At 39.8% G+C, this 72089-nt stretch overlaps 1 long non-coding RNA gene across 1 annotated transcript; it reads right to left on the reverse strand.

The window, feature by feature from the left end:
* Positions 1-10934: 10934 nt before the first annotated feature.
* LOC134480013 (uncharacterized) lies at positions 10935-48281 on the reverse strand. Its single transcript, XR_010054115.1, has 2 exons — positions 47021-48281; positions 10935-16463 (listed from the first exon to the last, which is right to left on the reverse strand). It is a non-coding gene; the product is annotated as an uncharacterized LOC134480013 (long non-coding RNA).
* Positions 48282-72089: the final 23808 nt, after the last annotated feature.

Raw genomic sequence — 72089 nt, forward strand, 5'->3', positions numbered from 1 at the left:
ATATTGGCTCTGCTAGTAAATAGTTGATGTTGGCAGTGTGGGTGCTGAATTGGAGGCCAACATCACCTACGCAGAAAAGTAGATTGAGAAAAAAAATATATATTTAAATATATATATATATACATATATATTAGGATGGAAACGAGATGTTGGGATAATATGAGCATATGAGCTTTAGGCTGAATTTCTACAACCATAGAAATTGGGGACATTTTCATTTCAAAATGATCAAGAGTGTATAAAAGTATTTAAAAATGAGAAAGAGATGAATGAATGCAGGTTTTATATTAGCGAAGAACCTCTCAGAACTGGATTGTCAATGGGATTAGCCTGAACTAGATATGCAAAGAAGCAAGGCATCTACAGGGCATCCGGGTGTACATATGTCCTCTCTTCCTCCGCTTCCTGATCCTGCCGCACTCAGGTACCACTGGATATCTTTATCTGGCTATGGCAAAAAAATCACCTTGCCACACAGTAGCTGTCATACAAGTACCCAGAAGCAGGACACTTCCCCATCATCAGTGAAGAACAACATCTTAAGACAGGCAAGAAAGAAGTAGGTCATGAAATAGTGACATCTGAGAGGAAGGACAGCATGAGAAAGACAGACATTTCAACAAAAATTGACAGATGGAGATATGCTTAAAATAGTAGCACTGTAAGACAGGATTTACAGAATGAGGCATCCAGTACCAATTACAGCTCTTAAATCAGAAACAATGCTAAGAAACTGTGCAGTGTGGACCTTGTGTGGGTCGGATACATGAGTCAGAATGTGTAGTTGAGGAATTATCTACCACATGCATGATTAGGAGACATGGAAGGCAGATTCCAAAAGTTTAGTATATATTTAGCAGCAAATGGTGAAGGAGAAAAGCTAAGAAATTTCAAGACACCAAAGAATAAGGAAAGTCTTTATAGTTTACAGTAATAGTTTTAAAAGATAATCTACAATGAACTGAGAGGAAGGTAAGATTCATTGCTGATACCACTTACTTCAAGAAAACAATAGGGGTTATCTCTTAAGAAAAGTCACTTTGGAGTAACAAGGAGAACAAAAGAAGCCTTTCCTAGCTATGCTATCATTCCAAGTCTGAGAACTAAACAGAAATTCCTTCTGAAAGAAAGTCTCTAAAATTTCTCTGCTCTAAGTATGGATTATTGTCCAGGTGAATACAAAGTTCATGAGGGCACACAAAGATAGACCACAGGTTCCCTAAAGCTGTTGCTTTTTCTTCCCAAAGTCTTGACAAAAGGATAACAGAGGTGAGCCACAGAAGGGAAGAAAAGAGTAACTGATGTGTGAGCTGTATGTGGTGTAAATCAGATGGGCAATGGGGAAAACAGTTTTGAAGCTTAAGAAAACTAAATGACAAACAATCCAGAGGAAATCCAACAGCAAACACAATTTATACCAGTGCCGCCAAAAAGACTTAGTAATTGGTGACATCAAGCATGCTAGAAGCATGGTAGACGAGAAAGAGCTAAATTAATGAAGATTGGTTGAAAACCTATTTAAGACATTGTCAAATCCTCTCACTGGCTCAGGTTAACTTGCTGATAGGCTGTCCATCAACCTGACAGAGGCCTGAAGTTTATACTTTAGTAGAAGAGAACAGCAGCAGTCTGTACTTGTGGTTACCAATTCGGCTAGCACGGGAGTCAGTGTTTAAGTGCATTTATGGGGACTGAAATACTGACAACCCATGTTCTTTCCCTTTTATATATAATTAACTTTTTATGTAAGCATACACAGGAATGGGTTTTGATAAGTCATTTTCATACTAGTCATTATTCGTTTTTCCTGTTCATCTTACTTTATCCACTGCCTTGCCTTATTCAACGGTCTCCCTGTAACTGCTCTTTTCCAGTTTTAATTGTGTCTTAATTTACATATCAGATATGGAATAAAGATTTGATTCATGTATCACTGTGCAGTGACCAAAGAATCTAATTGAAATTTTTATGTCCATAAATATTTAAACAAATTTCTATCAATATGCAACATTTAAACATGTTTAGGAGATAATGGTTATAAGTAAATATATTTGTCTGCATACATACTGTATATAGTAACTGAATTAAAGTAATTCGATTTTCTTATCATTAATTTATGCCTAGAATCTTTGGTCTCCTTCTTCTAGTATGCATTGTTTTCATTTTGCTTTGGTTTTGTTTGATTGATTTCTGGCCTTGTTCTGTAGCCCAAGTTTGACACAAATTCACTTGTAACTTAGCTGGTTTGGAACTCATGGAGCTCTTGCCTCTCTCCCCTAAGTGCTGGATTATAGACATGAATTACCATATTTAGCTTCCAGTCTTCTGGGGATTTCTAAAATGTGTGGTAAGTCACTCTCCTATGCAACAGTACACTAGATCATATTACTTGTTTTGGATACCTATAATCTAATTCAGCTCTGACGTTCTCCCAGGACACCTAGGTGAGACACTCCTCTGCCTGCTGGAACTCCAGCAAATCAAATAGCTGTGGGCTCTACCCTGCCCTGTTGGAGCTCCATTTTCTTTCTGGTTCATACCTCCACCTGCTATCAAAGATCTCTACTCCAAACCCTATTCCACAGTTCTGCCTGCCCTTTTATAAGCTTGCAGCTATCTGGGACAACCAGTTTCAGAGGCTCACTACTCCCAGGGACTACCAGGCCAACCAACATGATAGAAAACCAGATGACAAAAGGCACACTCAAGAACATGATCAACAGAAGCCAGTGACATATGTGACTATCAGAACCAAGCTTTTCTATTACAGCATGCTTTGGCTATCCTAACATACCTGAAAAGCAAGACTATGACCTTAAAGCTCATCTCATAAAGATATTAAGGACCATTAGAGGACATAAATAAATTGCTTAAAGAGATAGAGGAAAATATAGTAAAAGAGATGAAGGAAATGGCCCAAGACTGAAAAATGGAAATAGAAATAATAAAGAAAACAGAAATAGAGGCAACCCTTGAGATGTAAAACTTAGGATAGAGAAAAGGGAACTACGGACGTAAACATCAGCAACAGAGTTCAAGAGATGTAAGACAGAGTACTAGGCATAGAAGATACCATAGGAAAAAAAATCAATATATAGGTTAAAGAAAAATTTCTACCTCAAAACATTCATGAAATTTGGTACATTATGAAAAATGAAACAATTAAGAAATAATAGGAATAGAAGTGGGAGAAGATTCTCAGTTCAAAGGGACAGAAAATGCCTTCAACAAACTAGTAGAAGAAAATTTCCCTAAAGAAAAAAATGGTCATAAATGTATAAGAAGCTTACAGAATACCAAATTAATTGGACCAGAAAAAATACTCCCATCACATAGTAACCAAAACATTAATGCATAAAAAAGAGAGAATATTAAAATCTGAAAGGAAAAAGTTCAAATAACATATAAAGGCAGATTTATCAGAATTATATCAGACTTTTCAACAGAGACACTAAAAAATAGGAGATAATGAACAGATGTCTTACAGACTCTAAGAGACCACAGATAGCAGTCAAGACTACTATACCCCCCCAAAAAACTGTCAATTACCATAGATGGAGAAACCAAGATATTCAAAGTTATTTAAATCCAAATTTCAACAATATGTTTCTACTAATAAAGCCCAACAGAGAATACTAGAAGGATAATTCCAACACAAGGATGGTAACTACACCCAAGATAACACAAGAAATTAATCATTTCATGCCAAATGCAAAGAAGAGAAACATAAACACAGTACCACCAGAAAAATCAAATCAAAGTAACTAACAGTCATTGGTGATTAATATCTCCCTAACATCAACGGTCTTAGTTCACTAATAAAAGACACAGACTAACAGACTCAATGGGTAAAGAGGTTCCATCATTTTCTGCATTTAAGAAACACACATAATCAACAAAGACAGAGCTCAGAATAAAGAGCTGTAAAAAGTTTTTTCTAAGTAAACAGAACAAAGACAAAAGCTGTAGTAGGAATTCTAATGTCTAATAAAATAAACTTTCAATCAAAAATAATCAAGAGCAATTGGGTAAGGAAGCTTCATACTCATCAAAAGAAAAATAGAACAAGAGAACATCTCAATTTGAAAAATCTGTGCTCCAAACACAAGGGTATCCACATTTGTAAAAAAAAAAATTATTGAAACTGAAATAATTCATTGAACCCCACAAGATAATAATGTGTTCTTCAACATCCCATTCTCACCCATGGACAGGTCATCAAAACAGGAGCTAAACAGAGAAATAACAAAACTAGCATATGCTATAAACCAAATGGTTCTAACAGATATCTATAGAAACTTTCACCCAAAACCAAAAGAATATATATTCTTCTCAGTACCTCATGGAACAGTTTCTAAAATTGACCACATAATTGGGCACAAATCAAGCCTCAACAAATCCAAGCAGCTTGAAATAACCCCCTTGCATTCTATCAGATCACCATGGATTAAGGGTGGACTTCACCTACAATAGAAACAACAGAAAGCCCACATACTAATGAAAGCTGAATAATTCTCTACTCATTGATCACCTGGTCATGGAAGAAATAAAGAAATTAAAGACTTTCTTTAATTCAATTATAACAAAGGCACGATACCCAAACTTATGGGACATGAAGAAAACAGTGGTAAGAGGATAGTTCATAGCACTAAGTGCCTTCATAAAGAAATTGGAAATATCTCTACTAGGAACTTAACAACACACCTGAAAGCTCTACAACAGAAAGAGGAAAAGTACCCAAAAGGAGTAGATGGCAGTAAATAGTCAAACTCAGGGCCACAGTCAATCAATTTGAAGCAAGAATTAACAAAACTAAGAGTTGATTCTTTGAGAAAATAAACAAGGATATACAAACTCTTAGCCAAACTAACTAAAATGCACAGAGACGGGATCCAAATTAACAAAGTCATAAATTAAATAGGAGACATAACAAGAAAAACTGAAGAAATTCAGAAAAATTATAGGTCTTACTTCAAAAACATGGACTCCATATTACTGGAAAATCTAAATAAAAAGGGTGATTTTCTAAAGAGATAACAATTACCAAAGTTAAATCAAGACCGGGTAACTATCTAAAGAGTCTTATATATACCCCGAGGAAATAGAGGAAGTAGAAGTAGTCTTTAAGAGTCAAAAAAAGAAAAGAAAAGAAAAGAAAGAAGTAAAGAAAGAAAGAGAGAGAGAGAAAGAGAGAGAGAGAGAGAGAGAGAGAGAGAGAGAGAGAGAGAGAGAGAGAGAGAAAGGAAGGAGAAATTAAAAAACAGAAACAAAAAACAGGGTCAGATATTTTTAATGCAGAATCCTACCATAATTTCAAAGCAGAGCTAATACCAATACTCCTCAAACTATTTCACAAGCTAGAAACAGAAGGAACACTTCCTAATTTATTCTATATGGCCACAGTCACTCTGACACCTAAACCACAAAGAGACACAATGAAAAAAAGAGAATTTCAGACCAATTTCACTTATAAATATCCACACAAAAGTACAAATAATATTGTCACAAACAGAATCCAAGAACTCATCAAAGCCGTTATTGACCACAATCAAATAGGCTTCATCCCAGTGATTGAAGGATAGATTAATATGTGAAAATCCATCAACATCATCCACCATAGAAATAAACTGAAAGAAAAATAACACCATTATCTCATTAGGTGCTGAAAAAAGCCTTTGACAAAAATCCAACACTTCTTCATATTAAAAGTCTTGGAGAGATAAAAGATCCAGAGAACATACCTAAACCTAATATAAAAGCAATACACAGCAAGCCAATAGCCAACATCAAATTAAATAAAGAAAAACTTAAAGCAATCCTTGTATATTCAAGAACAAGGATGCCCACTCTCTCCCTATCTATTCAATATAGTACTTGAAGTTCTAGTAGCAATAAGACAAAAAGATCAATATAATATAAATTGGAAGGAAGGAAGTCAAAGTATCACTATTCTCACATATGATAGTATACATAAGATATCCTTAAAATTCTACCAGAGAGGGGTTGGGGATTTAGCTCAGTGGTAGAGCGCTTGCCTAGCAAGCGCAAGGCATTGGGTTCGGTCCCCAGCTCCGAAAAAAAAAAAAAAAGAAAAAAAATTCTACCAGAGAACTTCTCAGCTCATATCCAACTTCAGCAAAGTGGCTGGATATAAAATTAGTACAAACAAATCAGTAGCCTTTCTTTACACAAGTGACAAATGGGCCGATAAATAAAGTAGGGAAACAACACCCTTCACAATAGCCACAAATAATATGAAATATATTGCTGTAACTCTAACCAAGCAAGTGAAAGGTCTGTCTGATGACAACTTCAAGTCCCTGAAGAAAGAGTTTGAAGGTCTCCCATGTTCATGGATTGGTAGGATTAATATAGTCAAAAATCATCATCTTACCAAAAGCGATCTACAGATTCAATGCAATTCCCATCAAAATTCTAACACCTTTTTTTAATAGACCTTTAACAGAAAGATCACTTCACAACTTCTTATGGAAAAACAAAGGAACCACGATAGCCAAAATGAACCTGGACAATAAAAGAACTTTAGGAAGAAAAGTCTAGAGCAATAGTGAAAAAAACTCCATGGTATTGGTACAGAAACAAACAGGTAGATAAGTGGAATAAAATTCAAGACCTAGAAACAACCCCACATGCCTATGGACACTTCATATTTAAGAAAAAGGCCAAACCCCCACAAGGGAAAAAAAGAAAGCAAGCATCTTCAAAATTTATGCTGGTGATCTAAACACATAAGAATTCAAATTAATCCATATTTATCACCCTGCACAAAACTTAAGTCCAAGAGGACAAAGGACCTCAGCATACAACTGGATGCACTAAATCTCATAGAAGAGAAAGTGAGAAATAGCCTTGAGTGCACTGGTACAGGAGACAGTCTCCTGAACAGAATGTCAATGACTCAGGCTCTAAAATTAACAATCCATAAATGAGACCTCCGGAAACTGAGACGCTTTTGTAAGGCAAAGTACACTGTCAATAGGACAAAAAAAGTAACTAATGGAATGGGAAAAGATATTCACTATCCCTACATCTGACAAAGGGCTAGTATACAAAATTTGTAAGGAACTCAAAAAGTTAGACTTCAACAAACCAAAAGATCCAGATTAAAAAAAGGGGATACAGAGCTAAACAGAGAAATCTCAACAAAGGTATATTGAATGACCTAGAAGAAACACTTAAAGAAATGGTCAACATCCTTAGTCATCAGGGAAATGTAAATCCAAATGACCCTTACACTATCAGAATGGCTATGATTAAAAGAAAAAAAAAAGAAAAAAAAAACTCAAGTGACAGCACATGTTGGTGAGGATGTGGAGCAAAGGGAGCACTCCTCCATTGCTGTTGGGAGTGCAAATTTGCACAACCATTCTGGAAATCAATATGATGGCTTCTCAGAAAATTGAAAATAATTCTAACTAAAGATCCAGCTATGCCACTCCTGGGCAAATACCCAAAAGAAGTTCCACCACACCACAAGGATACATGCTCCATTCTGATCAAGGCAGCTTTATTTATGATAGCCAGAAACTGAAAAGAACCCAGTTGTTTCTCAACCGGAGTGGATACAGAAAACGTAGTTCATGGGGGAAGGATGGGAGGGTAACACCCATACAGAAGGGGAGGGAGGGTTAGGGGGAAATTGGCCCGGAAACCAGGAAGGGGAATAACAATCGAAACGTAAATAAGAAATACTCAAGTTAATAAAGATGGAGAAAAAAAGAAAAAGAAAATGTAGTTCATTTTCACAATGAAATACAACTCAGTTATTAAAAATGAAAGGACATCATGAAGTTTGCAACCAAATGGATGGAACTAGAAAATATCATCCTGAGTGAGGTAACCTAGACCCAAAAGGACATGCAGGTATGTACTTACTGATAAGTGGATATTAGCCGTAAAGTGCAGGTTACCCATGATATACCCCACAGACCCAAAGAAGATTAAAAAAATTCTCAGAGACCAGGATGGAGAGGCTCCCAGGAGTCAATGTGGGTGACCTTAGCCGAGTTGCCTGACAGTGGGGACATGGAACCTGAAGAGGCTACCTCCCATAGCCAGTCAGGATCTTCAGTGGAGGCATAAGGACACCAACTTACCCACAAAAGTTTCAACCCCAAATGTGTCCTGTCTAAAACAAATGCAAAGACAATGATGGCTCAGAGACTGAGGAAATGCCCAACCAATAATGGCCAAACTTGAGACCCATCTCATTGACAAGCACCAATACCTGATACTATTAATGATACTCGGTTATGCTTGCAAACAAGAGCCTAGCATAACTGTCCTGTGAGAGGCTCTTCCCGGCAGCTTACTGAAACAGATGCAGATAATGATAACCAAACATTAGACAGGGCTCAGGGGCTCTGATGGAAAAGTTGGGGGAAAGATTGAAGGCCCTGAAGAGTATAGGAACTCCATAGAAAGACCAAAAGTGAACTCACCTGGACCCCTGGGACCTCTCAGAGAGTGAGCCACCAACCAAAGAGCATACACAGGATGAACTGAGGCCCCGGACACATATGTAGCAGATGTGCCATGCCATCTCCACATGGGTCCCACAACAATTGTAGCATGGTTCTCCATAAAGGTGTAGTCTGATTGTGGAATCCACTCCCCAACAGAGTTACCTTGTCTGGCCTCAGTGAGAGAGGATATGTCTAATCCTACAGAGACTTAATATATAATTGGGGGGACAAGGGTGAATACACAGGGGTCTCCACCCTCTCAGAAGAGAAGGGGAAGGAGAATGGTGGAGGGAATCTGTGAGGGGGAACCAGAAGTGGGGGTTAGAGTTTGAGATATAAACAAATAAATAAAATGGTAATTTATGGTTGAGGTTCACCACCAGGGTCTCTGCTGGTGAAAAGAATAACAAAACCCCCTGAAAACTAGTCCATTGGGAACCGATTCTATGACAGCTTCCTTGGCTTATGTCCAGTTTGCCTCAAAGAGTTGTGGATGGCCACAGCACCATATTTCTCTGTCTCTGCCACACTTAAACCTCTCCTATCTTTCACCATTTTCCACAGACTCATAATCCAGATGGCAAGAGACTTACTAAGTACTTAAAAGCCTTCCTCAATTCAAGCAGTTCATACTGAGTATTTCCTGATCATGATAGTGTTTTACACTGGACTATTATTAAGGTCTCTGTATACATGAGTTAGACTTTTCCTTCTTTTCCATTAAAAGGCAGGGCAGAAATTTGTCTTCTATCACTTCTACAATGTTCTCTTCCTCACTGTCCATTGGGAAGGCCCTGGCTGTGTGCTGAGTCCTGAATTTTTCTTTCTTCTCTGTTAAGATTGTACATGAAGGTGTCTTCTATCTCTTCTTCAATGTTTTCTTCCTTCTTACTCTGTTTCTTCCTATGGTCCCAACTTTTGGAATTCCAGCCAGGGCTTTTTAAGCACAGATCTAGTTTGTACCCCTTTTTTCTTTTCCCACTGCCAGCCATATGAAATGGCAAGCCATCCATCCATCTCATTCTCTCACTTATATAATTTACCTAACAAATCAGAGGACAACACAGAAGAGACCAGTCTCATCTTTTCCCAATCTAATTTCTCCCTTATATAGGCAAGTTCCCATCGACAGCCATCTCAGCTCAAATTGAATATCTGTGATCTATAGCAGTATCATGTTAGCTCCATGTGAGCCTACTGATATTCTCATCATGATATTCTCAGTGACTGGAAAATATGCTCAAAACCTTCAAACATTCTTGAGGAATCACTAGACTCATAAACTACAGACTTCAAACGACTATGCCAACCCATACCACACAGAGGAGGACTAGCAGCTTGTGATACCCACCACAACCATTTCACTTTTCAATGAAAAGCTCTGCAACTTACATATCTCGATATACATAGAGCATGACTCATGCAACCTATACCATGAAAAAAGACAGAACATGATCTACTAAATGAGAAAAGCCAACCATTATCCGAACTCCCTCCATAAATGCTCCATCCTCAGACTGTTCATTCTTAGTTACATGTAACACTACCTATGCAAAATACCTCGCTAAAATAGAACTTAATGGACTAGTGAGCCTAACAGGGTTACTTACAGGAGTATACATAAGAAATTACAAGCACATGGATTACTCAAAGGTAGATGCAAAAGTCCACCTAGCATGAGTGACAACTCATGGAATCTGCAGCCCTGGAGCTCTCTGCACAGCATGCAGGCAACATAGCCTGTCAGAATGGCTCTTCTCCCCAACAGGATTTAGTGCTTATATAATCTTGGGTCAGAACAGGGCCTTGAGAATCTGGAAAGATCCAGGATTTCCTGAGTTTTACTTCCTGAAACTCAAGGGGCCTCCCTTCAAAACATCCGGAATCTGAAAGAACCTCCCTCCAGGATAGGCTGATTTAATTGGAAAGAAAGTGCTTCACGAGACAGCGGGAACACACAGATGAGAAGGTTCTTTCCCTCCCTATAAAAAGGAAAGCAAAGAGGAAAAGTTCAGGGACAAGGTACAAGACCAAAGAACATACATACATCGAATGACCTTCTCCAGCTGGGCATCACTTGACAAAAAAAGCACCACCAGCTAGGACCGAGAGTTCAGCACACGAGCTCCTGGGAAGAATTTCCTATATGAACCACAGCAAAGGTTGTCTGAAAAGAGAGCTCTACCATCTCTTGGAATCTTGAAATTTACCGGGATAACATGAAATGATCCAGTTTGTACAGAATGCCAGGCATATGGTGAAGCATAAGATAAAGTTAGAGGTCTTGATGGCTGGTGGTTCTTAACATCAAGTAATTGATTCACCTGCCATCTGTAACAGCAAAAGGAAAGGATGTTGTAGTAGGCAATTAATCCTACTCAAAATCACCCTGGTACCAGCGTCCGCTCCTTGCTTCCCGGGCAATGTTCTAGATTCCTGAATTCCTGATTGAAACACACATACATACACACACACACACACACACACACACACACACACACACACACACACACACACACACCAAACACAGGAAGCCTTCTGTGTTAATATGTCTTAATCAACTCAATGACTGGGCCACTCCCAAACACCCACATGGCTAACACCTCCCCTCCTATATTCCTGGGTTATTACTTACTAAAATCTATAGTCATCGTTGTTGCCTTAGACCAGTAAGGCAGGGCTCTGGGGACAGGCTTCCCCACCTCTTACATGATTGTTATGCTCTCTCTTCTGCAACCCTCAGGCCTGGTTCTTCTCTCCCTGCATGGTGATTCTAAATCATCCTTCTTCTTTCAGACCCCCTGTCTGCCAATCCTTAAGTTCCACCTCTGTTCCCCTGCCCAGCCATTGGCCACTGGCAACTTAATTTACCAATCGAAACCAGCTAGGGGCAGGGACCCTTGCCATCTTACTTGTAGATTCTCGTGCAATTTTGGGAACCCAATTAACATAATACAAGCGTTAAACAAAATCCACAACTAGAAGAGGGAGCACAAATGTATGAAGTGGGAAATCTGAGCCTCATTAGCTCGGTGGCGGGATCCTTGCCTTTCTTCCTCTCTAGTTTTTACAATTCAGCCCAGCATCACTGCAGCCCCGATTTCGCAGATGATGAAAACGAAACTTCTAGAAGGAAGAAGCTTCACAAAGCTAGTAAATGACTGGCCAAGACTCGAACTGGCCCACCCAGGTAAGCGGTTTCCAATTCATATAGTCTCATCTTTATGGCACTAATGGAACCTTCCAAATCCAGCAGCAGACAGCACGATCCAAAATGAACCAAGCTGAACACTCTTCAGAAGCTGGGCAACAGAGGTATTCCACAGGCATTTATTTCCCCAGCTGTCTCCTGCTAAGGGACTATCAGATTACAGAATTTGGCCCGGAAGGCATTCAGTCCCCTCCCTTTTTCCATTTCTCCCTAAGTTAGTTTTCATTTCATAACAGTCATTAGAGGAGCTCTGGGAATGAAGTGTAAAAATCTCCCCTCACCTCTGAGCCCTGGCTGGCAGCAGCTCCTTGCAACTCCTGCAATCAGCACTCCATTTAAGCATCAAAACCTCATCAATTAGGCCTCAATGTACAGGGATCACGTGGTCTGCAGGTCACGCTGAGCCGGCTGCAGAGGAGTACCAGAGGCCTCATTACCAGCCTTAAGCTTTTGTAAAATTCCTGAATAAGCAGCCCATGGAGTGTCTGCAGAAGGGCTGCATTTTTTTTTTCAAAAAAAAAAAAAAGAAAGAAAGAAAGAAAGAAATCCCCGCTTTATCAGCCGCTTTTATGGACAATTTAACACTGTAGGTTGCCAGCTGTGTTAATGCTTGACCCCTCCTCCATGGTGTTGCGCCTTGGCGCCTCGTGAAATAGCGTGAAATAGCTGGCAGCTGTAGAGTCCAGCCCCCTTGTTCCCAAGAAAACCATGCCTCTCTTAACATCCTTGGCCCTGTGTGCACTTCTTGACTTCTGAGTCTTGTGGCCCATAGCCAAGGACAAAGATATTTTGCTATGAGCACAGACGTTCTGGCTGCTACTACCTGCTGATTCTGGGGTTCATCAGGTAGGTGAACTCTATGTCCTAAAAATAAGAACAGGTTAGAAATAGGGGGTGACAAGGGTTAATGCCCAGCGTCCCCTGCCTTGTAGTGTTGAGGGGCTAAAACAGGAAGAGAAGTGAGTTTTGGTATGCATATGTCGTAAAGTGGGATATTGTCCCATGTAAGAATGGCCACTGGATACATTCGAGAACCTGTTTCTTCAGGCCGGAGACCCAGTAACTGAAACTTCTGTTTGCTCATTGTCTGATTACAGTCTAAGGGCGTTAATCCACTGAGCAAGTTCTTGCACTTCGGGATCAACCAGACTGTTATTTTATAGTGAAAAGTGATATTCTCTGTGTCCCACAGTCTGTCTTTCTTCTTCCTTATCCTCTCTATTCTGCCTATTACTTGGGTTAAGTAAAAAAGCGAGAAAAAAAATAAAAAGTGGCTTGAAATCTACTTAAAAGTCAGTAGCCTATTCAGAAAATCGAACCTGCAATTCTGCCCAGAAAAATACATGGAACTAAGAATATCATTTGGACTTTTTAAAAGTATTTATGGGTGTAAAATATAATGTGAATATAGAAATATAGGATTTAAGAAGAAAAGACCTAAATATCATAAATAAGGAAATATCTTTTAAATCTTATTTAAATTCCGACTTAGCTGTGCATATGCATATTAAACTAAGATCCATGCTGTAGAAATATAGTTTGATCCTCCCACAAACCAATAGGCAAAGATCTCACTTTCCTCAAATATGTCAGACAAAATAATAGGGACAATACCTTTGTAGAAAGGCGAATTATTGGTATATTCGGTACTTTGTGAAGGTTTACCAGCAATGAGCAATCAAATAAAGGGAGACTTTATATTGCATGGGTTGTGGTTTCAAAGTTTAAAAGTTAGTGGATTCTATGTGTAGATGTACAATTTGAAGCTAGGACTTAAAAGTTTCTCTTGAAGAAGCTTGAAAAACACTTCAGTGGGGTCCTTAAAGGCCAAAATGGAGCCATTGGGGTTCCGTAGGAAGGCTAATTTCAATGAACATGAATTTAAAAAAATATTTGAATGAGTTCTTATAATGTACATTTATGATTCATGAATTTGTTATGTGTCTGAGTTTGTATATGTGTGTGTGCGTGTGTGTATGCATGTGCTTGCTCATGTGTACAGTGTGTGCATGTGTGTTCATGTGTGCATATGTGTGTGTGAGTGGGGGGGTGTTTAATCACCTATAAGTGAAATAAGGTTACAACTGATTCCAGGTCATAGTATGTATGAGGTTAGTGTGGGAGTGAAACAAACCAAGCATACACTTTGACTAGATAACGTGTTAACTAATGAAGAGAAGAAATCTATCTTCATTAAAGTGTTCAGAGTTTGCAATATAAATGAAAGGATAAAATGTCGCTATCTGCAGGCCCCAGTTAAAAGCTGGATCAATACATAGAGCATCAAATCCTGTGAGGATTATGGAAAAACAGAGGATCACACATCGTGTGGCCAGTGGGCTAGGGGAGAGGAACACATACCACCTGCCAAGGGGGTAGAGCAGAAACTTAATGCACTGCTGGGCCATGCAGACAACTTGTATAGCATTCAGAAGACAAAAGATGATGCTGACCATCACCAGGAGCAGGCAACCAGTAAGCTCTACTATGGGGATGGTTTTCACAAGTAGATGAACGTAAGGAAAAAAAAATCCACACTTTGATGCCTCTGCATGTACCTTTGGGTAGTTATGTAAAAATCTAAGAATGGGCTTCCTAAAGATCAAGATAACGACTCTACACCAAATGAGGGGTTTGTGCTTTATGCAGAGGAGCTGTGTGGAGCTAGAGCCCTATGAGTTTTATTAAACGTTTGTTTAGGGATGTCCCTATAGCAAGCTGTACATTTTGCATGGTCATCTGTATCTTTTTAAACTTTACAACAATAGCTTAAAATAAAGTCGTCATTGGGTTGGCAATAAAACAATGAAAGTACACAGAGTCTAAAATTGAAATAAAAAGGAGACTCAAAAGTGCCAAATAAGGGTTGAAGCCAGTTTCTGGTCCCAGGACGAATGCAGAATCTAGATGTGTTTAAGGGGTCTGTTGTTCAGACAGCATAGGTACCTGGTAAATTGGAACCTGGGCTCTCCATCAAGAGTGGATTAAAATATGACCTAAAGGAGAGCAGCTGTAACTTAGCCATCTGCAGGTTCCCACAGATAAAGTTCCAGAGAGCATGCCCAACTCCTGAGAAAACAAAGAACCAAAAGAGGAGGCAGCAGAGACGAGGGAGTGGCACCAGAAAGAAGCCTGCCTGCGGAGAGTCCAAACAATAGAACTCGAAGAAACTTGAAGGAATTAAGTGTGATTAGTGTGAATATAAGTACAGTATTGCACGACTGACAAGAGGAATGTTTTTTAAAACATATGATAAAATTTTAGTAATGAAAAATTATGTGGTTGGACAGAGGGGCATCCAAGTCACTCAAAGCATAATGAAACAGCTGGTGGCAGAACAATGCTCAGGCCAACCAGAGGGAAACTGGGGTGACATTTATGCAAACATTGTTGCAAAGGCATCCCAGGAACTAATCAGCTCCCCCTCCCCCTCGTTGGAGAGGAAGAGTTTTGGAGAAGAGCAAATCTCAGGAAGAAGTAAACCATTAATATCATATAGCTGTTATTTTTCTCAATTTTATTTGCTAATTATGATGTCCTAGCAGAGGAAGGGTACTTCTAGGCATAGAAAATAGAGGTGCAGAAAATAATAAATAAAAGTCTGATTTGAGGTGCCTGATCCAGAAAGAAGGATGTGACCACTTTCTCTTCAAGATGCAAGGAATTCTGTAGCTACTGAAGGCAGAAATAGAAGCATATGGCGACCCATGAAGAGAACATTATAGGTGAGGCTCTAGCAGACATCCAGGCTGCCAATATGGAAAGCCTGGGGCAGAAATACACCATAGGCAGACAGCACAAAACAACAAACACTGTGGAAGATAGGGTGGAACGATTGTGAGAACCTGAGATCCACAGAGTTTGTGGTGAGGTTTTGTTTTCTAGTAAAATCCAAAGCTATACTCATAGGAGTTTTATCAACATGACTTTCCAAATGTAAAGTGAACAAGGATGACAGCAGTGAGCATTCCACAACAAATGGAGAGAAGCCTATGAGGCCTCGATCCTACACAAAAGTAGCTAAGGAAAGCTGGGAGTGGAAGGCATAGCCTTCCCCTGGGGAAAGAACACCAGTTTGTTGTCCAGTGACAAATGATCAACCTTGAAAATATGAATGCAGATAGCATAGACTGAGGAGGTTATATTTAAGAATATACATGCATACATATGTATGTATGTATACACACACACACACACACACACACACACACACACAAGTGTGTGTGTGTGTGATAACAATTAGTAACAACAGACCATGACTTTGAAGAAGACCAAGAGAGGTACATAGGAGGGTTTACGGGTAGGAGAAGGAAGAGAGACATGTTATAATTAAAACACAATCTTAAAAACTAGAATAGTAGAAAGGAAAAACAACAAAACTATCAACAGAGCAACATTCTGTGACCCAGGCCATCTTCAAAATTCACTATGTAACTGAAGCTAGCTTTAAACTTTTATTAGAAAATTCTGCAGTGTCTGCCTCTGAGTGCTAAGATTACAACTATGAACCACTACATCCCCAAACAAAACCACTTTGAAGAGTTTAAAAACTGTACGAAAAATTAAATAATTCTAATAGCATTAAAAAGACTAAAGGGGTTTTATGGATCTAAGGTACTATAAGATTTATACACTATCAATTGTCAAATGATTTTGTCTAAATTTTACTGACCTTCAGGAAACCATGTTGCCATCTCTACACTTACCATTGAAAATTAAAGAGCCACATGAAAACCAAACCAAGGAAAGCTGTAGAACGCATACATCTGATTCAGTGAAAAGCATGGAAAATAAAAGCACAGTACCAAAATAAAATGAATCACAAAATTTTTATGATTTATTTTAACTTAACAACATTAGCAATTTCATGAAATGTAAATTAGACTACATTCAGTTCAAAGACCAAGCTTCATCTAGAGTATACATTCTTTTCAAGTCTACTTAGAAACTAATCAAAATCTGGGTGATGACTCTCTTAATGAATTCCAAACCAATGATCATGCAAATAATAATGCTGTATCCATCCTAATTTTTCTTATCTAACTTCCTCCCTCACCACAATTTATTCCTTCCAGGTCCATAATACACTTTTAATCCTTTCTATCAGTGTATTATACCTTTCCTATCTTGCAAAGCTCCACTCACGCCCCCCCCCGCCCCAATAAATTTCCTAACTTCAATGGCTATTCCAAATGAACCAAACCTATCTAAAGTTTCAAGCTAACATCCACAAACAAGAGGTAATGTGGAACATTTATCTTTCTAGGTCTGGATTACCTCACAGTAATAATTTTCATTTTCAGCCATTTACCTGCAAATACCTTTTTTTCTTAATAACTGAAAGATATTTGTAAAAATGTACCACATTTTCATTGTTCATACATCAGTTGATGGGCATCTAGGCTCTTTCCATTTATGGGCTATTGTGACTAGAACAATGAACATGAATGAGAAAGTGCAACATGATATAGAATCTTTGGACCATGTGCCCACCCAAGAGTGGTTAAACCAGAATACTATATACTTGAGCCATAGAATGAGGAGAAATCTACCTGGTACTCTTTTGAAAGATTTATCCCTCCTTGATATCTTGCCGAAGGTGCTATGCGTGCTCCCAGAAGAGAAACACAATCATGATTTTTACTCAGCTGTGAATACTATGGGCTACAACAATGAATGACCTATAGTGTGAGCAACATATCAGGTCAATACTCTTAGAAAGAATATGGTGCTTCCCCCAACATCTAAGAATTGCTAATAATTTCTTCACTAGAGGTGTAAATTTATGCCCAACACCCTTCTACATTTAGGATTTACTCTTGCTTGGGCTTCCACCAGCCTTAAGTATGCTGTCAAACTACTGGGAGTTCGTAAGTGCAGCTGCCCTGCTGTATCCAAAAGACTGTGTTTCCTTGTAGTCATCTATCATCTCTAGGTTGTACACTCTTCTGCCCCTTATGTATGACAGTCTCTGAGCCTTTAGAGATGAGTATGTGGTATATATGTTCCATTTAGAGCTGAACATTCTGCAGTCTCTTCTCTTATTCTTTGTGTCTTGACCAGTTGTGGGCCTCAGTGTTAATAATCATCTACTGCAAACAGAAGTTTCTCTTATGAGAGTTGAGAGATACCTTAATCTATATGTATAATGAGAAATCATTTGGATCTGGTCTAATACAAGCTTCATTTAGTAATATAATAGTAGTACATTTTCACCCAGGGTCTGTGACCTGTATAATAATGGAGACAGGTATGCATTCTTAAATTGTAGTGTAGTTGAACAGGAAGTGGTTGGTTACTCCAATGAAATTCATGCCACTACTACATCAGTGGGCATGTCTTTCGAGAAGAGGATATATGTTTTATGCTGAAAAAAGAGGGGTGTAACTCACGTACAAAATGATTATTTAAATAAAGACTTCATTAGGACTAGTGACTTCATAAACACCTTTTAAATTATTTAAGGAAGAATCCTTACCAAAGTGTCAAAAATTATACCATAGAATACAAAGAGAGACCTATTTCATAATTCATTTTAAAAATCAAGTGATTACTGGATCGCAAATCCAGACAAAAACAATATAAGAAAAATTAATGCTAAACTCTTTCATGAAGATGGTTGCAAAACTAAATGATAAAATGTTGACTCCATTTTAATAAAAATAGACTCCAGTGATATTTGCTAAGTCATATATCAAATAGACTTAAATCTAGGTTTGCAACATTGGCTGAACACCAAAAACAAGTATTATAACTCAATGTACAGAAAGAAACTTAGTCATTTTACTGAAGTAGAAAGGAACTCGAAAACCTCTGTTTCCATCAATTATTAAAAGAACACTTTAAATTAATAGAAGAAGGAAACATCCTTTTCCGATAAATGATACATTTTAACAGTGCTAAAAGCAAATATCATTTCCTCCGTAGAACGTTGAGATGCTCCCTCCCTGGAACTTGAAGGAAACAATAGTTCATTTTGCTAGTTACTCAGCACTGAACTGTGGGTCCTGGAAAATGCAATAATAAAAATGGAAAAGGAAATGGATATTGGAATGGAGAAATAAAACTGTAAAGATATGATGTGATTGTAAGTTTTTAAAGACCTATGTGTAATCTACTATAATTAATAATAAATTTAGTAGACAAAAATATCTGGAAAAGATAAACAAACAAAAATCTATCTTATTTTTAGTATAATTATTAACCAAAATAAATACAGCATAAAACATTACTGATTGATATTAAGGAAGACTTGCATGAAAGGAAAATTAAAACATGTTCAAGAAATACAAAAATTTCCATATAAATGGTTAGCGCAGTAAGAGGGTCATATAAAAAAACCAAAAATCTTTGACTCAATATCTCACTGTGTACTTACCTTACCATACTACAAGAATATTTTTTAAAAAGTAGAGCTTCTAGAATACAGCATAAGAGGATGTCTTCGAGACACTAATAGGCAAAGACTTCTCTAATGACTTCTGTAATTACCAACCACAGGAAATACAATTGCTGTATCACATCACATTAACACTAGGAACTTTAGCCAGAAACCGTGTCACCCAGCTACAGTCTCAGAAAATAAATAGTTAATACTGGAGAGATGGGCACTAGTTAAAACCACTTAATGCTTTTTTTAAAAATAAGGAATAGCTATTTATTTTTTAAATTTTTTATTGTTTTTTATTTACATTTTATATGTTATCCCCTTTCCCAGTTTCCCCTCCAAAATCCCATTATACCATCACCCTGCCTGCTTCTATGAGGGTGCTCCCCCACCACCCACCCACTCCCTTCCATCTCCCCACTCTGACATTCTCCTATACTCTGAATCAAGCCTTAAAAGGACCAAGAACCTCCTATTGATGTCCTACAAGGCCATCCTCTGCTATATATGCAGATGGAGCCATAGGTCCATCCCTGTATAGCTGTCTCCTGAGAAGCTCTGCTAGAGCTTTAGGAATACACAGGCAGATGCTTGCATCACTTACTGCTTTTACAGAGGACCTGAGCTCAGTTCCTTGAACCCATATTAGCCAAATCACAACTGCCTGAAACTCTAGCTGCAAGAGATATAACACTCTTCTCTGGCCTCCAGAGGCGCACACACACACACACACACACACACACACACACACACACACAAACATATAGATGTACATACATACATACATATAATTAAATTTAAAAATCTTAATAAAGAAAATAAGCATACATTTATTTCATTAAAAATGTTTTTAAGCTAGGAAATATTCACCAAAACTCACTACTGAGGCCCCAAGTTTTATCTTCAGCAACATTCTCTCTCCCTCTCCGTCTCCCTCTTGCCCTCCCCCCTCCCCCTGTCCCTATCCCTGTCCCTGTCCCTGTCCCTCTGCCTCTCCCTCTCCCTCTCCCTCTCCAAGAGAGGGAAAGAGATACACATACAGGTAAAATCACGTACATGTTCTACATACACACACTCACACACACATACTACACACAGTACACTCTGAATGTGTTGAAAGCTAAGTCACGGAGTGGGAAAGATACCTGTATGACTTTTATCAATAATATTTCAAAGATTTCTATATGACAATATAAAATTTGGGACAACTGAAAAAGAAATTGGAGCCAAAATTCAATAGACCTTTCCTTACAGAGTAATTAGACAGGTCTTGGAAATATGAAAGTTGTTTAACCCTCTTATTCAAGGCAATGGCACTTAAACCACAATATGACTATAGAGCGTCTAAAACAAGATAGTCAGCAATTTCAAATTCAAGAATATATGCCAATTATATCTTCTGTATCTGATGATAGAAAATATCATTGGTTTTAGGGATTGAAAAATGTCGGGATTACATATTAGAACTGAATATATTAAAATGTAGGAGCCAGCATGCATAGCTGCAAGGAAGCACATACGTTCATCTTGAGAATATACCGAAAAAAGTTCATAGCAACATCTCTATAATAGACAGGTTGTCTAACAGATAATGAACTACCTATTTATTGGTAGACAAGTAAAAAACTAATGAAATGTTCTACATGCATGAAAATGAAAAAAATATTCATATGAAACAATATGGTAAGTCTCACAATTGAATATTTGAAGAAAAGAACTCTGGCATTTAAACCTTATCAACCATAAAATTCTATTGTGGAGAGTTCACACATGTCAAAGCTACTCTATGGTATTAGAATGGAGGATGATTGTTAATTTTAGGGTGTTAATGTAGATGGGGGATATAATGGGAGACACTGGGAAGCTAGTCTATGGTATCAGAGTTGAGAGCTATTGTTAATTTTAGGGTGTTAATTTAGATGAAGTGTATAAAGGGAGACTCCAGACTGCTGTCACATAATTATATCACACAAATGTGCTCACTACTTATATTTTCTTGAAAGTGTGCAATTCTGATTCTTCCAGTTTATGTAGGCTTAGCATGTTGTAATAAAATTTTAAAGCTACCTTGAAATAAAAATATTTTGAGATAAGCCAAACTGAGAGTATATGCAGAAAAGATATACAGGTATTCCTAAAGGTTTTGGTTTAAAAGAAGTAAATTTACACAGATAGAGGATTTGAAGTGAAATACCTCACTCTTGCTTCAGGATGGGCTCCCTGGACTCACAGCTTTCTGGTTCCACAGTGCTTGGCAAAGAAATACTACAATACTTTAATTTTGATTAATTTTGATTAATACAATACTTTAGTGTTTAAAACCATCAGACTTTTAAAAGATGGCATCATAATATAAAACTGGAAGAAAATTTCAGTTAAGAGTGGCCAAAGATTACTTTAAAATCCTTGTGCAAATTTAAGAGTTATAAATTTTATGATTTTAATTATGTGCGACACAATTAATCAGGTAAATAATAAAAAAGTATCAATAATTTATACAGTTGCTAAACTAGTTGATGAGGTTAAAATAACATAAAAGGATATGTGTATTTATTTCAATACATGTATACATACATAGATACATATATATATATATATATTCATCTGTTATCAGTTATTTATAGTTAGTAAACCCCCAAAATTTAAGCTAGAAACAACAAATGTTTAGTATTTTATACTCTGTAGATCATGAGTTCAGAAGTAGCTTTGTTGTGTGAGTCTGGCCACAGTGTCTTGTGAGGTTGCAATTAAGAAGACTGGGTTATAGCTATTAAAGGCTTGGCTTCCTAGGATCTGCTCCTAGGAAATGCCTGCTTGCTCAGATGCTTACTGGAGTTTAAAACAGAGACTCAGTTTCCTGACCAGAAGACAACTTTCAATGTGACAGTTGTCATCTGCAAAATGGAAGTGTTAAAAATGAAATGATTCAAGCATCCCAATTAAAAAGTTAGAAAAGGAAAAGCACATCAAAGCAAAGTGGGCGTGGGGAGATGAACTATGTATGAAAACCTGAGTTCAGTTCCACAGTACCTATGGATCCTGGAGATATGCGCATAAAATCTGAGTGCAGGACAGACAGAAAATCCTGGAGCTCATCCACTCTAACCAATTGGTGAACTCCAAGATCAGTAATAGGTATGTGTGTGTGTGTGTAGCTGCCAGAACTCCGGGTAGGCTAGAGCCCGTGGACTCCTCCCCACTCTCCATTCCTGCCACCTCTACCCCCAATAATCCCTCCCATTCTCATCACTGGCCTATAACTAGAGCAGACACACCCTGCTCAACCAGTGGCCACCAGTATCCCAGGTAAGCTGCCTGCCATAGAACATCCCCAACTCTCTGGGTTCATGTCTACCCTGTCACCAACCCAAGAAGAGTAGATGGCAGGAATAACCAAACTGAGGGCTTAAATTAATAAAATAGAAACAAAGATAACAATACAAACAATCAAGGAAACAAAGAGTTGGCTATTTGAGAAAAAAATCAACAAGATAGACCAACTCTTATCCAAACAAACAAAATGATGGAGAGAGAATACTCAAATTGGCAAAATCAGAAACACAAAAGGGGAAATATAACAACAGACACCAAGGAAATCCAAAGGATCATTAGGTCATACTTTAAAAAGCTAGGCACCACAAAATGGAAAATCTAAAAGAAATGGATAATTTTCTCAATAGAAAACACTTACTGAAGTTAAATCAAGATCAGATAGGCCTATAACCCCTATAACCCCTGAGGAAAAAGAAGCAATCCTGAAACATCTCTTAACCAAAATCACCCGAGGTTGGACAGTGCTACCAAAGAGCTCTACCAGACTTTCAAAGAAGAGCTAATGCCAATATTCCTCAAAATTTTCCACAAAATAGAAACATTGCCAATTTTATTTTGTAAGGCCACAGTCACTGAGAGCCACATCATACAAATATTCAATACTCAAAGAAATCAGTAACCCTTCTATAAACAAATAACAAATTAAGAAAGAGTAACTACAAAGAAAGAAAATAATAGGCCAATATCCCTTATGAACATAGATGAAAAATACTCAACATACTTGCAAAGCAAATCCAATAAGAGATCCAGAAGGATATCCACCATTGTCAAGTAGGCTTTATCTCAGAGATGCAGGAATGGTTGAACATATGAAAATTAATCAATGCAATCCACCCTATAACCAAACTGAAAGAAAATAAAAAAAAAAATGCACAGTCATCTTACTAAATGTAGGAAAGGGCCTTTGACAAAAACCAACACTACTTAATGATAAAAGACTTAGAGAAAGTAGGGAAACGAGGAACATACCTCAAAATAATAAAGACAATCTATATCAAGCCTGTAGCCATGAAAAGAAACTCAAGGAAACTCCACTAAAACCACGGACAAGATCAGACCGGCCACTCTCACCATATATATTGAATATAGCAATTGCAACTTTAGCTAGAGGAATTAAACAACTGAATGAGATCAAAGACATACAAAGAAATAAAAATATAGCTCTTGGCAGATGATATGAAAGTATACATAAGCTACCCCAAAACTTCTACCAGGAAGCTCAGATAGCACAAAAACACTTGCAGCAAAGTGACTGAGTACAATTTTAACTCAAAGAAATAAGTAGCCTTTCTATAACCAAATGATAAACTGAGAAAGAGTAGCTAAAAATAATAGGAAATATCTTGGGGTGACTCTAACCAAGGCAGTGAAAGACTTTTACAATAAAACTCCAAGTATTAATGCTAAGACCAACATAGTAAAAACAACCATCCTACCCAAAACAGTCTACAGATTTAACACAAATCCCCTTCAAAACTCCCAATAAAATTTTTTACAGACTTGGAAAGGAAAATATCCAACTACATATGGAAAGAAAAACAAAAAATAAATTAAAACAAATCAGGATAGCTAAAACAATCCTGAACAGGAAAGGAACTTCCAGATGTATCACCATCCTTTATTTCAAGTTGTATTACAGAGCTAAAGTAATGAGAACTACATACCATTGGAATAGAATCAAATTAATGAGTCCGGTACAGATCTACACACCTATGGACAGCTGATTTTTATAACAAAGCCAGAAAGACACAATGGAAAAAGGAAAGCATCTTCAACAAATGGTGCTGCTCAGATTAGATGCCTGCAGGTAGAAGATCCATAGTCACATACTCAAGTCCTAGTGGATCAAAGATCTCAGCACAAAACCAGATAAACTGGACCTAATGGAAGGGAAAGGTTCAAATACCCTTGAACACACTGGCATAGAAGGCAACTTCCTGAACAGAACACAAATAACACAGGTACTAAGATCAGCAATTAATAAATTGAATTTCATGAAACTGAAAAGCTTGTATAAGGCAAAGAGCACTATCAATACACCGAAACAGCAGCCTACAGACTGGGAAAAGATTGTAACCAGCTCTACATCCAATGGAAGGCTAAGATCCAAAATATATAGAAGTCAAGAAATAATACATCACCAAACAAAATAATAAAGCTTAAAATTGGATATAAGTTAATTTTGTAATTTAAGTAAAATAATTTATATAAGTTAATTTTGTAATTTAAATAAAATAGAAGGCACCTTTAAAGAAATACATAATTCACTAAATAAGAAGAATAATGACCATGAATATGTCTAAAAGAATTTGTATAATTAAAAATAAACAGAATTTTCAACAGAGGAATCACGAATGACTGAGAAAAAACTAAGAAATGTTCAACAATCTTAGCATCAGAGACATGCAAATTAAAAATATACTGAGATTTCATCTTATACCTGTCAGAGTGGCTAAGATCAAAAACACAAGTTATAACTCATGCTGAGAAGGATATGGAGCAAGGGGAAGAGCCCTTCTCCATAACTGAAGAGAATGCAAAAGTATATAAGTACTATGAAAACAATATTGTAGTTCCTCAGAAAGTTGGCAATTGATCTTCCTCAAGACCCAGCTATATCACTCTTAGGCATATACCCAAAGAATGCTCCCTCCTACCACAAGAACACCTGCACAACTCTATTCATTGGGGATTTATTCATAATAGCCAGAAACTGGAAACAACACAGATGTTCCATCAACCGAACAATGGAAAAAGAAAATGTGGTACATTTACACAGTGGAGTAGTATTGAGAAGTTAAAAGGTCATGACATCATGAAATTTGTAGGCAAATGGATGGAACCAGAAAAAATAAATCATTTTCTTTTTTTTTTATTAACTTGAGTATTTCTTATATACATTTCGAGTGTTATTCCCTTTCCCGGTTTCCGGGCAAACATCCCCCTCGCCCCTCCCCTTCCTTATGGCTGTTCCCCTCCCCACCCTCCCCCCATTGCCGCCCTCCCCCTAACAGTCTAGTTCACTGAGGGTTCAGTCTTAGCAGGACCCAGGACTTCCCCTTCCACTGGTGCTCTTACTAGGATATTCATTGCTACCTATGAGGTCAGAGTCCAGGGTCAGTCCATGTATAGTCTTTAGGTAGTGGCTTAGTCCCTGGAAGCTCTGGTTGCTTGGCATTGTTGTACATATGGGGTCTCGAGCCCCTTCAACCTCTTCCAGTTCTTTCTCTGATTCCTTCAATGGGGGTCCTATTCTCAGTTCAGTGGTTTGCTGCTGGCATTCGCCTCTGTATATGCTATATTCTGGCTGTGTCTCTCAGGAGCGATCTACATCCGGCTCCTGTCGGTCTGCACTTCTTTGCTTCATCCATCTTGTCTAATTGGGTGGCTGTATATGTATAGGCCACATGTGGGGCAGGCTCTGAAGGATGTTCCTTCAGTCTCTGTTTTAATCTTGGCCTCTCTCTTCCCTGCCAAGGGTATTCTTGTTCCCCTTTTAAAGAAGGAGTGAAGCATTCACATTTTGATCATCCGTCTTGAGTTTCATTTGTTCTAGGCATCTAGGGTAATTCAAGCATTTGGGCTAATAGCCACTTATCAATGAGTGCATACCATGTATGTCTTTCTGTGATTGGGTTAGCTCACTCAGGATGATATTTTCCAGTTCCAACCATTTGCCTACGAATTTCATAAAGTCATTGTTTTTGATAGCTGAGTAATATTCCATTGTGTAGATGTACCACATTTTCTGTATCCATTCCTCTGTTGAAGGGCATCTGGGTTCTTTCCAGCTTCTGGCTATTATAAATAAGGCTGCGATGAACATAGTGGAGCACGTGTCTTTTTTATATGTTGGGGCATCTTTTGGGTATATGCCCAAGAGAGGTATAGCTGGATCCTCAGGCAGTTCAATGTCCAATTTTCTGAGGAACCTCCAGACTGATTTCCAGAATGGTTGTACCAGTCTGCAACCCCACCAACAATGGAGGAGTGTTCCTCTTTCTCCGCATCCTCGCCAGCATTTGCTGTCACCTGAGTTTTTGATCTTAGCCATTCTCACTGGCATGAGGTGAAATCTCAGGGTTGTTTTGATTTGCATTTCCCTTATGACTAAAGATGTTGAACATTTCTTTAGGTGTTTCTCAGCCATTCGGCATTCCTCAGCTGTGAACTCTTTGTTTAGCTCTGAACCCATTTTTTAATAGGGTTATTTGTCTCCCTGTGGTCTAACTTCTTGAGTTCTTTGTATATTTTGGATATAAGCCCTCTGTCTGTTGTAGGATTGGTAAAGATCTTTTCCCAATCTGTTGGTTGCCGTTTTGTCTTAACCATAGTGTCCTTTGCCTTACAGAAGTTTTGCAGTTTTATGAGATCCCATTTGTCGATTCTTGATCTTAGAGCATAAGCCATAGGTGTTTTGTTCAGGAAATTTTCTCCAGTGCCCATGTGTTCCAGATGCTTCCCTAGTTTTTCTTCTATTAGTTTGAGTGTGTCTGCTTTGATGTGGAGGTCCTTGATCCACTTGGACTTAAGCTTTGTACAGGGTGATAAGCATGGATCGATCTGCATTCTTCTACATGTTGACCTCCAGTTGAACCAGCACCATTTGCTGAAAATGCTATCTTTTTTCCATTGGATGGTTTTGGCTCCTTTGTCAAAAATCAAGTGACCATAGGTGTGTGGGTTCATTTCTGGGTCTTCCATTCTATTCCATTGGTCTATCTGTCTGTCTCTGTACCAATACCATGCAGTTTTTATCACTATTGCTCTGTAATACTGCTTGAGTTCAGGGATAGTGATTCCCCCTGAAGTCCTTTTATTGTTGAGGATAGCTTTAGCTATCCTGGGTTTTTTGTTATTCCAGATGAATTTGCAAATTGTTCTGTCTAACTCTTTGAAGAATTGGATTGGTATTTTGATGGGGATTGCATTGAATCTGTAGATAGCTTTTGGTAAAATGGCCATTTTTACTATATTAATCCTGCCAATCCATGAGCATGGGAGATCTTTCCATCTTCTGAGGTCTTCTTCAATTTCTTTCTTCAGTGTCTTGAAGTTCTTATTGTACAAATCTTTTACTTGCTTGGTTAAAGTCACACCGAGGTACTTTATATTATTTGGGTCTATTATGAAGGGTGTCGTTTCCCTAATTTCTTTCTCGGCTAGTTTCTCTTTTGTGTAGAGGAAGGCTACTGATTTATTTGAGTTAATTTTATACCCAGCCACTTTGCTGAAGTTGTTTATCAGCTTTAGTAGTTCTCTGGTGGAACTTTTGGGATCACTTAAATATACTATCATATCATCTGCAAATAGTGATATTTTGACTTCTTCTTTTCCGATCTGTATCCCCTTGACCTCCTTTTGTTGTCTGATTGCTCTGGCTAGAACTTCAAGAACTATATTGAATAAGTAGGGAGAGAGTAGTCCCTGATTTTAGTGGGATTGCTTCAAGTTTCTCTCCATTTAGTTTAATGTTAGCAACTGGTTTGCTGTATATGGCTTTTACTATGTTTAGGTATGGGCCTTGAATTCCAATTCTTTCCAGGACTTTTATCATGAAGGGGTGTTGAATTTTGTCAAATGCTTTCTCAGCATCTAATGAAATGATCATGTGGTTTTGTTCTTTCAGTTTGTTTATATAATGGATCACGTTGATTGTTTTCCGTATATTAAACCATCCCTGCATGCCTGGGATGAAGCCTACTTGATCATGGTGGATGATTGTTTTGATGTGCTCTTGGATTCGGTTTGCCAGAATTTTATTGAGTATTTTTGCATTGATATTCATAAGAGAAATTGGTCTGAAATTCTCTTTCTTTGTTGGGTCTTTGTGTGGTTTAGAGTAATTGTGGCTTCATAGAAGGAATTCCGTAGTGCTCCATCTGTTTCAATTTTGTGGAATAGTTTGGATAATATTGGTATGAGGTCTTCTATGAAGGTCTGATATAATTCTGCACTAAACCCGTCTGGACCTGGGCTCTTTTTGGTTGGGAGACCTTTAATGACTGCTTCTATTTCCTTAGGAGTTATGTGGTTGTTTAACTGGTTTATCTGTTCCTGATTTAACTTTGGTACCTGGTATCTGTCTAGGAAATTGTCCATTTCCTGCAGATTTTCAAGTTTTGTTGAATATAGGCTTTTACAGTAAGATCTGATGATTTTTTGAATTTCCTCTGAATCTGTAGTTATATCTCCCTTTCCATTTCTGATTTTGTTAATTTGGACACACTCTGTGTCATCTCGTTAGTCTGGCTAAGGGTTTATCTATCTTGTTGATTTTCTCAAAGAACCAACTTTTGGTTCTGTTGATTCTTTCTATGGTCCTTTCTGTTTCTACTTGGTTGATTTCAGGTCTGAGTTTGATTATTTCCTGCCTTCTACTCCTCTTGGGTGTATTTGCTTCTTTTTTTTTTTTATAATAATGCATTTTTATTAAATGCTTCAAAATAAGCAATTATCAAGCTTTTTAAATTATTGGAAAGTATAACAAAATAAAAAGCACTTCTCTAATTGAATCAAACTCCTGAAAATCTTTAAGTTGTTGAATAAAATAATAAAATCTAAAATTCTAGTTCTGTAAAATTTAAATTATATATGATGCAATCTTATTTGATGTTACCAGTTGCAAATCCTTAGGTAACATTAGGAAATTAAAATTATTTTTTATATTTCATAGTTTCATCCTCCAATATTTATTTGTTCTATTGTACAGTAGTTTTCTTCTCATATACACAAGCATCTTTAGAGAAGACAACTGACTTTGATAAAATTAAACGTGGGAAATTTCTTTTTTTTTTTTTTTTTTTTATTAACTTGAGTATTTCTTATATACATTTCGAGTGTTATTCCCTTTCCCGGTTTCCGGGCAAACATCCCCATCCCCCCTCCCCTTCCTTATGGGTGTTCCCCTCCCAACCCTCCCCCCATTGCCGCCCTCCCCCCATAGACTAGTTCACTGGGGGTTCAGTCTTAGCAGGACCCAGGGCTTCCCCTTCCACTGGTGCTCTTACTAGGATATTCATTGCTACATATGGGGTCAGAGTCCAGCGTCAGTCCATGTATAGTCTTTAGGTAGTGGCTTAGTCCCTGGAAGCTCTGGTTGCTTGGCATTGTTGTACTTTTGGGGTCTCGAGCCCCTTCAAGCTCTTCCAGTTCTTTCTCTGATTCCTTCAATAGGGGACCTATTCTCAGTTCAGTGGTTTGCTGCTGGCATTCGCCTCTATATTTGCTGTATTCTGGCTGTCTCTCAGGAGCGATCTACATCCGGCTCCTGTCGGTCTGCACTTCTTTGCTTCATCCATCTTGTCTAATTGGGTGGCTGTATATGTATGGGCCACATGTGGGGCAGGCTCTGAATGGGTGTTCCTTCAGTCTCTGTTTTAATCTTTGCCTCTCCCTTCCCTGCCAAGGGTATTCTTTTTCCTCATTTAAAGAAGGAGTGAAGCATTCACATTTTGATCATCCGTCTTGAGTTTCGTTTGTTCTAGGGATCTAGGGTAATTCAAGCATTTGGGCTAATAGCCACTTATCAATGAGTGCATACCATGTATGTCTTTCTGTGATTGGGTTAGCTCACTCAGGATGATATTTTCCAGTTCCAACCATTTGCCTACGAATTTCATAAACTCGTTGTTTTTGATAGCTGAGTAATATTCCATTGTGTAGATGTACCACATTTTCTGTATCCATTCCTCTGTTGAAGGGCATCTGGGTTCTTTCCAGCTTCTGGCTATTATAAATAAGGCTGCGATGAACATAGTGGAGCACGTGTCTCTTTTATATGTTGAGGCATCTTTTGGGTATATGCCCAAGAGAGGTATAGCTGGATCCTCAGGCAGTTCAATGTCCAATTTTCTGAGGAACCTCCAGACTGATTTCCAGAATGGTTTTACCAGTCTGCAATCCCACCAACAATGGAGGAGTGTTCCTCTTTCTCCACATCCTCGCCAGCATCTGCTGTCACCTGAGTTTTTGATCTTAGCCAATCGCACTGGTGTGAGGTGAAATCTCAGGGTTGTTTTGATTTGCATTTCCCTTATGACTAAAGATGTTGAACATTTCTTTAGGTGTTTCTCAGCCATTCGGCATTCCTCAGCTGTGAATTCTTTGTTTAGCTCTGAACCCCATTTTTTAATAGGGTTATTTGTTTCCCTGTGGTCTAACTTCTTGAGTTCTTTGTATATTTTGGAAATAAGGCCTCTATCTGTTGTAGGATTGGTAAAGATCTTTTCCCAATCTGTTGGTTGCCGTTTTGTCCTAACCACAGTGTCCTTTGCCTTACAGAAGCTTTGCAGTTTTATGAGATCCCATTTGTCGATTCTTGATCTTAGGCATAAGCCATAGGTGTTTTGTTCAGGAAATTTTTTCCAGTGCCCATGTGTTCCAGATGCTTCCCTAGTTTTTCTTCTATTAGTTTGAGTGTGTCTGGTTTGATGTGGAGGTCCTTGATCCACTTGGACTTAAGCTTTGTACAGGGTGATAAGGATGGATCGATCTGCATTCTTCTACATGTTGCCCTCCAGTTGAACCAGCACCATTTGCTGAAAATACTATCTTTTTTCCATTGGATGGTTTTGGCTCCTTTGTCAAAAATCAAGTGACCATAGGTGTGTGGGTTCATTTCTGGGTCTTCAATTCTATTCCATTGGTCTATCTGTCTGTCTCTGTACCAATACCATGCAGTTTTTATCACTATTGCTCTGTAATACTGCTTGAGTTCAGGGATAGTGATTCCCCCTGAAGTCCTTTTATTGTTGAGGATAGCTTTAGCTATCCTGGGTTTTTTGTTATTCCAGATGAATTTGCAAATTGTTCTGTCTAACTCTTTGAAGAATTGGATTGGTATTTTGATGGGGATTGCATTGAATCTGTAGATTGCTTTTGGTAAAATGGCCATTTTTACCATATTAATCCTGCCAATCCATGAGCATGGGAGATCTTTCCATCTTCTGAGGTCTTCTTCAATTTCTTTCCTCAGTGTCTTGAAGTTCTTATTGTACAGATCTTTTACTTGCTTGGTTAAAGTCACACCGAGGTACTTTATATTATTTGGGTCTATTATGAAGGGTGTCGTTTCCCTAATTTCTTTCTCGGCTTGTTTCTCTTTTGTATAGAGGAAGGCAACTGATTTATTTGAGTTAATTTTATACCCAGCCACTTTGCTGAAGTTGTTTATCAGCTTTAGTAGTTCTCTGGTGGAACTTTTGGGATCACTTAAATATACTATCATGTCATCTGCAAATAGTGATATTTTGACCTCTTCTTTTCCGATCTGTATCCCTTTGATCTCCTTTTGTTGTCTGATTGCTCTGGCTAGAACTTCAAGAACTATATTGAATAAGTAGGGAGAGAGTGGGCAGCCTTGTCTAGTCCCTGATTTTAGTGGGATTGCTTCAAGTTTCTCTCCATTTAGTTTAATGTTAGCAACTGGTTTGCTGTATATGGCTTTTACTATGTTTAGGTATGGGCCTTGAATTCCTATTCTTTCCAGGACTTTTATCATGAAGGGGTGTTGAATTTTGTCAAATGCTTTCTCAGCATCTAATGAAATGATCATGTGGTTCTGTTCTTTCAGTTTGTTTATATAATGGATCACGTTGATGGTTTTCCGTATATTAAACCATCCCTGCATGCCTGGGATGAAGCCTACTTGATCATGGTGGATGATTGTTTTGATGTGCTCTTGAATTCGGTTTGCCAGAATTTTATTGAGTATTTTGCGTCGATATTCATAAGGGAAATTGGTCTGAAGTTCTCTTTCTTTGTTGTGTCTTTGTGTGGTTTAGGTATAAGAGTAATTGTGGCTTCATAGAAGGAATTCGGTAGGGCTCCATCTGTTTCAATTTTGTGGAATAGTTTGGATAATATTGGTATGAGGTCTTCTATGAAGGTTTGATAGAATTCTGCACTAAACCCGTCTGGACCTGGGCTCTTTTTGGTTGGGAGACCTTTAATGACTGCTTCTATTTCCTTAGGAGTTATGGGGTTGTTTAACTGTTTTATCTGTTCCTGATTTAACTTCGATACCTGGTATCTGTCTAGGAAATTGTCCATTTCCTGAAGATTTTCAAATTTTGTTGAATATAGGTTTTTATAGTAAGATCTGATGATTTTTTGAATTTCCTCCGAATCTGTAGTTATGTCTCCCTTTTCATTTCTGATTTTGTTAATTTGGACACACTCTCTGTGTCCTCTCGTTAGTCTGGCTAAGGGTTTATCTATCTTGTTGATTTTCTCAAAGAACCAACTTTTGGTTCTGTTGATTCTTTCTATGGTCCTTTTTGTTTCTACTTGGTTGATTTCAGCTCTGAGTTTGATTATTTCCTGCCTTCTACTCCTCCTGGGTGTATTTGCTTCTTTTTGTTCTAGAGCTTTTAGGTGTGCTGTCAAGCTGCTGACATATGCTCTTTCCTGTTTCTTTCTGCAGGCACTCAGCGCTATGAGTTTTCCTCTTAGCACAGCTTTCATTGTGTCCCATAAGTTTGAGTATGTTGTATCTTCATTTTCATTAAATTCTAAAAAGTTTTTAATTTCTTTCTTTATTTCTTCCTTGACCAGGTTATCATTGAGTAGAGCATTGTTCAATTTCCACGTATATGTGGGCATTCTTCCCTTATTGTTATTGAAGACCAGTTTTAGGCCGTGGTGGTCCGATAGCACGCATGGGATTATTTCTATCTTTCTGTACCTGTTGAGGCCCGTTTTTTGACCAATTATATGGTCAATTTTGGAGAAAGTACCATGAGGAGCTGAGAAGAAGGTATATCCTTTTGCTTTAGGATAGAATGTTCTATAAATATCCGTTAAGTCCATTTGGCTCATGACTTCTCTTAGTCTGTCTACATCACTGTTTAATTTCTGTTTCCATGATCTGTCCATTGATGAGAGTGGGGTGTTGAAATCTCCCACTATTATTGTGTGAGGTGCAATGTGTGTTTTGAGCTTTAGTAAGGTTTCTTTTACATATGTAGGTGCCCTTGTATTTGGGGCATAGATATTTAGGATTGAGAGTTCATCTTGGTTGATTTTTCCTTTGATGAATATGAAGTGTCCTTCCTTATCTTTTTTGATGACTTTTAGTTGGAAATTGATTTTATTTGATATTAGAATGGCTACTCCAGCTTGCTTCTTCTGACCATTTGCTTGGAAAGTTGTTTTCCAGCCTTTCACTCTGAGGTAGTGTCTGTCTTTGTCTCTGAGGTGTGTTTCCTGCAGGCAGCAGAATGCAGGGTCCTCGTTGCGTATCCAGTTTGTTAATCTATGTCTTTTTATTGGGGAGTTGAGGCCATTGAGATTGAGAGATATTAAGGAATAGTGATTATTGCTTCCCGTTATATTCATATTTGATGTGAGGTTATGTTTGTGTGCTTTCATTCTCTTTGTTTTGTTGCCAAGACGATTAGTTTCTTGCTTCTTCTAGGGTATAGCTTGCCTCCTTATGTTGGGCTTTACCATTTATTATCCTTTGTAGTGCTGGATTTGTAGAAAGATATTGTGTAAATTTGGTTTTGTCATGGAATATCTTGGTTTCTCCATCAATGTTAATTGAGAGTTTTGCTGGATACAGTAATCTGGGCTGGCATTTGTGTTCTCTTAGGGTCTGTATAACATCAGTCCAGGATCTTCTGGCCTTCATAGTTTCTGGCGAGAAGTCTGGTGTGATTCTGATAGGTCTCCCTTTATATGTTACTTGACCTTTTTCCCTTACTGCTTTTAATATTCTTTCTTTATTTTGTGCGTTTGGTGTTTTGACAATTATGTGACGGGAGGTGTTTCTTTTCTGGTCCAATCTATTTGGAGTTCTGTAGGCTTCCTGTATGTCTATGGGTATCTCTTTTTTTAGGTTAGGGAAGTTTTCTTCTATGATTTTGTTGAAGATATTTACTGGTCCTTTGAGCTGGGAGTCTTCACTCTCTTCTATACCTATTATCCTTAGGTTTGATCTTCTCATTGAGTCCTGGATTTCCTGTATGTTTTGGACCAGTAGCTTTTTCCGCTTTACATTATCTTTGACAGTTGAGTCAATGATTTCTATGGAATCTTCTGCTCCTGAGATTCTCTCTTCCATCTCTTGTATTCTGTTGGTGAAGCTTGTATCTACAGCTCCTTGTCTCTTCTTTTGGTTTTCTATATCCAGGGTTGTTTCCATGTGTTCTTTCTTGATTGCTTCTATTTCCATTTTTAATTCCTTCAACTGTTTGATTGTGTTTTCCTGGATTTCTTTCAGGGATTTTTGCGATTCCTCTCTGTAGGCTTTTACTTGTTTATTAATGTTTTCCTGTGCTTCCCTAAGTGTGTTCAGGTCTTTCCTGAAGTCCTCCAGCATCATGATCAAATATGATTTTGAAAATAGATCTTGCTTTTCTGGTGTGTTTGGATATTCCATGTTTGTTTTGGTGGGAGAATTGGGCTCCGATGATGGCATGTAGTCTTGGTTTCTGTTGCTTGGGTTCCTGCGCTTGCCTCTCGCCATCAGATTATCTCTAGTGTTACTTTGTTCTGCTATTTCTGACAGTGGCTAGACTGTCCTATAAGCCTGTGTGTCAGGAGTGCTGTAGACGTGTTTTCCTCTCTTTCAGTCAGTTATGGGGACAGAGTGTTCTGCTTTCGGGCGTGTAGTTTTTCCTCTCTACAGGTCTTCAGCTGTTCCTGTGGGCCTGTGTCTTGCGTTCACCAGGCAGCTTTCTTGCAGCAGAAAATTTGGTCTTACCTGTGGTCCCGAGGCTCAGGTTTGCTCGTGGGGTGCTGTCCAGGGGCTCTCTGCAGCGGCAGCAACCAGGAAGACCTGTGCCGCCCCTTCCGGGAGCTTCAATGCACCAGGGTTCCAGATGGTCTTTGGCTTTTTCCTCTGGCGTCCGAGATGTGTGTGCAGGGAGCAGTCTCTTCTGGTTTCCCAGGCCTGTCTGCCTCTCTGAAGGTTTAGCTCTCCCTCCCACGGGATTTGGGTGCAGAGAACTGTTTATCCGGTCTGTTTCCTTCAGGGTCCGGCGGTGTCTGTGGCAGGGGTCCTGCCGCTCCTGGGCCCTCCCCCACGGGAGCCCAGAGGCCTTATACAGTTTCCTCTTGGGCCAGGGATGTGGGCAGGGGTGAGCAGTGTTGGTGGTCTCTTCCGCTCTGCAGCCTCAGGAGTGCCCACCTGACCAGGCGGTTGGGTCTCTCTCTCACCGGGTCTGGGAGCAGAGAGCTGCTGCGGGCCGGGATCCGCGGGTGTGGGACTTCCGGTAAACACAGAACGTGCCCGGTTCTAGAGAAATTCTGCTTCCGTGTGTCCCAAGCTCACCAGGCAGCTTTCTTGCAGCAGAAAATTTGGTCTTACCTGTGGTCCCGAGGCTCAAGTTCGCTCATGGGGTGCTGCCCAGGGGCTCTCTGCAGCGGCAGCAACCAGGAAGACCTGTGCCACCCCTTCCGGGAGCTTCAGTGCACCAGGGTTCCAGATGGTCTTTGGCTTTTTCCTCTGGCGTCCGAGATGTGTGTGCAGGGAGCAGTCTCTTCTGGTTTCCCAGGCCTGTCTGCCTCTCTGAAGGTTTAGCTCTCCCTCCCACGGGATTTGGGTGCAGAGAACTGTTTATCCGGTCTGTTTCCTTCAGGGTCCGGCGGTGTCTCCGGCAGGGGTCCTGCCGCTCCTGGGCCCTTCCCCACGGGAGCCCAGAGGCCTTATACAGTTTCCTCTTGGGCCAGGGATGTGGGCAGGGGTGAGCAGTGTTGGTGGTCTCTTCCGCTCTGCAGCCTCAGGAGTGCCCACCTGACCAGGCGGTTGGGTCTCTCTCTCACCGGGTCTGGGAGCAGAGAGCTGCTGCCTGTATTTGCTTCTTTTTGTTCTAGAGATTTTAGGTGTGCTGTCAAGCTGCTGACATATGCTCTTTCCTGTTTCTTTCTGCAGGCACTCAGCGCTATGAGTTTTCCTCTTAGCACAGCTTTCATTGTGTCCCATAAGTTTGGGTATGGTGTACCTTCATTTTCATTAAATTCTAAAAAGTTTTTAATTTCTTTCTTTATTTCTTCCTTGACCAGGTTATCATTGAGTAGAGCATTGTTCAATTTCCACGTATATGTGGGCATTCTTCCCTTATTGTTATTGAAGACCAGTTTTAGGCCGTGGTGGTCTGATAGCAGGCATGGGATTATTTCTATCTTTCTGTACCTATTGAGGCCCGTTTTTTGACCAATTATATGGTCAATTTTGGAGAAAGTACCATGAGGAGCTGAGAAGAAGGTATATCCTTTTGCTTTAGGATAGAATGTTCTATAAATATCTGTTAAGTCCATTTGGCTCATGACTTCTCTTAATCTGTCTACCTCTGTTTAATTTCTGTTTCAATGATCTGTCCATTGATGAGAGTGGGGTGTTGAAATCTCCTACTATTATTGTGTGAGGTGCAATGTGTGTTTTGAGCTTTAGTAAGGTTTCTTTTACGTATGTAGGTACACTTGTATTTGGGGCATAGATATTTAGGATTGAGAGTTCATCTTGGTGGATTTTTCCTTTGATGAATATGAAGTGTCCTTCCTTATCTTTTTTGATGACTTTTAGTTGAAAATTGATTTTATTTGATATTCAAATGACTACTCCAGCTTGCTTCTTCCGACCATTTGCTTGGAAAGTTGTTTTCCAGCCTTTCACTCTGAGGTAGTGTCTGTCTTTGTCTCTGAGGTGTGTTTCCTGTAGGCAGCAGAATGCAGGGTCCTCGTTGCGTATCCAGTTTGTTAATGTATGTCTTTTTATTGGGGAGTTGAGGCCATTTATGTTGAGAGATATTAAGGAATAGTGATTATTGCTTCCTGTTATATTCATATTTGGATGTGAGGTTATGTTTGTGTGCTTTTCTTCTCATTGTTTTGTTGCCAAGACGATTAGTTTCTTGCTTCTTCTAGGGTATAGCTTGCCTCCTTATGTTGGGCTTTACCATTTATTATCCTTTGTAGTGCTGGATTTGTAGAAAGATATTGTGTAAATTTGGTTTTGTCATGGAATATCTTGGTTTCTCCATCTATGTTAATTGAGAGTTTTGCCGGATACAGTAACCTGGGCTGGCATTTGTGTTCTCTTAGGGTCTGTATGACATCAGTCCAGGATCTTCTGGCCTTCATAGTTTCTGGCGAAAATCTGGTGTGATTCTGATAGGTCTGCCTTTATATGTTACTTGACCTTTTTCCCTTACTGCTTTTAATACTCTTTCTTTATTTTGTGCGTTTGGTGTTTTGACCATTGTGTGACGGGAGGTGTTTCTTTTCTGGTCCAATCTATTTGGAGTTCTGAAGGCTTCTTGTATGCCTATGGGTATCTCTTTTTTTAGGTTAGGGAAGTTTTCTTCTATGATTTTGTTGAAGATATTTACTGGTCCTTTGAGCTGGGAGTCTTCACTCTCTTCTATACCTATTATCCTTAGGTTTGATCTTCTCATTGAGTCCTGGATTTCCTGTATGTTTTGGACCAGTAGCTTTTTCCGCTTTACATTATCTTTGACAGTTGAGTCAATGATTTCTATGGAATCTTCTGCTCCTGAGATTCTCTCTTCCATCTCTTGTATTCTGTTGGTGAAGCTTGTATCTACAGCTCCTTGTCTCTTCTTTTGGTTTTCTATATCCAGGGTTGTTTCCATGTGTTCTTTCTTGATTGCTTCTATTTCCATTTTTAATTCTTTCAGCTGTTTGATTGTGTTTTCCTGGAATTCTTTCAGGGATTTTTGTGACTCCTCTCTATGGGCTTCTACTTGTTCTCTAAGGGAGTTCTTCACGTCTTTCTTGAAGTCCTCCAGCATCATGATCAAATATGATTTTGAAACTAGATCTTGCTTTTCTGGTGTGTTTGGATATTCCATGTTTGTTTTGATGGGAGAATTGGGCTCCGATGGTGCCATGTAGTCTTGGTTTCTGTTGCTTGGGTTCCTGCGCTTGCCTCTCACCATCAGATTATCTCTAGTGTTGCTTTATTCTGCTATTTCTGACAGTGGCTAGACTGTCCTATAAGCCTGTGTGTCGGGAGTGCTGTAGACCTGTTTTCCTGTTTTCTTTCAGCCTGTTATGGGGACAGAGTGTTCTGCTTTCGGGCGTGTAGTTTTTCCTCTCTACAGGTCTTCAGCTGTTCCTGTGGGCCTGTGTCTTGAGTTCACCAGGCAGGTCACTTGCAGCAGAAAAGTTGGTCTTACCTGTGGTCCCAAGGCTCAAGTTTGCTCGTGGGGTGCTGCCCATGAGCTCTCTGCGGCGGCAGCAACCAGGAAGATCTGCGCTGCTGTTTCCGGGAGCTTCAGTGCACCAGGGTTCCAGATGGTGTTTGGTGTTTTCCTCTGGCGTCCGAGATGTGTGCAGAGTGCAGTCTCTTCTGGTTTCCCAGGCGTGTCTGCCTCTCTGAAGGTTTAGCTCTCCCTCCCAAGGGATTTGGGTGCAGAGAACTGTTTTTCCGGTCTGTTCCTTCAGGTCCCGGCGGTGTCTCAGGCGCAGGGGTTCTGTCGCTCCTGGGCCCTCCCCTACGGGAACCCAGAGGCCTTATACAGTTTCCTCTTGGGCCAGGGATGTGGGCAGGGGTGGGCAGTGTTGGTGGTCTCTTCCGCTCTGCAGCCTCAGGGGTGCCCACCTGACCAGGTGGTGAGGTCTCTCTCCCACGGGGTCTGGGAGCAGAGAGCTGCTGGGGGCCGGGATCCTTGGGTGTGGGACTCCCGGTAAACACAGGGAGTGCCCGGTCCTAGAGGAATTCTGCCTCTGTGTGTCCCGAGTTCACCAGGCAGGTCTCTTGCAGCAGAAAAGTTGGTCTTACCTGTGGTCCCAAGGCTCAAGTTTGCTCGCGGGGTGCTGCCCACGAGCTCTCTGCGGCAGCAACCAGGAAGATCTGTGCCGCCGTTTCCAGGAGCTTCAGTGCACCAGGGTTTCAGATGGCGTTTGGTGTTTTCCTCTGGAATCAGTAATGTGTGCAGCGTGCAGTCTCTTCTGGTTTCCCAGGCGTGTCTGCCTCTCTGAAGGTTTAGCTCTCCCTCCCACGGGATTTGGGTGCAGAGAACTGTTTATCCGGTCTGTTCCTTCAGGTTCCGGCGGTGTCTCCATAAATCATTTTCAGTGAGGTAAAACAGACTCAGAAAGGGAAACATGGTATTCATCTATAAGTGGATATTAGCTGTTAAATAAAAATTAATTGTGCTATAACCCATAGACCCAGAAAGGAAAGGTAACATGGAGGGCTCTAAGGAGGACCCATGGTCCTCCCTGGGAAAGGGATATTGAACAGATTTTTGCAAGTGGGCTAGGTTGGGTTGTGAGAATGAGAGGATGAAGTAATCAGGTGGGGTCAGGGGATGGAGGGAAAGAGTATGGGGAGAAACAACTGTAATTGGAGAGCATTTTGGGTTTGGGGATCAATGTAGAAACCTAGTGCAATAGAAACTACCAGGTTCCTATAAGGGTGACTTTATGGAGGACTCCTAGTAATGGAAGATACAGAGCCTGAACCAGCTATCTTCTGTAACCAGGCAACTTCTAGTGGTGGGACTGGGTCAGCAACCCAGCCACAAAACCATCAGCCTACAATCTATCCTGTCTGGAAAATTTCTGAGGGCAATGGAGGCACAGAACTTGTGGAGTGGCCTACCAATGTCTGTGTTAATTTAAGACCCACGCCATGAAAGGAAACCCGTGCCTGACACTGCCTAGATGACCAGGAATGGAAGCTAAATACCCCAGAGACTTAGGATAGGAAAAATAAGTCTTCTATAATATGATGGGGTGCTCGCTTAGGCAGCACATATACTAAAATTAGAATATGATGGGAACAGATGCAGAGACCCAAAGCTAAACATTAGGTGGAGAGAGAGCCCAAACTGAAGATCTTTATTAAGTTCCTCCCATCAAAGCTCAGAAAACTCAGCAGAAGAGGAGGAGAAAGAGGGATGGAGGACACTAGAAGAATGAAATCAACTAAGAACGGCTTATAGGCTCACAGAGACTGAAGCATCCATCATGGAGCCTGCATGGGTCTGTGCTAAGTCCCCTGAAAATATTCGATTTTTTTTTAGCTTGGAGGTTTTGTGGTAGACCTAACAGTGGGAGTAGGGTATATCTGACCCTTTCACCTGATCTTGGAGCCCCTTTCTTTCTTCTGGGTTGCCTCACCCAGCTCTAATATGAGGGTTTGTTTCTAGTCATTTTGTAACTTCTTGTTGTGTGTTTGGTTGATATCACTGGGAGGCCTGAATTTTTTGAAGGCAAATGGGAAGTGGATCTGGGGGAGAGAGGGAGGTATGGGAGAGAGAACTGGGAAAAGTGGAGAGAGAGGAAAGGAACTGTGGTTGGTAGGTATTTTATGAGAGACAATTTTTTTAAAATTCATTAATCACCAACTCATCACAAAATAGAAAGCACAAAATTATTATGAATAAAAGTCCACATAGAAAAATAAGTCCACATGGTAGATATTAAATTTAACCTCTATATAAGTTAATTTTGTAATTTAAATAAAATAGAAGGCACCTTTAAAGAAATACATAATTCACTAAATAAGAAAAATAGTGACCATGAGTATGTCTAAAAGAATTTGTATAATTGAATCTATAGTTTTAAATCTTCACCTCCAAAATAGCATACCCAGATTTTTACAGTAGATTCTATCAAAATATTAGAAAGTAGTAATTTCAATTCAATCATTTCTACTATAAAAGAAAAAGTAATACCTCAAATATTTTATGATACTACCATTAACATGATATTTAAACAGGTCAGATAGTGTGAGAAAAGAAAATCATATGATGAGTTCACTGAACAATATAGAATAGAAATTCCTAAGAAATACATTAGACACCTAATAAAGCTATAAGTTTAGTAAACTACATGCTCCAATGACTTTCCAGAGGAGTTCAAGGATAGTCTATAATCAGAAAAAGAAGAAATCCCATTTGCAACATTAAGAAACTAAGGGTATAAAACTCATACCATCCTAGCAATAGTAAAGAAAAAACACTTCAATAAAATTACCAGCATCATACTCTAAAATGCCTCTATGAATCTGCTATCATCAACAACATGCCATGCTTAATGGTAAACTGGGTGAACTATTTACTTTAATACCATGACTAGAAAAGAACCTCCTATTCTCATTTCTCTTTGGAATTAAGGATCCAGGGGTAAGAAGAGAGGAGAAGAGAGGGGGGAAAGAAGGGAAAGGGAAGGTAGGGGTGGAGAGGGAAGGGGAGGGGAGGGGAAGGAGAGAAGGGGAATGGAGGAGAAGAAAGAGAAGCAGGGAAAGGCAAAGGGGGTAGGGGAAAGTGAACGGGAGTAAAGAAGGGGAGGCAAAGGGGAAGAGAGAGAGAGGACAGGAGGGAGAGAGAAAAGGGGAAAGAAAAGGAACCAGAGGATAAAAGATGGGAGATAAAAGAAGAGGAAAGGGGAAGCAGAAGGGAGAAAGTATGAAAAAATAAATTAAACTACCACAAATAAATGATATTGTTACATGAAAAACACAAAATAATGTAGAAAAACAATAGTGTTTTAAATAGTAACAAAGTTCCCCTGTTTTATGCTTCTAGTACACAACTAAATTCTTGAATCCATAGGTTGTGTTATTTTTTTAAAGGTATCAATTCAGGGGCAACCAATAATACTCCTGGTACCACTCTACTTCCAATAGGCTGAGATCAGAGAATATTCCTGGTGCAAAACCAGCAAAATAAATAGAAATCTTTTTGAAAATGCCATAGTTATTGATTTAAAGACATTAAAGAAAGCCTAAGTAAATGCAGAGACATTCTATTTTTGTACAACTGATTTAGCATTGCAAGAGTGTCAGCTCCCCCTATACTTTAATTCAAATCAAAATCCCATTAGGTTGTTTTCCTGTTAACAAAATATGCTTCTAAATTCTATGATTAAGCAGAAGTCTTAAAATAGACAAGAGACTTCTGAATTAATCAAATAATTTAAGAGGACCTTTCCTATTGGATATCAAAATGTATACATGATGATACATCAATAGACAAACAGAATCAAATGAGAGACCAGAGGGTAATCCACTTACAAATAAATGGAAGGTGACGTGTGCCAGAACTGGCACTGCCAATTTCTGAAGAAAGGATGGACATCTAAATCAATGATTGTAGAAAGTTAATTTTTCATTTAAAAGAAATGAGATGGCTACCCTACATTTTTCCATGGAGAGTTTTATCCTTGAGGGGACTGGGCAAACTCCTTCGCAAACACGCTACAGTTTGTAAAGGGAATGGAGAGAAAAGCTGGGTGTGGGCACTCTCTTAGGGTATTTGCAATATTGGGTGCAAGATAACTCCAGAAATATGTAAAGAATTATAGAATTTCAGAAAAGGACAACCAAATTAAAGTTGTCAAATAGATTGGATGGCATTTACAGAAAAGAAAGTGGACATAAGTTAAGAAATAGTGTTTAACATTGCTCATAGCCAAGAAAATGAAAGTTAAAAGCACTCAGGAACGGTATGGTACAGTCACCAAGTGGTCAAAAATTGAAGAAAGTTCTCATGATTTTGGTGTGAAGAGAGTAAGAAATAATAGTGTACTGTGGACAGTGCAGAATATAATATTGCTTTGTCTAGGACCCCAAAATTCCAAAATTTCCTGTCATATAAGGCTTCAAAAGACATAAGCAAAATGAAACAGGGCTGGGAGGCAGCTGAGCGCTAGAGCATTGGCCAGTGTCAGCAAAGCAATCCCATGGCCACCTCATGGGTCCTAGAAATACAAACTATATAACAACAACAACAACAACAGCAACAACAACAACAACAATAATAATAATAATAATAATAATAATGCAAGTTAGACAGAAATGCACTCAGCATATCTCAACATTTTTCTTAAATTCCAGACATAGTGTAGGTGGTAAACCATAAGATTATGGAAAAAATATTTATTGGCTCATAATTGTTTAGCAAGAAACCCAGTCAGGGCCTTGAAGTACTCTTGACTTTATCTTTACGTGTAGGTAGTAATTTTATGGTTAACTTAAACCTGAATATTTATTTGTCTACCTTTGTGTGAATTAGTATTTTAGAATTGTTTGATTAGCAGCTGATTGTGGAAACTCATGCCTTCGATCCCACCAATCAGGAGACCGAGACAGGTGGATCTCCATGAGTTCCAAGCCAACCTGGTCTACACAGGGGATTCCAGGACAGCCAAAACTACATGGTGAGGTCCTGCCCCAAAACACAAAAATAAACAAACAGAAGGCTTGGTTAACATTGGTATTAAAAAGTACAAAATGAGCATACAAAATAAAAGGAAAAGGGAGAGGGGAAAGTAGGGGGAAGGAATATCTTAGACCAATTAGAAATGTCTCAAAAACACAAGAGTCAAACATAGCTAGAAAATGTTCCTTAGACATTGCCACACAGCTGATAGAATGGCATACAATTGGGCAATGAGTATTCGCTTGCCCTATTTAGCAAACTTGAGGTTCAGAAATGGTACCCAACAGCTTGCTCCATTTTTAAAAGGTAAAGCAGTATTTTAAACCATTACTTTTGGGTTGCTGTTTTGATTCTGCCTGTTCCTAGCCTGCCAAAGTTGGTTCCTGACATCTTTAATAATAATCAATAGCTTCATATTAAAAGTAGGCTTTTAAAATGGTTAGGAAATTGTTATGTACATTGGAAACAAATGTTTATAGATTTACACAGTACAGCGCTCTCTTGAATAGCAAGATTCTCTTCTAAAAATGGTTCTAAACATCAAAATCGTAATCTAAATAACAATTATAAACTGCATCCATCTTTATCTTTATTTATCAAAACGTACCACAAATAAATTTGAATTTCTAAGTGGAAATTTGGGGGGTAAATGAAACTACTTAAATCAAACAAAAATTATGTATTCCCAATTTTACCCATTTGGGAAAATAAAGGACAGAAAAGAAATCCATTTGTCTCTGAATAAGCAATGAGAACAAACAGGAACAAAAGACACTGAGCACAGTTATAGGTGCTGAAGATCTCAGGGCACTGGTTAATCTAAGAAAAGAGGAGCAGTGACGGGTGAGGGGGTCGTTGTTTTGCCTTATTTGGAGTTTATTTGTTTTTAAGTCTCATTTCTTCACAAAGATTGAACTGACTTTTCGAGACTTTTCAACTTAGCCTACAAGTTTCAAAGTTAAAGCAAGGGGGAGGGGGTTTTAAGTAGAAAGGGGAGGCACCCTTAACTAAGAAATATGCTTATAGTAATATTTTCTGATAAAGAAATGAGGTTCCCTTTCCAGGACATAGATTTGAGGGTATCATAACTTTATTTACAATACTTCAAAGTGTGTGTGTGTGTGTGTGTGTGTGTGTGTGTGTGTGTGTGTGTGTGTGTGTGTGAGAGAGAGAGAGAGAGAGAGAGAGAGAGAGAGAGAGAGATGAATTGTGTCCAGAGTATGTGTACTTTGTATTTGTATATATGTGAAGTCCAGAGAACAATTTTAGGTGCCATTATTTAGGTGCATATACATGGAGACATATATCTTTTTGTTTTTTCAGAGAGAGAGAGATAGAGATAGAGAGAAAGAGAGAAAGAGAGAGAGAGAGAGAGAGAGAGAGAGAGAGAGTCAGAGTCATTGGTCTCTGTGGTCTATACCTCACTAATTAGGCTAAGCCAGCTAACCAGCAAGTCCCAGATATCCAACTGCCTCTGCACCACTGATCCCGGTATTACAAGCACATGCTACCACACCCTAACATGTTCTTTGGATTACAAGATTGAACTCAGGGTCTTGTTTTTGCCAAGACAAGCATTTACATTCTGAGCTATTTCCCCAGGTCTATACTGTGGGGTATTTTGGACATTCTTGAAAATAAATTGTCTAATATGCATGCACATATTGTGGCTACTATTCATTGGATGTCTGTTACTATTCAAAATGGTTATGAAAAGTACAACTTGTTTGAAAATGTAAACCTCAGCTTCCTAAACTGTCAGTTTCAGCCCAATATGGAATGATGTAACTTAAAAAATGGCAATAAAAAGGTTCTGATCAGTCAAGGAGCAAAAATTAATTCAAAACCAAATGTATAATGAAACCACAGTGTTCCAAATATTGCTCTCCTGTGTTAAACACACAAATTCCTTGCAGCCTTTGTTTGAACATACTGGATGCACATGTTGCTATGTTCATGACAACGTTTCGTCATGCTACACAGGAACACTGAATGCCACCTAACACACCCTCGCCCAGATTCAAGATCATGTGTATCATGAATTAAAGTGCTTTCTCTGTACACACACAATTTTTTCTGCTCCTACAGAAACACAATTGTTTTGTTAACAGAAAACAAAATTTTTATTATTTTCTTACCATCATTCTCCAGTTTGCAAGTATAGAATTCACATCTCTTTGTATTGTACTGTATTATTAGAATGTTTCATTTTAAAACTTGTCATTGGAGTTACTGACTTGAATTTTATACACACACAAGCCATCGTGCACACGCATGCATACACAAACACAAAAACACAATCACTAGATACATTTTGCTTAGGATTAGAAAAAGATTTCTGAAATTCTCTGAAATGTCCCAAAAGTCAACACACATGACTAAAATTAAAAATATTGATCAACTCTAAAAATGTTCTGCATCCTATTCTATCAACTATCCAGACAAGATTTAATTCTTTAAGGACAAATAAGTGCATCTATCTCATTACTGTGCAGATTTGCTTTCATTTTTCATAAATTAAATGGGCAGCAAAGAATTGTTTCCAAATAAATTTCCTAAAGATATTTCATCAATAAGAATTGGACACGTAGAGCTATTAATATACCAATGTGCCTGGGTGATACGAATTTTCTTGGTTGGAAAGGTTGCATGTGGAAAGCTTAGACAAGGGAGAAGTTCAGGACACATTTTGAATTTAGATACCTTATGATCCACCTGTCTCACACTGTTGCAAAACAGAGGAGGCTTTTACCTGGAATCACATAGCAGGCAGCTGTGGGCAGTTTTCCCAGGGTCTGTGGTCCTCATGAAGTTCACTGCAATTATATCTGTAATGTGTATCTGTGAGGCTAGGACGGACCTACATGGCTGACACTGAATGCCAGCATCCCTTCACCTTTGTCTTTTCACCTTCGTTCCTGTACAACTCTCTGGCCACCCACTCATGTCCTGTAGTGAAAGTCCACACTGGCTGCCTGGACTTAGTGCAGGTCCTCCAAGTGGAAGGGCACAGTTCCTAATGAGACTGTCACCTTTGTAAGTGCCAGCCACTTGGGAGTGGTTTAGAGGACAGCTGCACTTCTAAGCAACCAGCCGAAAAGCCCAGCATTTCCAGGATACCTTCTACCTTGATAATCACTTGAATAACTTAGAGAGAGCTTGGGAAGAGGTGTCGTGTTTACTATTATGTTTTCATTATAGGCGTTTGCACCTCAAAAAATAACCCAAGAGCTAGTACAGGGGAAGCCTGTCTGAACCCCAAATGCACAGCTTCATCTTCTTTTGTTGCAGACTCCATCTTTTGTTGTTACCACGATCACACCGTCTGAAAACATCAGGTTGAGCAACAAAGGCACACGATCCCTTGAAACATATTCTGGATCCCAAACACAGCAGTCACTTCACAGATAGCCTCAGCTGCTGGCATCTGTACAGTAGCCAACAGCAAACACACACCTCTCACCTGATTTTCCTTCATGACACAAACGGTAGACAATATGTTCAGGGCGAAATCCAAGTAACAGACTTGCCAACAGGATGCTACTGAAAGATGTCCAAAGGCCTTAAATGCAATGAGTCTCTCCAGTCCTGGAATGAAACCTTCAAACTGTAAGCTATAATAAATCTTTGTCTTATGAAGTGGACTTACTTTATATACTTTTGACAGTAGTAGAAATCTGGCTAACAGTTTAATGGCAAATAACACGTGTGAATGATTTATATATAGCAAAAACAAAACAAACAAAAACAACAAAAGACGCCATTGTCAACATAAAGCAGTAACTTTGAGTTAATAGAAGAATTAGAAAATATTTTCTCCTGGTCCAGATATAAGAGATTATGGAGATGAAGGAACTTGTGTTAAAGTCACTCTGAACTGCACATTTCATCCCAGAAACAGTTATGTTCACTGCAAGGAAAAACGAGTAGAAATTAGTATGATCACAAAACACATAGGTGGGGTCATTAAGACAGCAAACAGGATTCCATAGAGAAGGGACATCTATAGGACTTAGACATTGTCACCATCACCTTCTAGCTTTAGGTGTAGTAAAGGCTGAGACTGTCAAGCTGGAGGCAACAGTCCAGGAATTTTATCAGAACAATATTTATTCATGGAAATATCAGGCCAGATAAAGCTCAAATAACATTGGCATTTGACATGCAAGATCCCTTCCATGGACAGCCTAGATGCTGCAGTGAGTCAAGGTCATACAATCTACAGGATCTTAAATACAGATGCAGCTACTGCAGAGAACTTCAGTGCACATCATGTATTAAACCTCTTATGACTGGAATCATGTTTGTTACATTTTAGGACATATTCCCATCACCTGACGTGTAGATCCTGCATTTCCTGATAGTCTACAAGGTAGGGAGGGGAAGGAGTGCAGACATGGCTCCCCAGCCGGTAAGACTGTGTATTTCTCTTGCAGAGAGCCCGAATTTGGTTCCCAGAACCTACAAATTGAATGGATCAAAGCACCTGTAATTCCAGCTTGTGTGGATCTGACGTCCTTTTGTAGCTTCTTCCTTGGAGATCTGGATGCCTGCCTTCAGAAGTAGTTCTCCAATACAAGAAATGTGACAGTTATAGCTCTAATTTCTATAATCACCTTGTTTCATTTTAAATATCTTCAATATTTTCAGCCATTACGGTAGTGAAGTAATACTAAAACACTTGCATATTTGCATTAAGCACAGGGTGAAAATCATTGTATGGATTCTGGTGTTCTGCTGAGATTCCATGGAACACTGTAAATCACTGGTACCCTTAGAGCTTTTGTGATGTGTGCAGCAGAGGCAGGAAAAGTAGCCCATACCTGTCATCGAAGTGCCTGGAAAGCTGAGGCAGAGGGATTGTTGTTAGTATGATGATATCCTGGGCTACAGAGTGAGACGCTGCTTCAAAATAATAAAAATCAAATAATGGAAATAAACCGAACGATTCATTTTTCTGAACACAGCCCTTGAAATACTGACTTCCCTATCTCATTTCTTGTTTAATTTGAAACTTTTCCCTAAATCATTATCCATAACTTCCTAGTGTTGGCAGTTTGTTTTCCTGAAATAGAATTTCCACTGTCAATTCTACATTTCTAATATGCTTTTGAAAATTAGACAGGCACTCTTAGTAACGAGAACTCTTCAGCAAATTGACAGCCGTTTACTTAAGGTTCTGTATATAAGGAATTAACTAAGAACAAAAAAATTAAACCTTAAGTTTTGTCACATAGGGTCTGTGACACCAGTCTTCAGTCACAGAGCTTTTTTTTTCTGCTTTCTGCATGCCAGGTGAAAATATTATCAGTGATCCAGATAATTATAGCCTTTCTAGGAGTGAGTTTGCTTGACAATAAAGTTCCCAATTCTAATTCACACCTGGATTCCAGCTGATTATTTCATCTCTCTGTGTTTCTGAGCGGACTGGTTTGTGATTTCCAAGTTGCTTAGATCTTTCCCTTTTCGAAAATGAAGGAGGTTAAATGTCGGCGCTTAAATGCATCTAAATCCGCACGCAGTGAATCATTTTCATCTTGAGCTCTGCAGAATGTGGTCATTTGTCAGACAGATAGCTTAGCAGCAGTCCACACCCACTCTCTCTCTCTCCTGCTGCCCTGGAATGAGTCTCACTTCATTGCTTAAAGTGAAGTTCCTGCTGTGTTAATTCCTAAAATGATATACTAATTTTTAAGTGTCCTGCATAGCTAGATTTTGTGATAACTATCAAGTACAGATGGAACCTGGTTGCCAATGCCCAATGGCAAGGCACACCATAAAGGGGAGGGGGGGCAGGGATGTTGGTTCTTTTGCTACCAAGTCCTCATATCCTGGAATGAGCTTCTTCTGACAAAGGTCTAGAGGATGGAGACACAACTTCAGCAGCTGCTGGGGAGGGAGAGTGAATTTCCTTTAGGGTGGGGGCTCCTAGTACATTATCCATGCTGTGGTGTGTGACTTCATGCTCATGCACATATAGGTAACAAAAATAGACTCAGGAGCTTGTAAAAACTGAAGAAGGAGGAAGCAGAGGAGGAAGATATGAAGTTAAGAGGAGGTAAAGTGTGGCAGGTATCTGGGAGGAGTCAGGTAGGGGGAGTGTGGTGAGTGTAGATTGTATGTACAAATGAGATCCTCAAAGAATAAATAAAACACTATGTATAAAAGCACTCAGTGAGCAGTCTCTCCTGAAAATCAAATATGTTTTGGCCTTTGTACATCAGGGAATTGGAACTTATTAAGAATGTATCACATTAAGGAAAAGTAAGAGGGGGATTCTTCTTTTTTTCGGGGCTGGGAAGAGGGGGATTCTTAAGATGAGGAACATGGGGAAGAGGCCTAAGATGAGAACAGAGGTGGAACAAAAGCATCCCGCACCTCCTCCGCACTATGTCCCATTAGTAGCTACCTGATATTTTCAACTAGAATAGTAAATATTTCAGACAGCAGGAAAGCTCTCCAGATTTACTTAGAAGGTGAAAAATAGGTAATCTATAAAACAACAAAGCATTTTGTGGGGTTAAGCACGAGAAAGTGCTACAGAAGAGGACTTTGCAGAAAGGAGTTCTTGCAGATATCTGACTCTCTCTCTCTTCTCTCTCTCTCTCTCTCTCTCTCTCTCTCTCCCTCCCTCCTTCCCTCCCTCCCTCCATCCTCACTCATTCACTCACTTTCTCACTCACTCACTCACTCACTCACTCACTCACTCACTCACTCACTCACAATGACCTCCTCTTTCCGTTTCCTGTCCAGTTGCCATAACAAAAGCAAGCCCATGGAGGAAGGCTTGGTTTTGGCTTAAGGTTCTAGAGGAGATATGGTCCATCAAGTGGGGTGGTGGGGGCGTGGCTCCAGAATCCTGAGGTCAGACTGTCACATTGCATCAGAGTGACCAAAAGGAGAGAGAGAACAGGAAGCAGGACCAAGCTAGAAGCCCTCAAATTCCACCTTCAGTGATATATATTCTCTACCAAGGCTCTCCCTCCTAAAGGTTCCATACTCTCTCTAAATAGTACCACTAGTTGGGGAACAAGTGTTCAAAACCTTGAAGCTGTGGGGGACCTTTCACATTTAAATTCCAACACCCCAAAGCAGAGAAACATACAACTTAAAGGAGTTTTGCCTAGGCTGAGTCTATCCTGTCCTGAGGAAGCTAAGCATTTAAACGGTTACCCCAGCAGAGAAGAAAATAGACGCATCTCAGCGACATTTTTCTCTGTTTGCATTGAAATTTCTTATCAGAAGCCCTATTGCTCTTCAAATCCCTGTGTTTGTCCTTCAGTTCAGATCCCTCTGGGCACCGGCATCCAGGAAGAGTGAACTGGCTTGAGCAGAGGCTAAAAACGCTGCATAGATGTGTCAAAAGTTCAACCCAAATCGATTGAAAATAGCCAAAGAAAGAAATGGCTGGAGGGAAAGAGAGAAAGTTGGGGGCAGGGGGTGGAAGAAAATAAATAAAGAGAAGAAAAGGTCCTTTTTCTTATTCTTACTCTGAACCCTGAATGCAGCCCTGCAGCCACCAGGTGGCGATGTTGCAGACCAGCTCTCATAGCCTCTGGACATAGTGGTTAAGGGGGAGAAAGCTACTAAAAAGAAGTTGTTCTTTGTGCCCCAGACAGGAGAGCAGTGCATTGAACTGCAGCCTCATATGGGTGAGACTTTACTTCCAAGTCTTTTGTGGACAGAAGGAAGCCACCGACAAGGTTTCCACAATTTCTCTGTTTAGCCTCACCAGCCAGCTCAACAGAGATAGAGCGGATTATTCCCAGAGAGTTTAGATTCATGGGGGACTCCAGAGCAATGGAGGAAACCCAACTCAAGAGCTGCCAGGAAGCATTTGGGGGACACCTCCCTTGGTTCTTTCCCCTGACTGGCTCCCAGTGCTGTCCCATGCATCTTTAGCCCTCCAGCAGCACCTGTCCACATAGCCATTTCAAGATGCAAATGGTGCAGAATTACCAATAACCACGCCGGCCAACCAAAGAAAGCTTCCATTGATTTCCTGTGTTGTAAATTGATCCAAAGAATTTCTGTGGTTTCAGGGGTTCATTAACTCGCTAATTTGAAATAATCTGAACATAAGCTGAGTTAAAGTTTTCTCCTGCCTTGTGTCTAGACTCATTTAGCTCAATTTCTTAGAGCACAATGCTGAGGAAGCCAGGATTGTATGTGCTATCTGTATTGGAGCGCTCTCTCTCTCTCTCTCTCTCTCTCTCTCTCTCTCTCTCTCTCTCTCTCTCTCTCTTCTAACTAGCCCTAGCTGACTTCTGGGAATAATATCAGAAAAGAAGCCTGTATGTGGGGGATGGATGAGTGGATGAGATAGGACTATGAGGAAGGAAGGGGAAATGGCTAAGGAAATAGAAACATACTCTAATACATACTCTAATACACACTCTAATACATACTCTAATACATACTCTAATACATACTCTAATACATACTCTAATACATACTCTAATAATACATGGTCTTAGTTTAATGCAAAATAGTTAAGCAAATTCCTGTTGTACCCTGAATTGGATGAAGCTATGGCATATATGCAGAGTTCAGAATATGTTTTTTGAAGACTCTAGAAAGGCAGCACCTAAAAGACAAGTTGAGGAAGACGACAGAATTCAAAATATCAACCAAGTGACAAGGACAAGGAGTTGCATGCCCTTTCCTCTCCCCTGTTCCATTGTGGAAACACAATAGCATAAAATAAGACAGTGACCTTGGTGAGAGAGAATCTCAGGAGAAGTGAGAGATACACACAAACACCCCCACCCTCAGATGACATAATCTGCTCAGTAGAAAAGAGAGAATTACAGAAATAAGAAACCAGTTTATCCATGTCAACCAACAAATAATAAGTTGTTTCTCCACATAGTAGTCTGAAATAATTAACAAATTTACTGTCTAAAATAGCTTCGAGAAACACAAAATGCTTAAATATAAGCCCAGCATGCTCTACTGCATTGCATCTCCATGCTTAAGAATGCTAGTAACAGAAATCCATGAGGAATTAAGTATACAGAAAACAAGCAGAGCTTATGGACTGTAAGAGCTAATAGGACATAATAGTTAATTCTCAAATTGATCTCCAGGTAACACAATTTCAGTAGTAAAATGCAATAGAATTTAAGTTAGTAAAAACAATTCAAACAGAAGATTAAAAGTAGATAGATAGATAGATAGATAGATAGATAGATGGATGGATGGATGGATGGATAGATAGATAGATAGATAGATAGATAGATAGATAGATAGATAGATAAAGTTCAACAGCACCAGTAGCCATTAGCAAAGTGCAAATTGAGGCCACATAGGTATTACTTTAGACCTATTAGAATGTCATGATGAAGGAAGGCATTCTATCAATACCAAGCTCTGGTTAGCGCACAGGGTGGCTCATATGTCCTCCTGTTGCTAGTGGGCATGTGAAGCAGTATAGCCATGGCATTTCTCACTTTTAAAGAGCTAAACATGTATTTATTGTTTAAATGAATCAGAAATCCTATTCCTGGAAATTTTACCTGAGAGACAGAAAATTTTGTATTCACACAAAACCAATATATCAAGTGTTTGTAGCATCTCTTGTTGGTGTTTCCAGACTTGGAAGCAATCCAAGTGACGTCTATGAACAAATGCATAAACAATGTCACTGTCCTATAGTAGGACTCCTTTCAAAAGGACAATCTATTGGTTGGCAGTTCAGACAAACATCAAAGGGTTACATAGAGCTAAAATATCCGAGGCAAAATTTTCATGCATAATTCTTTTATATGGCATACTTGGAAAGGCACTCACAGTCATGGAGATAGCATGAGGGTTTGCCAAAAAGAGGGGAGCTGCGTGGGTGAAGGAGTGGTGCAGAGATTATTGGGGTAACATATCACATTTGTGCTCCATGCATTTATAACAATCTAAGTGACAATATTTTTAGAACAGTGCAAACCTCCAAGATTCAGTTTTATACCACATGTTAATGTAAGAACAAAGTTTCGAAACCCAATTACTGCTGATAAGTGATTGATAATCTTTGCTTGACCTGTATCAAGGAGAACACATTCTGTTCTGTGAGGGGAATTACTCACACCCTTATAGGACAGTTATTATCTCACTTAATCCACACAGTTCTCCACTGTGTTAAGTCCTGTTAGTCTCAGCTTAACAATGAGAGGCAGTCATTCAGAACACCTGTGTAAAATTCTCAAGGTCAGAGCGTGTGGACAGAAGTTTCAATATTTATGGAGAGACATGGATATGCCGAGAGAATTTGTGGCTGTCTGATAAACAAGAGCTTCCCAATGCTTACCTAAAGGAGGAATGGTCCTACTGCTTTGACAAGTCAGCTTTCTAATCACTTTATGGCTGTGCTTCCAGCATCAAATTCACCTCAGGAGTATCTGTACATGGACGTACTTATTAGCAACATATCAGGTTTTGTATATAGTTTCTAAGATGTCCTTCCTGGAATCCTATAGTTTGATGTCTACCAGATTCTGCTTGCCTCACCTTCATTGGATATACAGAGGTAAGGCTTCACCTCCTGATACATCACTCAAAGCTGAAAAGCTCTATTTCTAAGCTTGTTCTGTCTTGAAACTGAAGCTTTATTTGGGCTCTAATTAAATATGGCACTGGTATTTAAAACCCCGCGATTTAGAACAAGATGGAAAGTGGCTCTACCTTTTAAACATTGCTCAGTGTGCAGTTAGAAGAGTGGTGGCCATCTGTGTCTAAGTGTGAGACCTATAGAACCATGTCAAAAGGACTGTCATCATTCTCTCCTGCATGGGAAAGTAATAGCTCACACCAAATTCCTCCTGTCATTCTGTCAGGCAGCATGCTACATCCCCACAAGTGAAAATCCTGAAGAACTGAGCCTAAAATAGGCAGCAGCTTCAGCAGCTCCTACAACAGACATCTTTGCCATGTGGCACTCTCAGTAAGCCTTGCATTGAGCATCCCATGCCCAGAATGGGGCACGAGCATCACACATGTGAACAGTTGAGCACAGTTCTAACTCATCCGTAAGGTACAAAGGCCATAAACAAGCATGTGATAATATTGGCACAGCCATGACAGAGATGTCTAGGCCAGCTGATGGAAAAAAGAACTGGGAATATTCCAACCTATTTAAAATCCAAGTAGAAAAGTACCAGAGATGTGTGGAAAGGAAACAAACAGAACTGAGTATAAAACAATGTCCTTCTCTTTACATCTCTTTTCATATATAAATATTGTATGAACCAAAGACACTGTCACAAATTGTCCGACTGAGCTCAGCATCCAGATCTAAGGCCAAGTACCTCCTTTCCCCCACCTGTCATGGACATACAGTGAAGGGAAGACATGTTTTGTCTAATGTACCTGCTCCTTCCACACCTCCTCTGCCCCAAGGGTTTGACTATTTTAGCCTTAACAATGTTAGTAGCATTATATATGTCTCTTCCCAGTCTGTTTCTCCTCTCAGCCCACATGCCAGGGATACATTCCTCAACTCAGATCAACTTAACACTTGGCCTTTTCAGTGGAGACAGTTGCCCATGGATATCCAGGACTCTAAAGAGTCAAGATTCAACCTGCCTTCCCAGAATTACCCTCTTCATCCATTCTCTGCACACACTACAATGTCAAATACTTCTTAGCTGTCCTTTGAGAAAACTCTTTCAACTATCAGTACATACATCATTTCTTCCAACAGAAAAGACATTTCTTCATCATTCCACCTGGAGAAAGACTGGTCCTCAAGGCCGATTTATATACAGTCATGTGTCCCTCAATAATGTGGATAGCTTTTAGTTCCATTGTGCAATCATTATAGATGTGCTTACACAGGACTAGATGATGTAGATCATTTACCCAATATAGAGTCTTGATATGATCAAGGGACAGAGTAAACAGGAAGTATGTGAGACTGCTGCTAGGGTAACATGGAGCTCGGCTTTGCAGAAAGCATGTTTTACACCTGGAAAGAGTACGCTCTAAAATCATACATAGAAGTGTAGAACAGGAAATGCTAAACTATTAATAGACATTTTCTGTGACTGTCAAGTTTATAATCTGATGGGCTATGTTCTCCTGCAGCTAGCAAACCATGAGATTTGCCTTCATGAGCATCCACAGTCAGCCATGGAAGCATGGTGTTGGGCTATGACATACACTGGCTCTAACGTTGCTAGCCAACAGGATTTCTGAAATTTTGCTTTATAAAAGGATCATCATTACAAATGTGATCCATCTATCATCCATTAAGGGATCCATCCTGTCTGCAGACACCAAACCTGGACACTGTTGCTGTTGCCAAGAGGCACTTACTGACAGGAACCGGGCGTGGCTATTCCTTGGGAGGTTCTGCCAACAACTGACCAATGCAGATGTGGATACTTGGAGCCAACCATGAGACTGAGCTCAGCGACACCAGTGGGGGAGCTGCTAGAAGTACTGGAGGAGAAGAGGGGATTGCAATGTCACAGGAAGAACAATGTCATCTGGCCAGACCACCCAGTACTCCCAGGGCCTAGACCACCAACCAAGGAGTATATAGTGAGGGATCCATGGCTCCAGATATGTATGTAGAAGAAGATGGCCTTGTTGGACATCAATGGGAGGAGAGGCCCTTGGTCCTTTGAAGGTTTGATGCCCCAGGGTAGGGAGATGCTGGAGCAGTAGGGCAGGAATGGGTGGGGGTTGGGGGAGCACCCTCAAAGAGGCAAAGTGGGGAGGGAGAGAAAAGATGTTGGAGTGGCTGGAAGGGTAATCTGGAAGGGGGATATCATTTGAAATATAAACAAATGGAATGATTAATAAAAACATATATAGTGAATAATGTTGTAAAATTTACACAAAAAATGCTGTTATACATCACAAACAATATTACTTCCCCCACAATCTACTGTTTGAAAGAATTAAGTAAAATAAATAGAACATGTGTTAAATTGTATGTAATCAGTGTATGTGCTCAGTACTTTTTTTCTTAGTATAAGGAACTCTTGGTTTTGAATCACGTATTCTCCTTTTCTCTCATACCTTTCATCCCTGGATAGATATGCAAGATGATTTGAGAGCATAATTTAATCATCGCCTATATTTCCAATCCTAAGAGACCAAGTCTTTCAAATTCCATTTTAGAGAACTTGAATTCAGGTAAATGAACAGGCCTCTGCCTAGCATTGGTTTCCAAGTTACCCAGAAAGCTTGTAGTGTTTCTAAGTTTTACCATACACAACACTAATGGTAATATTCACATTTAGTGCTATACATAATATTCATGACAGTTTTAATTGTGAGACAATGAAGCATAGTGGATAGCTTAGCAACCTGGGACTCAACTTGGTTTGAGCTATATACATAACAGTCTTCCAATAAAGCACTTGGCAACTTAAGTAGCTATCTGCATATATCATGCACACACGCACCTAAGAACAATGCAGGAGGCAGCTTGTTGGCCACCTAGCACTCCCACCTGCTTTGAACCACAGAGATACCTGATTTAAACAAGGGAAATCAGTTACTTCCTTTCTCAATCCCTTAATAATACCCCATTTCTATTCAAACGCATTCTGGAACACACCAAGAAACTTTAAGCAATTGACCTATGTTGTCTAGCCTGTCTTTGGGTCCATGCCCACTAACTTCTAGGTGAGTTTGACAGAATTTCATTCTTACTATCTTATGCTTATGCACAATTAAATGGTTAAAATCAGAAGTGTCATGGGATGGGACATGTACAATGGGTAATTGTTTAAATAACCCAAGCCTATCAATCAAAACACAAAACTAATCAATGCCACTCTTCTTGGATGCCTTTTTCTCCTGAATAAGATAAAAGTAGGCTCAGAAAATAATCAAGACCTTCGAGCACTTTACCCTTTACATGGTCTGCCATTGTTAATCTTGGCAGCATAGTCCTTTCTCAAATATACTATTATTTTGATATGAATAAAGTTTCTCCACTGTTTTAAAATCTGTCTGAGCTTTTATCTAAGTTTTTTGAATAGGAGGTCAAGAAGCTAGAAACACCAAGCCCAGGCCTCAACCAGCAGCCACAATTTTACATCTGTGAGACATGTACATTGGACTAGGTTTCTTTCCACAAGTTACATGGGAGAGCAGGGAACCCAGACACACTTTGTGCTCATGTAGATGAGGTCCACTTGCCTTTCGCCAAGAGCACAAATGTACGAGTAATGTAATTCAATATTGCAAGAAGGTCAGAGTCCAGTGGAGGAAGAACATTAAGTCTAGAGAGTGAGATATTAAGGTCTAATTGGTCATTGTATGGGATGAATTTATAAATCCCCAGTTGGGAGCAATGGTTTCCAAAAATATAAAAGGAGACATGTTTCTCGGATTTTAAGTTGCCTAGAAATCATTCGTGGCCTTATGTTAAAGGCTGGATGGGATTTACCAGATGTTGAGTAGAGTTTGTATTACTAACCAGCTTCCCAGGGATGGAAATGGCCTATTCACTGGGCTACAGTTTCAGGATCCTGAAAGAACTATAAGGTGCCACTCAGTGATAAGATTCTAAAGTAAGCTAGAGATTTCAGGCTAATATGGAGGTGTCTATATTAGGCATGTCATAAATACTCATGGCAAGAACTGGGAAGGGAGGGATGCCTTTCCTCCAGGACCCAGTGAGCTTTGAATAGAAAACAAAGATCTTCCTGGAGGAGAGCTAGGAGAAAGGTGAGCATCACCAAATCTGGGAACTTTCCAATGACACATCCCCTGCCATGAAAATCTGCAACCCATTGCAAAAGCCTCCTGAAATGCTAAATGCCTCCTTCTCCCTACCTCCTCCCCATACTGTCACACAACTCAATTTCTTGAAAGAGTTCCTTTGGCAAAGAAAAACCCTGGAGCTCCAAGAAGGGGTACAGGTGGGGACTGTCAAGATGGGAAGGGCTTAGCTCGGGTTCCTTTTGCCCCCCAAATCTTCACCTCCTTTAACACTCTATAAAGGAAAGCTCATTAGCAAGGGAAGAAGAAAGTCTTCTTTGAGTTCCCAAAGCACAGGCTTTGGAGAAAACAACCCTGCGAGTCATGAGGTAATACCAATTTCAAAGGGAAGTAGGGGCCTCAGTGTACAAACAGCCACTGAATTGGCTTAGAGAATATCCTTAATTCACAGAACCAGCCATGCCAGCATATGTATACATCCTAGGAATTAATTGGAGCGAGCTGATCTCTAATCTACAATATAATAATAATAATAATAATAATAATAATAATAATAATAACAACAACAACAACAACAACAACAACAACAACAACAACTCTATTTGGGCTCCAAGTGACATTTCAACTGTTCAGGGGATTTTTGTCTGCTCTCTCCTGTCATGAAACACTGGCAAAGATGAGTGCAATCAACATTTTCATTCTGTCTGTCAAGGACTATTCGCTGTTCAGACAGGATATGCACAGTGGATTTGGGTACGCAGGAGTCTGATGTGCTTTAATGAGACACAATGACCAAATGTGACCTGCTAGAATCCCATCCTAAAAAGAAATGCTGGGCCCTCCAGCTCTCTACACTGGCATCCTCTGAACAGAGGGAACAGGACAAAGACGTGTGTGTGTGTGTGTGTGTGTGTGTGTGTGTGTGTGTGTGTGTGTGTGTGCAGGTGATGTTTCTACCCCTGCCACCTCTCAGCCTCACTCTGGAGCAAGGCATAGCAACCACCCACTCCAGTTAGTCAGTGGTTAGGACCCTCAATTCATCCTTTGGGACAAAGCAATTGGGGTTAGAATGGAATATTCTCAATATGGGGCCCTTACTTTCCCTGCTCTGGGGGAGATAGCTTGAGTGCTCCAGAGAAGCTGACAATGGCAAAGAGACTTCCCCTCCCATCCACGAGTGGATGGAAAATGAGGAGGGAGTTAAAAATGAGCCGTGGTTCTGTAGGGCTCCCAGGAGAGTGTAAAATGGAAAATGGGCCAAACAAAATAATGTATATTTTTAACTCATAAATAGGCCAACAAAATTATATTCGGTCTTTGTAAAGTGCTCTGGTACACATCCGGCCACTAATAGCCTCCTTTGCCGGGCTGCCGCTACATTTCTTAATGCTTTTCAGCTTACTATGAGAGAAGCATGTTAGAAGCCTTTGTGGGCTATGAGTCCACACTCTGAGGAGTTAGATGGACAGAAGTAACCACCCTGATTGTTTATTGCAGCCATCAAATGCTCGTCACAGGAGCATCTCAGGATGTGTTTTCTGTGTACCTCACCTGCTGCCAGACCCCTATTTTATCTTCGCTAATATTTCTGTTCTTCGAAACACTGTGTTGTGTGGTTCAGTGAGCCTTCCATTTTTTGTTTTGTTTTGTTTTTGTTTTTGTTTTCCAATTTGGAAATCAAGTATGGAATCCTTCTAGCATTTAGATTCTATGAAGTTAAATTATAAATGGCCACCTTTGGTTTTAGAAATTTACAAATCAAAATGTAATCATTCATTTGTTTTTTTTTGTTTTGTTTTGTTTTCTTTTTGTTCTGTTGTCTTGTTTTCACATGTTAGAGCTGAATAGACTTCACAGAATGGGTCTGGAGAGATGGCTCAGCAGGTAAGAGCACTTGCTGCTATTGCAGAGGACCCAGACTTGGTTACCAGGAGTCACAAAGTGACTTACACTCACCTTTAATTCCAATTCTAGGGGATCTGATGATCTACCTCTTCAGATTTCCATGGGGTCACATGTGCGTGCACACACACACACACACACACACAAACACACACATGCACACATGCACACACATGTACATGCACAGCGCACACATATATAAAGACAGGCACACACACACACATAAAATAAGATAAATAAATACATTTTTTAAAAAATCCCATAAGAACTCAACCCTACACAACAAAATGTAAGCATCTGAGAAAAGCTAGAACTGCGATAAGGGGTCTTCTCCAGGGGACAGCATACCAGTTAGTTATCCAATGCCAAGTGGTCAGTCCTGAAAATAGACATCCAAGTAACATAATAAAGGCTGAACAGCTTATATTTAAGAACATACATACACACTTGCAATATTGGTTAGTGAAAAAAGAGGCAATGCATTTGAAGGAGAGCAGAGGGTAGTATATGAAAGACTTTGAGGGGAGGATGGGATAAAGAGAAATATTTTAATTATATTATAATCTCAAAAGCATAAAAACCACAAAATAATGCTACTAAACAACTGATATGAATACCATTTCCATGGAATCTTGAACTTGGGGTTCTTACTCCATTTTATACATAAAGTGGTGAGCTCAGAGCTAAAGAGGCAAGCAGGTTAAATTTGTAGAGGAGGATCTAAGGAATAGAGTAGGTGAAGTCGTTGTGGCAGGAGAGATTACCATGTAAGTAGGTAGTGAGAGGGGAAAGGAGAAAAAGCCTAGAATCTTATAGCATGTAGCACTAACTACAAAAGAAATATCACACAACTTCAGAGAAGAAAGCCTTTAAGAAGTTATGCTATCATATGCTTACAGATGGGAGCCTGGCATGGCTGCCCACTGAGAGGCCCTACCAGCAACTGACTAAGACAGACACAGATCGACTGAAGTTGGGGACCCCTATGGTTAAATTAGGGGAAGGAGTGAAGAAGCTGAAAGGGAGGGCAACCTCATAGGAAGACCAGCAGTCTCAACTAACCCAGACCCAGGGAGCTCCTAGAACAGAGCCACCAACCAGGAGGATATACCAGCCAGGCCGAGGCTCCTGGCACATATATAGCAGAGGTCTGCCTCATCTGGCCTCAGTGGGAGAAGAAGCTCAAGAGACCTGAGGAGGCCTGCAGTGGGGGGAGCACCCTCTTAGGGGCTAGTGGGAGGAGGAATGACTTGAGAATCTGTGGGAGGAGGGTAACTATTAGAATGTAAATAAAGTATTTAAAAAATGAAGCATGGCATATAGCAGTTTAAAAAAGCAGTTTTGTACAAACACTGTGGAATTGGAGAAGCACTTTAATGATAGAAAAGGTACACTTAGTTAAGTAGTAACACAGACTACTGCATAGTCTTGGCAACTAACAAAGGCATGAAAACAAAACCACGTCATTTAATTTCATTTCCTACAATTTATGAATCCATGGATTTTGGCTAAATAAACCATCAAAGGAATATGCTACCATATATTTTAAATAAATACAAGAATGAAGGACACTTTTCATATAAACATTAATTTTAATGCATTAGAAATATAAATGTCATAGGTCCCACACTAACATTTTTTACTTAATCTTTCTCTCATGTATTATATCCAAACTGCAGTTTCCCCTCTTTCCTCTCCTCTCAGTCCCTTCCTCACATACCACCTCTAACCACTCCTCCTTCTTTCCCTTAGAAAGGACAGGCCTCCCAGGGATATCAACCAGTCATGTAATATCAAGGTGCAATAACACTAGGCAACCCTGTCTCTCCCACTACTCCTTCCTCAACCTGGGCATCCCTGGGAAAACCAAGGGCAGTAGAAACTCCCAAGAATCCCAAGGAAGAACCTAGCTAAGACTCCAATCAATGGGAGATACAGAGCCTGAACCACCCATCTCCTGTAACCAGGCAAGAATTGCAGTAGAGGATTTGGGACACCAACTCAGCCACAAAAACTTTGACCTACAATTTGTCCTGCCTAGGAGATGTGCTGGAGTAAAGGGAGCAAAGAAATTATGGGAGTGGCCAACCAATGATTGGTCCAACTTGAGAACCATGCCAGGAGAGGGAGCTCCCATCCCCAAGATTCAGGGAGGGCAGAAACCAGAAGCTAGATAGCCCTAGGATGGAGTCAATCAAACAAAACTTCAAAGAAATGATTCCTAATGATATTCTGCTATATTAGACCTATTGTTACCAGAAAGGCTTCATCCAGCAACGGATGGAAACAGGTGAAGATACCCACAGCCAAATATTAGGTGGAGCTTGGAGAATCTTGCAGAAGGGAAGAAAAGAATTGTAGGACCCAGAGGGGTCAAGGACTCCACAAGAAAACCCACAGAATCAGCTAACCTGGGCACATAGGGGCTCACAGAGACTGAACTCCAACCAGGGAGCTTGTCTGGGACTGAACTAGGTACTCTTCACATATGTTAGCTGAGTAGCCTGGTCTTCTTGTGGAACTCCTGACAGTGGAAGCAGAGTCTATTTCTAACTCTGCCGCCTGCTTCTGGGACAGTTTTCCTCCTACTGGGTTGCCTCATCTAGCCTTAATAGGAAAGGAGGTGGCTACTCTGACTGCAACCTCCTATATCATGTCTTGTTTGAATCCACAGGGTGTGGGGCGGGGAGCGGGATCGTTTCTGAAGAGAAACAGATGAGTAGTAGGTGCAGAATGGGGGTGGGGGAGAGAAGGTGGTGGGGGAAGGATTGGGAGAAGAGAGATGAAACTGCAAACTACAGTGAACAAGGCAACCCAGTAGCAGGAAAGGAGGCCCAAAAGCAGGCAAAAGTATCAGAGACAGACTCTGCTCCCATTGTTAGGAGTCCCACAAGACGCTACACAACCATAACACCCAGGCTGAGAGCTGTGTCAGACCCACAGAAGCTTTCTGGCTCTTCTACCTGTTTGAATCCCTGTTGAGTAGTTGATTCTGTGGGTTTCTCTGTACTGTCATTGACCCCTCTGGGTCCTATAATCCTTCACCCCCCCACCCTCTCCCTTCAACAGAATTCCCTAACAACCACCCAGTGTTTGGCTGTGGGTCTGGGCATCTGCTTCCATCAGTTGCAGGATGAAGCCATAATATTTTATAGAAATCAAGTTAAGAAGAGCATCTTCAGGATGTGGGATTCGACAAAGAATTCTTAGTCTTGACATAAAAAGCACCATTTGTCAAAGAAAAACCTGATCGAGTGCACCTCATCTAAATTAAAGCTTCAAAGGCTCCTTTTAGAAGACAAAGTGGATATTATTGGGAAACAACTGCAATACAAATATCCAACAGAGGAATGGTGTCTAGAATATAGAAAGAAATGTGCAAACTCAAGTCTTTCTCTTCTCCCAGCCATCTGCCTCTCTCATCTCTCTCAACACACACACACACACACACACACACACACACACACACGCGCGCGCGCGCACGCACGCACGCACGCACGCACACACACACCAATACACATTGAGCAAAAGATAGAAAGACAAATGCTACTGATAAAGATATAGCCATGGTAACCTAGCCCAAGGAATGATCTCTATTTTCACCATCAGCAAGACAATTTTAAACCATGGTGAGATATTGCTCCACACCTATCAAAATGGATATAATCAAAAGGGAATGAGATCAAATGCTGGCAGAAGTGAAGAGAAAGAGGATTGTTCTTGCATTGCTGCTGGGAAGATAAAATGATCCAGATGCTCTAGAAGAAACTAGGTAACTCCTCTGGAAATCAAACAAGCAGTGATTGTAGGACCCTGATAGCTCATGTCAATCAACTCTGTTGGATCTAAACCTTGAGCACTAGTGCGACACTCTTCGTGTGCCTATAGAGGAAAGTTTAAAGAGAATTAACCGAAGAGGAAAGGCACACAACTGGACATGCCTAGTACTATCCTGTGGGCTTGGGGCCTAGACTGGATAAAAGAAAGAGAAAAGAGAGAAATCCTCCTGTCTCCAGCATTTATGCCTCTTTGCTTCTTGACTGTAAATGCTGTGCGATCAGCTACCTCCAAATTCCATCCCTACCCCATCACAGACTGAATGAATCCCTTTAAAACCATGAGCCAAAGAAAGTCCTTGCTTATTTTGCTGGTTGTCAAGTTCATGTCAAGGATATGAGAGAAGCAACCACCGTAGTAGCTTAGCAATTGCCTTCTTTGTCCCATAGAAGTTAAAAATGCATAAAAATAACATGCACAATTATTTATAATCATTTCATTCATAATAGTCAAAACCTGGAAGCGTCCCAGATGTCTCTCAGTTGGGGAGGGTGGCATATGCCACAATGGAACATTGTTTTGTGCACTGCCAAGTAAGCCACTAGTAATGTACACAACCATGTAGAGGGATTTCTAGTGAGTTACACACAAAGGAAAAGGTTTGTCTCTGAAGATGACCTACTATATCACTTCCTTTATGTGTTACTTTTTTAATAAAGTCTTAGATAAGGAAAATAAATCAAATGGTTGCCACAGTTAAGAATACAAATGGAGGGCAAGGAAGGCAAGGGCAAGGGAAGTTCATTTCATAAAACTTTTTATCATGCTTCTTGTTATTGACTTCAGTTTTTGTTTGTTTGTTTGTTTTGTCCCTTGACATCTCATGTGTTAAAACCCCAACCCCGTAGGAGGTATGTGGGTAAAGCCTATAGGTCATTGTTTCTTGATCTTCCTAATGCTGTGGCCTTTTAATACAGTTCCTCATGTTGTAATGACACTCAACTATAAAATTATTTCATTGCTACCTCATAACTGTAATGTTGCTACTTTGTAATGTAAATATATGATATGCAGGGTGTCTGTTACCAGAGTCCAAAGGGGACTTGACCCACAGGTTGAGAACCACTGCTCTAGGAAGTGAGTAGATTTTGGGAAGGGCTTAAGGATTGAGCCTTTATGATTTAATGCTTAACAAGAATCATAGGAGACTGGAATATATTTCCCCTTCCTTTGCTCTCCTTCTGTTTCTCCCTGTCAGTCTCTTCCTAAAAGGATACATCAGAAGACGGCCATCTGGATGCTCATCGTCACCACAAACCAATTGCACTGCCACCTTGATCATGAACTTCCTAGGAACCCTTCCCAACTACAAAAGAATACATGTTAACTATGGAGAGCTCTTTTAGGGATGACTGCGATGCTAGATAAATCCATCCATATGTGTGTTAAAATTATACAGGACTAAGAACAGGTGAATGAGTGCAAGCAAAATGAGAAGTCCAAAGTAAGAAATAAGAATGATGGGTTGTTTCTATGTCCCAGTTATGATACTGTTGAATAGTTTTGCACAATGGTCCTATTAGGAGAAACTGGGTAATGAGCACACTACATTGTTCTACATTATTTCTTACAGCTGCATATGAACGTGCAATTATATTCATATAAATTTAAGTGAAAATCATAGCCTTTAAAAGTGCAGCATTCTCTCTGGCCACAGAATAATAACAATACAGAAAATCATGGGAATTTAAAGTGCTCTCCCAGCTCCAGGCTGGAACATCAAGAATTAGGACAAAGACTGGCAGACGCTCTGATGCTAATATGTGGAGAGAGTAAGGCACAAGGGTGCACTGAGTAACCCGGGGATTCTAGGTATCCATTCAAAACAGAATGCATCAAAGTACTAAGTAACAGCCATGATGGGCCCTTAGAAGCAAACCGAAGAGAAAAACAAAAACCTTCCTAGGTGACCCACCTTGATCAGAGTACCCACTGTATTTGTAGTCTGCATGGATGTTGGCTGGCTAACTTTATCTTACTATATTAAAGGATTTCTATTAATCAATTCTGCAAATATCCTATCTTGGATATGCACTATACAGATACATACACATACATAAACACATATACATAAGATGTGTAAAGTACTTTGTGTAAAGTATTTGTTAAAACCCTTCTGCAGAGTACACTCCTTGTCACTGAGTGGATAACTCAAAATGGAAATCGAGATCATCCTCTATTTCCAATTTTACCTAGAAAACAGTTAAATATAGTAAATTTAAAGTTGAAGGCTATTAGAGGTGACAGAGCTAGACTCCACTTCAAATAAGAGGGTAGGTTTACGGGATCCCGTGTCAACTCCACCACAGGGCTCAGCCACTCAACTGCAGGAAGTTGGCCACACTTACCTGGAAGCAATGAAAGAGCTGAGGGCAACGTGGAGACCCACAGGCTAGATCTATCCTGGGCCAAGGGGGAAAGAGGGAGGACTCCGGCTAGTCCATTGGGGAGAGTCATTAGCTGACGCTAGGCTTGAGCTTGGTGTCGGCTGTCCCTGAGAGTACAGGGAGGCTTTCTTCTGTAGATTACATGGCAGTTCTGTAGGAGAAGGCTTTCTCTATGACTCCCCATGGTGGATCCCAATGAAAAGAGATAGTCCATGGTTTTAAGACATTTATTGTCATGGCAGGAGGTGGTGAGTAAAACCTTTCCCCACTTCTCAGCTTGGGCCTAAGATTAAACACCTCTTGCAGGGAGGAATGTCTGGGGGAAAAAAGCATCCAGGCTTTTTTTGTACCACATTATAATGGAGATCTGTCTTGAGCCTTGTGGTCACATCCTGTACCTTGGGCTTGGGGTATTGCCCTTATGTGACTGATGGCCACAAATCTATGGAGGCCTGTGGCTAGTGACAGGGCCTGGTTTGCCTGGAGTCCGGCAAAATGCCTACTGTCCCTTTCAGGGTCACTAGGGTTTCAAGTCTTTGCTCAACCAGGAACCAGGGTGCCTTTCACGATCCCACAGAGGAGGATTAAGGAGTGTTCGCAGTCTAGTGCATAAAGGTACCTGTCGGTAAGCTTATAAGACAAGAACACAGTTTAGCTAGAATTTATTAAACCAGTTAACATTTATATAGGAATGAATATTTTAACACTTTTTGTAAAGAACCATTTACATACTCTGTGCCCTGCAAGAACATAACTGAAGATGAGGTATGTCTCTGAACATTGAACTGGTGTGAACACTAGATCAGGGTTCCTATACTCTGCTGCTTCTCTGTCTCTCTGGACACTAGGCTGCAAACTTGCCTTATATCTCATTTGTGGTGTGGAATCTAGCTTTGTCATCTCTAGATCCCCCCCCCCCCATTTTAGCCTCACTGTATTTAACTATTTTCTAAGTAAAACTGGGACTATGGGATGATCCCGTTTCCATTTTGAGTTATCCACTCACTTAATGACAGAGAATGCACTTTTGCAGAAGGATCTTAACAACCACTTTACAGGTTTTATGTAATTTCCGTTTCAATGGCCTATTTCCCTGACACTTCTCAGTTCTCATGTGTATTCTCTGGCAAATCAGTGCCCACAATGACGTTTTTACTTATACTTTTAAAAAAGTTTTTTTTTTACTTGTGTGTTGTGTCTGTGTCTGTGTATTATACTATGTATGTGAGTGTTAATGTGTGTGTGTGTGTGTGTGTGTGTGTGTATGTGTGTGTGTGTGCGCATGCCCATGAGTGCCTATGAGGCCAGGAGAGTCTTGGGTCTCCTGGAGCTGGAAATGCAGGTGGTTGGGTGTGGCCCAGGATGGGTGCTATGGACACAATTCCTGTCTTTTACAGGAGCTGGAAGCATTCTTAACTGCTAGGAATCCTCTTTAGCCCCTATTGTTTTATATCTTTTTTTTTATACTCATTTACTTTGGTCAAGTAATTTGCACATTGTGCAAGCATGGTTTTAAAAATGCAGCTAACTGGAAATTTTCATTTTAAATGCTGATATTAGACAAAACTAAAGAAGAAATAAAAATAGAAGAGAGTTTTTTTAAAAAGTTAGTTGGATACTGAGGTATTTATGTTTTATTTCCAGCTGAAACAGAAGGAAAAGTACTAAATGGTGCCAACTATTTTATTAACATTGGCTAATATAAAGGAAAAAATAGAAAGTACTATATGCTTAGTGAAAATAATTTGACACCATGGTATGAAAATCACGGAGCAGAAAATCTTTGCCCAAAAATTTTTCTCATTTTAGTTATGGTCACTAGGGTTTTATTAAATTTTAATTACAAATACAGGATGCATATTATTGCCTTGCCTTTATACTTAAAGAGGACAGAGTAAACAAAAAATGTATTATATGCTATTAAATAGCCAGCTTTAATCATATAATTATTTCCTTCTGTGAACTCAAAGGACCTGCAAATATACATATTTTTTCAAGATCATTCTTCTGTGTCTATGTGTTTGTGTATGTGCATGCATGTGCATGTTCATGTGTGTGTGTTCAAATGCAAGGCCATATGTGCAGGAATTCATGTATCTGAAGGAACATTAAGTGTAGATGTGCATTATCATATGGAAATCAGAGGTTAGTCTCATGTACTGTTCTTCATGTATGTATTCAATATTAAATAGTCCATTGTGTTGTGTTTCTAATTTACTCTCGCATTCTATACTGTTTTATTTTCAAGGATTATTGCTTTATGAGATAAAGCACTTACATGAGTAAATTATTTAGATTATTTCTTTTCCCCATTATTTTTTATTATTCAGATTTCTTCTTTCAATACTCATGCATTTTTTAACTTTTCTTACAGTAACTATAACGTGTCCACAGTATACTAAAAGCACAATATTAGTCAACAATTTTACCTATTACTAATGAAGTAGGGACTTTGAGGCATATGAATGTCTTCAAAGACCTCCAGCGGAGTATTCCTTAGTCTGTAACTATAATGAAGTATTTTATCATCGGCATTGCCTTGGGTGTGCTGTCTATCATTGCGATGAAAATACCATAACCAGAAAGCAAGATGGGAAGGAAAGCATTTATCTGTCTTACACTTCCAGATCATAGCCCACCACTGGAGAAAGTCAGGACAGGCACTCAAAGCTGAAGGCTGAAGGCAGGAGCTGATACAAAGATCACGAAGGGGTGCTGCTGAAAAGTCTCCCAGGTTTAAAATTTTCAAACACATTAAAATTTCAGTCCGTTTAAAATAGTCGATCTCTTTTAAAATCCAAAGTCTTTTAAAACCCCAAGTCTTTCAACTGTGGGCTTCGGGAAAATGTGTTCTTACTTCAAGGGGAAAAAAATCAGGGCACAATCACAATCAAATCAAAGCAAAATCAAATTCCAGGCTTCCAATGCGTGGGATCGACACACAATCTTCTAGACATCTCTAAAGGGCTTGGGTCACTTCTCCCTTTGTAGCACAAAGCCTGTCTTCTAGTATCTGGCTGGTTCCACTCCAGTGCTACTGCTGGTTTTTGTGATCATACCATGTTACCAGCATCTCCAAAATGCTGGGGTCTTCTGCTGCAACTGGGCTACACTTTCAGAGATAAACTCTCTCTCATAGGTTCTCTCCATGATGCCAAGCCTGAACTTTTTTGCATGACTCCTTCAGTCCTAAGTCTTCAACTACTGCCCAGGCTGCACCTTCACCAGTGGCCTCTCTTCCACCAAACTCAGCTGTTCCCCCATGACTCCTTCATGCTTCAAAACCAGTACCAACCAGATGACTCATAGATTACCAAATCCAACTGCCATCAGAAGATGCAACTTTGGTTGTCTCTAGAATGCAGCTTCTCTGTGCTCTCAAAAAACAATGCTTTGAAGATTTAACCTCGGTGACACTGGTCCCTTAATCACTGCTAATTTCTTAGCTCCATCAAATGTTCCAGTAAAGGTTTCACTTCAGTATTTCTGTTATCGTCTTAATCACAGTGGATTCTTCAGCTCTATCTAACAAGAAACACAGAATCTCAAATCAAAAGACCAAACAACTCTGATAGTCTTTAATATTTCCTCTGAAATTTCTCAAGCCAGACCTTCATCTTCTACACTGGGCTCAACATTCTTATCTTCCAAGGTCCTACAGAACATCCCACTGAGATATCAACCCTCAATGTTCTTCTAGCCCGATACTCCAAAGTCCTTCCACAATCCTCCACAAACTATTTTCAGAACTATCATACTACCCCACTAAAGTGATATCAACATCTGTCTTAGTTAAGGTTTCCATTGCTGTGAAAAGACACCAGGACCAAGGAAATTCTTATAAAGGAAAACATTTAATTGATGCTGGCTTACAGTTTGAAAGGTTTAGTTCATTATCATGATGGCTGGAAGCATCTTAACAGGCAGACAGACGCAATGCTGGAGGAACTATGAGTTCTGCATCTTGATTCACAAGCCAGGAGAGATTCTTTGTCACATTGGGAGTAGCTTGAGCATATATGACCTCAAAGCCTACCTTCACAGTGACATACTTCCTTCAATAAGGCCACACCTACTGCAACAAGGCCATACTTCCTAATAGTACAACTCTTTATGGCCAAGCATTCAAACATGAGTCTATGGGGTACCATTCCTATTCAAACTACCACAAGCTTTATACTATTAAATTCATTTTGTTCAGTAAATTCTTATTTAGACTCACTGTCATATTTACTTGCAGAGCAATAATATTTTTCCATTTTTACACTGTTGGCTTGCTATGAGAAACAAATGACAGAGCTGTGAGTTGCATCAGTGGGTAAAGGTACTTCTTTTACAGGTGAAGCCTGACCTGTATGCTGTGTTTGAGATCCACTTGTTAAAAGGAAAGAATCAATTCCAAATTTGTCTTCTAACCTCCATATCAGTGCCAAGATAAATGCGCGCACACACACACACACACACACACACACCATACACATATAAATAAAACAAATAGATAAAAAATAATTTTAAGAGGACCAGATGGTGAAAATGTTATCACAGAGAAAATGAGCAAACTAGAAGGCAAATCACAACATAAGATCAAAATCCAACCACAAGGAAAATGCTAACTATACAGAAAATAGGAGGGGAGACAAGGTAATTATCATGGCTAAGCAGTCTAATGTGCATGCAGTTGGACTTTCTAGAGAAAGGACTTTAGAGATTGGGAGAGACGAACACAATTTATCTGACAAGTCTGATTTTAAATGTATTTGCTTCCTTAGGTGGGGAGATGACTCACCAGGTGCTGTGTTTGCTGCACAGGTGTGAAGCCTGCATCTGGATCCCCAGCACCCACATAAAAACCCAGTGGAGCCTTGTAATCCCAAGTTTTGGAGGAGAAGGAGACAGGAGGACCCCAGGGGCTTGTTGTCCTGCTAGTCTAACCAAATTAGCAAACTCCAGGTTCTGTGAGAGCTTCTATCTCAAAACTAATGTTGAGGCCTGGGGAAATAGATGGCTCAGTGTGGAAAGAAATTTACTTGAAAGGATCGGATTCTCAGAACCCACAAAACCCTTCCAGGGTAGCGCAAGTCTGTAATCTTAATTCTCCCACAGTGAGATAGGGAGCAGGGACCAAATTCTCTGCAAGGTGCAGACAGATCTCTTTAAAGCTCATGGGTCAGCCAGCCTGATGCACATACTAGTGAACAGCAGATCTCGATCAACGTGGGGACTGACACATCAGAGTTTGTCCTTTAATGTCACATACACAGAGGCAAGACAATCGCACACACATTCCTACACGTACACATTACACTAACGATAATTAAAATTAAAAGAGTAAGATTGGAAGTAAAGCACTAATTTCAGGCCTCGGCAGACACACAGCCATAGGCAGCTGCACACACATGTGCACACACATGTACACACACATACACCGTTGCAGATTGGTTCTAATGCTCTGATTCAATCGGGAATCTGCAGCTCCAACGCTAAAGGTCCTTGTCCCCAATTGGTTTCTGATCAATCAATAAAAATGCCAGTGGCCAATAGCTGGGCAAAGGGAGACCGTCAAGACACTTAGAGTTGGGCTAGGATGTGGGGGAGCGAGGGGCAGGATCGCCATTAAGTGGTGAGAGATACCAATGGACTCAGGAACCGCAGGAGATAAAGCTAACCAGCCATGTCAGCTTACAGGTAAGTGGCCACTGATCACTTTGCTGATTGGGCCTGGGGTAGCAGGAG

This window comes from Rattus norvegicus, chromosome 8 (assembly GCF_036323735.1).
Source record: "Rattus norvegicus strain BN/NHsdMcwi chromosome 8, GRCr8, whole genome shotgun sequence".
NCBI classification, from domain to species: domain Eukaryota; kingdom Metazoa; phylum Chordata; class Mammalia; order Rodentia; family Muridae; genus Rattus; species Rattus norvegicus.